We start from the raw sequence: 71,434 nt of genomic DNA, 5'->3' as shown, positions 1-71,434 counted from the left end.
GGAGGGGGGAGCAGAGCTGGGGGCAGACAGACGGCGATGAGGAAGGGGACAAGGATAGGGGACGGATTATGCGTGGCAGAGAAAGCCTAAATTACTTACCATCCAACTGTGTAGGATCTTTGCCACCTCACGCTCTTCCTGTCCTCAAAGTTAGAGCCGGAGCTCCAGCTGCGGATGGATGAGGGGAACAGCGGGGAGAACAGAAGCCAGGGCAGCTCAGACGCCCTGGAAGGATGCTGGGCTTTCCCGCTGGGGTTGCCGTGGGAGCCAGAGAACCAGCAGGGTCAGTGGAGTGGATGCGATGGGCAGGGCAGGGGTCCTCGAGGACTGGATGGCACGTCTGTGGGACAGACGGGCTGTTGGCTTTGTGGTCCTTCTAAGGGGCAACAAGGACACAGCACCCACCAGTTCCGTGTCCTTGGCTCAAGGTCACCTTCCGGAGTTTTAGTTCCTTGGTGTGGGGGTGTTCATAGGGGCTGCTCAACGGTCCTGCACACTGTCCTGTCGTCAGCCCAGAGTAAGCTGGTCCACGTTGGTCCTCCAGTGGGGATCATTATTCCCATTCACCAGGTGAGAAAAGTCGGGTGAAGAGGGCTTAAGCCCTACACGAGGGGTGCTGGACTCAGACACAGGCACCCACTGAGCCCGCCAGCCCCCAGTTCGCGGCCCCCTCTACCCAGACGTCCCCCCACCCTTCATCCTTCCCAGTCCTGCTCACCCTGATGACTTGCTCTGCGAATTTCCCCTCCCAGCCGACCCGGTAAACACCGTTCATACACAGCAACTGTTTCGGGATCTTCTTGGTCATGGGGGCAGACCACACAACCAGACAGAGTGGTACGCAGCAAAGCAAGGTTTATTGCACGACGGCAAATTGATACGCAGCAAAGCAAGGTTTATTGCACGACGTCAAATTGATCTTACAAACCTCCCAGGGCGGGACGGCACCCGAAGGGGTTACCACCTGAGTGCCTAAAGTCTAGGGGTTTTACCCACCTGTCGGTGGCTGTTTTAATCTGATTAACTCGCTCTGCACCTGTCATCCAATCAGATTTTTGTCATCTATCTACCTTGCGGGAAAGGATGGAGGGTTCCCTCCAAGCTGATGTAAAATCCTTTTAAGGGCCGTTGCCTCTTAGGGTGGGGCCCCTTGTCCGGGCGGCCCGAATTCCAACTGTCCTTCTGCACAAGCGATCAGGGAGGTGAGGAGGGTCTGGAAATAGGGCGACAGTCCACAGGGAACGCTAAGGAAGCTCCCCGAGGAGCCACTATTTCTACTGAAAAGGACCAAGGAGGAGGGGACGGTTTGTGAGAAGAGAATGTGGGCCAGCAGGAACAACCCGGACAGAGCTTGGTCACTTGTGAAGCTAAGTGAAAACATGGGCGGCCTGTGTTTTAACAAGAGCTTCAGAGAGTTCCCGGCACCTGGGTGTGTCTGCGCAGACAGACAGACACACACTCACACATGTGACACATACTTGGAGCCTCCCCCTTGCAGGTGAGATGCCCCAGAATCTGGCTTCAGAAGCTCTCCAGGTGATTCTCATCATGAGGAAGTTTTGGGAAGATGGCATTAGAAGGTGGTAGAAAGGGACAGAGCAGGACTTGATGCAAACAAAACAAAACAAAAGAAAACAAAAGGCTGTCATTCTGAGGATGCCAGGAAACCATTCTTTCCTTCCTTTCTAGACTATTTCTTGAAAGCTGACATGTGTGTTTTTTAAAAAGATTTTATTCATTTATTTGACACAGAGAGAGACACTGAGAGAGGGAACACAAGCAGGGAGAGTGGGAGAGGGAGAAGCAGGCTTCCCGCTGAGCAGGTAGATCCCAGGACCCTGAGATCAGGACCTGAACTGAAAGCAGACGCTTAACGACTGAGCCACCCAGGCATCCCGAAAGCTTACTTTGTGACAGACTTATTTCCCGTGTGAATTCGATGGCCTCATCAGATATAACTGTCGTGTTAGGGATAACGGACGAGGAAAAGTTCTTATAAGCAGAAGCTGTCTGTCTAGTAATTGTGGAAGGAATGACTGACTTTGTTTCCATGCATTTGTAAGCTCTGACACAATATTACTTGTGTGTGGATTTGAACAACCAGCTTTGGCTGTTCCTCCCGCCCACGGGTCCTATCCCTGTGGGTTAATAAAACCACCTTTTTGGGGCGCCTGGGTGGCTCAGTGGGTTAAAGTTTCTGCGTTCAGCTCAGGTCATGATCCCAGGGTCCTGGGATCGAGCCCCACATCAGGTTCTCTGCTCAGCAGGGAGCCTGCTTCCTCCTCCCTCTCTGCCTGTCTCTCTGCCTACCTGTGATCTCTCTCTCAAATTAATAAATAAAAAATAAAATCTTTAAAAAAATGCACCTTTTTGCACCAAAACAAAAACCAAACCCTCCAAACCCCAGAATCATCACCTGAGCTGAAGGCAGAGGCTTTAACCCACTGAGCCAACCAGGCGCCCCCCAAGGATGTTTTTTAAAAAAACTCTAAATACCGTACTCACTCTAACATGAGTCTCACTGGTCAGATGGTAAGGGAAAGAACACACACACACACACACACACACACACACACACGAGTTGCTGTGTTGTGGTTCAGTCTTTTTCAAGTTGAACCACAGGCAAAGCAAGCAATGAGTGGAGGTGGTCAGTGGCTCTCTCTGGGGTGAGGGAGAGGACATCTGAGCATGTTTTATGCAAACGCCTACAAGACGGTAAGCAATTCCCCACAGTGGAGACGGGTCTCCTCCACTCATTGTTAGAAGGCAGGATATAAGTCCAGCTTTGGGGTAGCTTTGGGGTCTCCAAGTGTTCCTAGCCTCAGGGCTGTGAGAGGCGTCCGGCACTGAGCCCCCAGCCCCAGGAGTCCCAGCCCAGCACCCACCTGGTGGGCTCCAGCCCTACCCACCCTCTGGCTCACCGTGGGGGACTTCCTCCAGGGATGTCTCTGAGTCTTCTCGGATGGGCAGCTCTCTAGACCAGTCAGGCTTGGGTGTGTCTCTTGACTTTGGACCCTTGTTTAAATACGGTCCTGGGTAGACTGGCGCACACTCCTGGGGACCACAGCTTCCATTCCTGCAGTCTGGGCTTTGAAAGCTCCTCAGGTGCTCCTTATCACATCAGCAGGTTTGTGCCCTATGGGACTGGCAGGTAGTGGGAGGTGCCTAGATATAAGGAAGGACTCTGACGCCCAAGGCACCTCGAAGCCACTTGTTGCGTCAACCAATCTTCCTCTCCTCCCTTTTGCTTTCCTTCAAAAACATTTTGAAAACCTACTTGGTGGAATGCTCTGTTCCCGAAACTGGGCTAGGGAGGGACGAGGGAGAGAGCTCTGCTCACGGTCAGCTTACACCCTGGAGTGAGGTCCCAGGCAATCAGTGCACACCTGCCCTCCGAGAACGTTCAACCATGGGTTCCAGATGAAACTGAAAAAAGACATTAACCAGAAAAAGAATAATTGAACTCATTTTTCATTATTGGAATCAACAAGGGTGTAGAGTTCTTCATTCTGACCAAGAAAGAATTAAGTTTTGGGGTGCCTGGATGGCTCAGTCAGTTGAGCGTCTACCCCCGTCTCAGGGCACGATCTCCAGGTCCCAGGATCCAGCCCTGCGTCAGGCTCCCTGCTCAGTGGGGAGCCTGCTTCTCTCTCTCCCTCTGCCTCTCTTCCCAGCTTGTGCTCTGTGTCTCAAAGAAATAAAATTAAAAAAAAAAAAAAAAAGGAAGAATTAAGTTTTTAACCTGTAGTTCTGTATGGAATCTATTTCTCCATCAGCTACCATTATTTTGTGATAATTGATGAGAAACGTCCCACAAGCAGAAGCAGCTCTCTGCTGATTGTGGGAGGAGGGGCAGAATTATTTAACACCCCAATCATCTAAGTAATTGGGGGCACCCTACGTGATTGGTGAGGGGGACATATTTGGCTTTACTGGTTGGTCCTACGGTGAAAGTGAGGGTAGGGAACCTCTTCATCACAGCCCTAGTCCTGGCTGCTTGGGGCCCTTTTGGGTTGATGGCTATAGAGGTTATGGGTCAGAGTTCTCAGACCTGTTCTGGCTCCTGCCCACTTGCCTGTCCAGTCTCAGGCTATACCTGACCTTCTGAGCCTGGCTGGTACTCTCGACCCTTTGGGCAGGACTGGTGCAGGGCCTGACCTTGAATTGTGAGATGTTCACAATCCTTTTGGATACATGCTAGTGGGTGCCACTCCTTCCCCCAGCATGACAACCCAAATGTCTCCTGGAAGTGCCAGATGTCACCCCACCCCTGGTTGGGAACCACTGTGTTAGACCAGGAGTCCTTGAGATAACCCCATACTGTCCACAATAGGCAAGGGTTTCCCTCATTACACATAAGTGAAGGAAGCCACACAGAATTTATTGAATTTAAGAACTCCTGCAGAATGAGTCAATCATGTGGAATTTCGGAGTGGGCAAAAGTCAAAGCCATGGTTCCTTCTGGGGTAGGGGTGGAGTGCCGTAGAGGGCTCAGGAGAGCTTACTATGGAGGAACATGCCACAGGCTGAGACACCAGGACGATGCATGCTGGAATGGTTGTCTCTGGTGGGGAAGACAACAGAGAGAGAGAGAGAAACTGTAATCCTCCTAAAGCCGCACCTGCCCCAGGAGGAGAAAACACACTGTACTCTCTTTCTGACAAATGAAATCTCACAAAAAGAAAAGAAAAAAAAAAAGGAAAAGAATAGAGGGAGAAGCTGGGGGAAAAAAAGGAAATTGGGAGGATTGGGAGAATGGAGATATTTGGGTGATCAGGACATAAAATGACGGCTGGGGAGGTGACCAAGAAAAAAAAAAAACAACAACCAGAAAGTAGAAGAATAAGCCAACTACCCACTTTACTGACATTGACTAAGTCTTTTTAGCTGAACAATGGTGAAGAAAAAGCAAAATCAAAACAAAGAAGCAGGATAAACACCTGTCCCTAATAGTCTCATTGTATATGTTTATTGAGATAGAATTTAAACATTGTCTCCAGCTTTACTGAGATACAAGTAAAAGGTGTACAGTGCATTGATTTGATACATTTATAGATTGTGAAATGATTACCGCCATGGCTGGCACCTTCATCCTGCCCCATGATTGCTTTTTGTGGTGTATGCGATACAGTATTGCCGTTCTGTGTCTTTGGATGAATTTAGTGCAGGTTCCTGTCATCCTAATGACAACACAAAACATTCCCGTCGCTGTAAGTTTGTTGAGTGCCTCTCTCCACTCAGTTCTACCCTACGGGCACTTGTGTGTCTTTCTTTTCTTTCACAGAGCGTGTTTCTGGAATGCATCCATGTTGCGTGGATCTCGAATCTCTCGTTCGGGAATTGTGAATCATTACAGTATGTGACCTTTTGCGTCTGGCTTTGCTCATTAAGTTCTTTGTGGAGATGAAGGACCAAGAGAATAAGCCGTGGAGTTTGTGGGAAGAATTTGAGATTCCATAATGGGACAAAGGGAGTAGATGTTCGGGTCTCGGCAGCAGCCAAAGTGGACTATTTTGTGGCCAACAGAACGGTCTGGGAGAACCTTCAGATTGGAGCATATGCTGAGCTGGAAGGAAGGTGTTGGGTGGTCTGTATAAACCAGGGAGGCTTGGTGGGCACCACGGGGGGATCCTGGAGGGGCATCCATGGGTCCCTTGGAAGAGCTGGTCTCGACTTCTGCTCCCGCTAATTGCTGTTTGGCTTTCTTGAGTTTTGCTCTGTGGTTCTTGAACCAAACCTACAGAGAAAACAGAGCAGTAGGAGGTGGATAAATCCAAATGAGCTTCCACACGTTTTCATTTTACCTGATACCATGGATACTGTTCGGTGAGAACAGTTAGTTCCACTTCTCTGCCTCTTAGATCCTATTGCTGGAAACTCTCCCAGCCTATGCGCAGGAGGGAGTGGAAATGGGAGGCGATGGGGACAGAAAGTGAGGCAGGGATCAGAACCCCCAGAGCAGGAGAGGCTAATGTCAGCACACTTAGCTCATGGCCAAACTGGAACTGCGACTGTGATTTTGCATTGCCCATGAACTAAGTACAGGGTTTTTTTGTTTTTTGTTTTTTCTAAAGTTTTTATTTATTAAGGTAATGTCTACATCTACCCCAATGGGGCTCGAACTCAACGACCCTGAGATCAAGAGTCACCTGCTCTTCCAACGGAGACAGCCAGATGCCCCAAAGAACAGGTTTTACATTTTTAAATGGTTGAAGAAAAAAAAATATACAGAATATTTGTGACATGTGAAAGTTCTATGAACTTCAAATGTGTGTCCATAAAATTTTATAGGGATGTAACAGGCACACCTGTTTCTTTAGATATGATTGATGGCTGCTTTCACATTATACTTGAAAAGCTGAATAATTTTGGCAGAGACCATAGATATGGCCCACTAAAATGTTTACTGCCTGGCTCTTTACAGGACAAGTTTGCTGATCCTTGCTTTATGGGTTGGGGAGAGGGTTTTAGGGTAGGAGTCTGGGTCTTTGGAGTCTTGGGGACTGGAGTAGTACGAAGCTTCAGGAATTGTCCCAGGGTGTCTGAGTGTAGCGTCTTTTGGGGAGGTAGCTCCCAACCTGCAGTACGGTGGGATGGATCTCCAGTTTTGAGGCCATTTCTTTCTGAAGGCTGGGAGCGGGATATGGGTTCATGCTGAACAAGGATTCCAAATCGGCCAGTTGTTTCTCGGTGAACATGGTCCGTTTCCTTTGTGAATGCTTCTGGTGCTTTCCTGGGAAGGAGAGAAAGGCACGGATGAGGTGCTAAGACAGTTCCGTCCTCAAAAGCCCGAACCCCCATCCCTCTCCACAGAGGTCAACAAGCGTGCCTGTCAAGAAATGGAAGATTCCCAGATACGTAGACACTGGATGACTTTCCTGCCAGGTTTCCTAGGCCTCATTGTGTTGTTGTTCCAACTATTCAGCACAGAAAAGGGTTATGTATGTATTTATTTAGTATGTATTTATTTAATCAGTTTAAAAGATTTTAAATAATTTCTACACCCAACCCACGTTTTGAACTCCCAACCCCGAGATCAAGAGTCACACGCTCTGCTGACTGAACCAGCCAAGTGCCCCAGGAAAGGGTTATTTAAATAAGGATCCCTTGTGTGTCCACTCTTAGATTCTGTGTGTGTGTGTGTGTGTGTGTGTGTGTGTGGTGGGGGGAGAGGGTATAAGGGAAATCTCTGTACCTTATGCTCAGTTGTGCTGCGAGACTAAAACTGCTCCAAAAATAGTCCACTAATAATAAAAAAAAAATCATTGCTCTCATGGATGTCATTTAGTGAAGACATACCTATACATAAACCAAAAGTGTTAAAGTACATAGTACATTATGGAGTGCTAAGTACTCTACAGAGAAAAAAATTAGGGATGGGGATAAGGAATTTGGGTGGGGGGGGTTAGTTTTAATGACCTGTGAGTGAAGGTCTTTCTGGAGGAGGTGAGGGAGTGAGCCATGTGCTTATCTGCAGGGGGAAATGCAGACTTCTCGCAGATCAATAAAGAGATGAATATTAGGGGCGCCTGGGTGGCTCAGTGGGTTGAGCTCAGTCGAAGTGGCCTTTGACTCAGGTCATGATCTCGGGGTCCTGGGATCGAGCCTCATGTCGGGCTCTCTGCTCAGCAAGGAGCCTGTTTCTCCTCTCTCTCTGCCTGCTTCTCTGCCTGCTTGTGATCTCTCTCTCTGTCAAATAAATAAGATCTTTTAAAAATGAGGAGAGGCAGGTATGGAGAGGGTGGTTGGGTGATGGACACTGGGGAGGGTATGTGCTATGGTGAGTGCTGTGAAGTGTGTGAGCCTGACGATTCACAGACCTGTATGCCTGGGGCAAATAATATATTATATGTTAATAAAAATAATTTAAAAAATCTTTTAAAAAAGAGAAAACTGAATTGTCTAAAAAAAAAGAGAGATGAATATCACTGTATAGGGGAGGCGTACTTCCATCCAACGTGGTGCCTGACTTGGTCTGGGTAGCCCGTAGAGTCTAGAAAATGCCATGGGATGTCTCTTCTGAGCTTATAAGTCCCTGTGCCTTCTGTCTTGGACACTTTCCCTCTTTTGGATCACTTGCTCCAGGGAAAAGCATTTTGACCATTCCTATGGCAAGGCCCTCTTGGCAAGGACCTCAGGTCTAAAGTGAGGGAGGAACTGAGGCCTCTAGCCAAGAACTTTGTGAGTGAGCCATCTTGGGAAGTGGATAGATTGTCTGGGCTCCGTTCAGCCTTGGCTGACGGCATTCCTGTTGATGGCTTGTTGCCAGGGCATGAGACCCTGAACTGAACTCCACCATGCATTTTTAGCAGTTTTATGGACATATAGTTGATATACAATAAACTCTGTATTTAAAGTGTGCAATCTCAATAAATTTTGTTATGTGCATATTGACACATTCATGAAATCCTCTCCACCATCAAGACAATGCATTTCACCCATCTATCCCCAGTTTCCGCTGATCCCTTTCAAAGTCATCCACCAGAAATTCTCAGGTCAATGCGGCCTCGCTCTGTACCGGTTAAGAACAATAAGGAAAGATAAAGAAATAAAGAACAGGAATAAGGAAAAGATGAATATAGGCCAATTTCACTTACAAAAGTAGTTTCAAAAGTCCTTAAAATATGTTAATCGAACCCAACATTGTTTTAAAAATAAACATATCAAGAGCAAGTAAGTTTTATCTCAGAAGGGAAAGGCTATTTAATATCAGAAAGAAATAAATATCAAAATAACTCACCATGTTAGTAAATTAAAGCGTAAAAATAATGATCACAATCAATGCAAAATCTTTGTCTCTGAAGATTCACACCTATGTATGATTTTAAAAAGCAAAATTGGACAAAACGTAGGAAACTGTTTTCACATGTGCAAGGCTGTCATCCCTGAGGTAAGGGAAATTTTATGAAAATCTTACGAGCCAGCTTGATTATTTATAGGACACTACACCCAGTGATGGAGGAAGTTATATTCTTTCCGGTGCATATGGAACACTCATCGGGACAGAGTGTACACCATGCTGCAGACCAAGTCTCAGAACATTTTAAATGATTTAAATCATACAAAAGATGTTCTCTGAAAATAGTGGAGTTAAGATAGAAATATGTAACAAAATAACTAACATCTCTCCCATAGTGTCTGGAGATTAAACACATTTCTGAATCAAACAGGGGACAAAGAAGAAAGCAAATGGTGTTGGATCAAACTGGATATCCATTTGGGAAAAAAACGAACCTCATCTTGAGCCATATGCAAAAATGAATTACAGGTAGATTTCAGACATAAATATAAAGTCTAACTCTAAAACTTCTGGAAGAAAAAGTCAGAGAAAGTCTTTGAGACCTTGGGTCAGGCAGAGCTGTCAAGGACACAAAGTATAAGGCACCTGGGTGGCTCAGTCAGTTAAGCAGCTGCCTTTGGCTCAGGTCATGATCCCAGGATTCTGGGATCGAGTCCTGCGTAGGGCTCTCTGCTCAGTGGGGAGTCTGCTTCTCCCTCTGCCCCTCCCCCTGCTCATGCTCTCTCTCTCTCAAATAAATAAATAAAATCTTAAAAAAAAAAAAAAAAAGAACAGGGGCACCTGGATGGCTCAGTGGGTTAAAGCCTCTGCCTTAGGCTCAGGTCATGATCCCAGGGTCCTGGGATGGAGCCCTGCATCTGGCTCTCTGCTCAGCAGGGAGCCTGCTTCCTCCTCTGTCTCTGCCTGCCTCTCTGCTTACTTGCGATCTCTGTCTGTCAAATAAATAAATAAAATCTTAAAAAAAAAAAAAAAGAACACAGGGGCTCCTGGATGGCTCAGTGGGTTAAAGCCTCTGCCTTAGGCTCAGGTCATGATCTCAGGGTCCTGGGATCGAGCCCCACATCAGGTTCTCTGCTCAGCAGGGAGCCTGCTTCCTCCTCTCTCTCTGCCTGCCTCTCTGCCCACTTGTGATTTCTGTCTGTCAAGTAAATAAATAAAATCTTAAAAAAAAAAACCACAAAGCATATAAGTAAAAATAGATGAACTGGGCTTATCAAAAATAAAACGTTTGTTCTTCAAAAGACTGCCTTTAGAAAACAAAGAGGCGAGCACATAACAGAAGAAAATATTAATAACTCATGAATCAGACAAATTCACATCCAGAGCATACAAACAATCCTATGACCTCACAATTCTACTTTCGATATACACCTACTTATATATAAGATATGTATAAGATAAGTAGAAATGCCCACACAAAGGCTTTATGTGAATGTTCCTACCGGTTTTATTCATAGTAGCCAAAAATTTGGGGGGAAAAATCCCATATTCATCTGCAAGTAATGGCTAGCCAAATTGTGTTGTATTCATATAATGGAATAGCACTAACCTATTAAAAAGGAATTAGCCACTGATACATATATCACAAATGTATGCCCAGAACACGCTGAGCCAGAGAAAGCAGACTCAAAAGGTCATACACTCTATATGTTGATTTGCATGCAGTCCTAGGCAAGCAAGTCATCCGTAGGGGCAAGAAAGCAGATCAGATAGTGCCTGGGGCAGTGGCAGAAGTGTTGTGTTTTGTCTTGGAGTGGGTGTGGGGATGATGACCACACTGGGATGAGACCCTTTTTAGGGTGACGAAGATGTTCTGTGTTTCCACCGGGATGGTAGGTAAACACATTTGTCAAAACTGACTGAAGTGTACATTTAAAAATGGGTAGACTCTGTTACAAATTACACATCGACAGAGTTGATTTTTTTTTTTTAAACCTGGAAAGGAAAATCTTAACAAATCAAGGAGTAAAGCATCTTGCCACACTTTGAAAGTTATATACCAAAACCCTCAAGCAAGCATTACACCTAATGGAAAAACCATGTGAGTTTCTTTGAGTGTCAGGAGCATGAAAGGAATATTTACAAGCACCCTGACAGTGTAATGTAGTTCTACTGTCAGGGAAGGAAAAAAGTATTAAGATGAGAAGGGAAGAGACAGAATGGATTCTTTGTAGATCACATTATTTACTCAAAAATCCATCAGGATCAACAGATGGGCTTTTAGAACTATTGAGAGTTAAGCAATGTTGCTAGTTAGAACACCTACAACATTTCTCTGTACAAGCCATGTTCAACTAGGAATAAAAGTGAAGAAGAAACAAAGACATTCACAAAGTCAGTCCCAAACTCCAAGATATCTACAGATGAAATTAAGTAAGAGGACATCAAACCCTTGGGACTTGAGTGAGAAAGTCACAGCTTAAAACCGTTCAAGGACATTTTTTGGGATATTTTTATGGCCTCTGACTAGGGAACGATTTTGGAATTAGACACAATATGAGCAAACCATGAAAGCGAAAAGGATACATTTAACTCTCTTATAATTAAGAAATTCTATTCAGTATTTCCCTAAGGGAGTGAAACAAACTTCTTTGCAAGGAGGAGAACCAGCAAAGCTATCTCAGCTGTGATCTTGTGAGTGAAACCACACTTGTGAATCTGTGAGAAGAAGGCAGGAGGTTCCCCCCCAAATTAAAAGTAGAACTGCCGTATGACCCAGCTGTTGCACTTCTGCGAATACATCCGAGGAAACAAACGCTGTCAAAGAGAAGTCTTCACCCCTCGTGTTCACTGCAACCTGATTCACAATGGCCAAGACCTGGAAACAACCCAAGTGTGTGTCGACAGACACACGGATGCAGAAAATCTATGAATATAAATATTTACATACATATATCAATGGAATGGAGTATTCCTCCAGGAGAAAGAAGGAAATTCCGCCATTTGCAACAACACAGTTGGATCTTGAGGGCATTATGATAAATGAAATCACCAGAGAAAGACAAATACCGTATGGTACCACTTACACGTGGGAGCTAGAAAAGCTGAACTTGTAGAAACAGGATGGTGGTTCCCAGGCACAGAGGCGGGTGGGTGGATTGGGGAGACGCTGTTATAGGATACAGACTGGCAACTAGTAGATACGTAAGTCCTGGAGATCGAATGCCCAGTATAGTGATTATAGTCAACAATACTCTAGTATAAAATTCAAAATTGCTAAGCGACTACGTCTGAAATGTTCTCACCACAAAAAAGAAAAGGGCAATTATGTGCGGTGATAGAGGTGTTAGCTCAGAGCTGGTGGTAATCATATCAAATACGTAAACATATCAAATCAATGCATTGCACACCTTAAATTTACACAATGTTATGTGCCCATTATTTTATTCCTCAAAAACAAAGAAATGTAAAGCCTCACTGCATGCCAGGCACTTTTCTAAGTGCTTTTCAATATTAACTGCCTCAATTCTCAATGTTCCCCATGTGGTTGGTACAGATGTGTAAACTGAGGCACCAGGAGATTAAGTGATGGGTTTGAGGCTGAGCTATGGTCCATCTCTCAAGAATTGGTGGCCAACACATACTTAATAGTGCAGTTTACTGAACGGGGCACCAGTGTTAGAGTCCTAGCCTTCCTGCTTACCTGCCGCACAGCGTTGGAGCCATACAACGTTCTCTGTAAAACTGAGACTTCTGGCTGTAACCACTTTATTATTATTATTTTTTAATTTTTTTTTAAGATTTTATTTATTTATTTGACAGACAGAGATCACAAGCAGGCAGAGAGGCAGGCAGAGAGAGAGGAAGGGAAACAGGCTCCCCGCTGAGCAGAGAGCCCGATGCGGGGCTCGATCCCAGGACCCTGGGATCATGACCTGAGCCGAAGGCAGAGGCTTTAACCCACTGAGCCACCCAGGTGCCCCCTCTTTATTATTTTTTAAAAATATTTTATTTGTGGATGCCTTGGTGGCTCAGTCAGTGATCCCAGGGCCCTGGGATCAAGTCCCATATCAGGTTCCTTGCTCAGCGGAGAGCCTGCCTTTCCCTTTGCGTGAGGCTCCCCCTGCTTGTGCTCTCTCTCTCTCTGACAAATAAAATCTTTTTAAAAAATATTTTATTTATTCATTTTTAAAAAAAGATTTTATTTAATTATTTGACAGAGAGAGAGAGATCACAAGTAAGCAGAGAGGCAGAAGAGGGGGAAGCAGGCTCCCTGCTGAGCAGAGAGCCCAATGCGGGGCTCGATCCCAGGACCCCGGGATCATGACCTGAGGGGAAGGCAGAGGCTTAACCCACTGAGCCACCCAGGCGCCCCTTATTTATTCATTTGACAGAGAGAGAGATCTCGAGTGAGGGAACACAAGCAAGGAAAGTAGGAGAGGGAGACGTAGGCTCCCTGCCGAGCAGACAGCCTGACTCGGGGCTCGATCCCAGGACCATGACCCAAGCCAAAGGCAGATGCATAACGACTGAGCCGCCCGGGTGCCCCAATAAATAAAATCTTTTTAAAAAATAAAATATTTTATTTGTAAGTAATTTCTACACCCAGTGTGGGGCTGGAACTCGCAACCTTGAGAATAGGAGTCACATGCTCCACCCTGGACCGAGCCAGATGGGCACCCCTGGTTGTAACCACTTTAGAAGACTTTAATGCTTGGTTGTGCCTGAAAGTGGTTTAGCACAAGCCAGGGCATCAAGTCAATGCTTGGTGAAATGATGAGATTTCCAGATTTCCAGAAATCCTAACCAGATTATCTTGGTTAAGCCTCCGTTCTAGGAGTTAATCATTCCAGTAGGGATCAGAAGCCCCATTTCCAAAGGATAGTTGGAAATGTGACATAGCTAAAAAGGGGAAGATCTGGAATTCAAAGAGAGTTGGGTTTGCCTCTACTGGGTTTCCCCGTGGAGGACAGACAGCCTTGTCTCCACTACCCTCATCAGCAGCGTTCCACGCCTTCACATGATACTCTTCAGTTCCATCCCTTGGCTTACCTTTAGGAAGGTCCCCTGTGCCGGACATCCCGAGATCTAGCTGTGTCCCCACGCTCTAGTCTTGTGTCAAGAGCTAGCAAAATTGGCATCAGGACTTAAATACATCCCTCAGCAGCCACACCCCAGTCCCACCCCTCCACCTCCCCCCCAATCCATTAATCCGATCCCTGGGTTCTTAGCCCCCTGGTTGTCTGCTCTTTGTCTGATGTGAAGTCCACACCCAGCAGGGTCCGCGTCACCGAGGAGCTTGCTCAACGGAGAATCTTCAGGTACTGGTCACAGGGTGTGAACGTCCAGTTAAAAGACGAACAAACTCTGGTAATCTGATGTACAGCGTGGTGACTGGAGCTAACTAATAATGCTGTATTATAGACTTGATGGTTGCTGAGCGAGTAGGTCTTAAATGATCCCACCACACACGCACAAAAAGGTAAGTATTTGAGGCTAAGCGGTCTTGTTGCAACTTGTTGCAACTTGAGGACGTGTTGGACTGCATCTCAAGGAAACTGGAAACAACTGCAGATTCTCGGGAGCGGCCGAGTCCCAGTCTGCCTTTCCCAGCAGCCCAGGCGATTTGAGTAGAGACTGAGGAGCATCGCTGTGCCTCAGACCAACGGCTCTGAGCACAAGGGAAACTCAGGGTCACCTGGAGCGCTCGCTGAAACACGGGCTGCTGGAGCCCGAGGGTCATGCTACCACCTGGGGAGCTCCCAGGTGCTGGGAGCCCCAGCTCGCTCTGGTAGCATGTGGAGTGGCTAGAATATGCTTGACGCTGTTCTAAGCAACTACAGGTACTAATTTATTTAATCCACTTAATCTTATTTTACGGAAGAGGAAACCGGTAAAAAGGGAAATTTAATGGACTTGGCCGATGTCCCAGAACCAGTAAGTGGCAGGGGTGACGTTTTTACCAAGGCTGTCTTGCTCTGGTTATCCTGCTGTAATGTGTCTCAGAGATGGCCATGGGTACCACACAAGATCTGGTGGCCTGTCGAATCGGAGGAGCGAAGGGCCTAAACTTTAAAAATGAAATGGTTTCAGAAATTCCACCCGAGTCTGGAGAAAGCGCACCTCAAAGTTGCGCCTGCCGCTTCAGGGAAAAACAGGAACACTGTTGAAACTGAGCTAGTGGTGTTTTTCACCCAGGGCTGTCTGTTGTCATCTTCTGCGGAATTTCTAAAGATGCCTGGGGCTCTACCCCAGGGTCAGTCAACCCAAATCTTTGCAGGTGGGGCCTGACCATAAAGATTTGCATGTCATCCTCAAGGAATCCCAAGCCCAGGTGGTACTGGAAATTGCTTAATCTTTAGAAGGATTAAGCTGGTGTCTCCAGGAACTCACCTTGGAGCCTGGGGAATCAAGGTGTGCCACGGACTCCTTGGGATGTCCTGTGACAGCAGCACCCTCTATCTAGCTAACACTCATTTTTGTTTTTTAACTTTTAAAATTTATTAAATTAATTTATTTGAAGATTTTATTTGTTTGTCAGAGAGAGAGAGAGAGCACACAAGCAGCGGGAGCGGCAGGCAGGCTCCCCACTGAGCAAGGAGCTTTATGTGGGACTCGCTCCCAAGACCCTGGGATCATGACCCAAGCCGAAGGCAGATGGTTAGCTGACTGAGCCACCCAGGTGTCCCCCTAGCTAACACTCATTGCCTACCTGGAGGACCAGGCCCAGAACTGGAGGCTGGCCACTACTCCCCCAGTCAATGGGATTAAGCTCTTATCAGTGCCTGGCTTGTCTCTAATCTTATAATGACTGTCAGAGCTTTTATAATCTGAGGCAATCCCCGCTCATCTTTCCCCATAAACCATTTCCCCAAGCCTGCTGGAATCAGTTGTTCGACTTCAGCTACCCCCCACTGGCATTTTCAATCTTCTTCTCTCACTCATCTTTCACACTCTTGCTCTAAAATTCCCAAAGATTTGGTTTTCCCTCCAAAGTGAGTGGAGGGTTGTTATTGGTCCACATCCCATTGGGGGGTGCGATATGTACTCACTGCTCTTCCGTGCTGAAATCTATTGCTCACCCTTCATCCTTAAACAGAGCGCATGAATTTAAAACACGCCGTTAGACTGCAGCGTCTGCTGCCCAGACCGATGGCTCTTGACAAGGGTAAATCTTGTCCTTAGGTAGACCTTTGGCGACGTCTGGAGACATGTTTTGGTTGTGACATCCAGGGAGGGGAGGATTCGACTGCCATCTAGTGGGTCAGAAGCCAAAGATGATGCTAAACATCCCACAATTCACACAACAGCCCCCACAGGGAAGAATCATCAGTCCCTGAGTGTTGGTAGTAAAGAGGTTGAGAAACTTGGCCTAGTTTGTCCCATCCCTGGACTTCCTTAGTGAGGTTCTCTAGCCTCATCGTGATGACCTCTTTCTATAGACAGAAGACTAGAATGGTCTACCAGATAGTCACGACATCTCTCCGCTTCATCCAGATCTGTCACCTACTCAAAATAAAAACAAGCACAACAGATCCCCCTCCATCTCAAGACCAAAACAGGTACATGCTGAGGGAAGCATCCTATCTTAACAGTATCCGTCAGTCTTCATCCCTTTGCACTGCCTTATTTTTCTCTAGCACATTATCATTTCCTGGTATTGCATTTTATATCTCTTTGTTGCCTGTCTTGTTTACTGGAATGTAATATGTATGGGATCAGGGTCTCTTTGTTCCCCACTGAATTCACCCATTTCTTCAACAGGTGTTAATGGGCTGACGATACCAGTCACTGCCGTAGACTCCAGAGGTCCAGGACACACAGACAAACCCATGTGAGTTTATGGTTTAAGGAGGTGGTGTCGTCTTTTAAAGCAGAATGCAGCTAAAGGATGGGAATGTTCTGAGCTGATTCAGGCGGTCAGTTAACTTGTCCATGTCCTTTTCGGTAATTAATGAACTCCGGTTGCAAGTGTCTGGGGAGACAGGAAGGAAGGGAGTCGCTGCCCTTGTGGAGGCTTTTTACTTCCTGGAGGGGACTCTGCGGGTACGTTAATAAACGTGCAGAAATTCGCATTTTTAGAAAACAATGAGTGCCGGAGAGAACAGAGCGGGATGAAGCAGTGGAGTATGCCTGGGACATACTCTGGGTATTCTGGGCTCATCAAGGATGCCCCTCTCTGGAGAGCATCAAAGATTGAGAAGGATATACCCTGATGCATACATACACTGGGTCCTAATCGTCCCCAAATAATGGGGGCCAAAAGACCCCTTGAGATGGTTCTATTTGGAAAGTCTCCCCCAGTTCATTTCTAGGGTGACGCGAAGGCTGCTGGTTTTGGGCGGACCCCGCGATGTGTCCAGGCTGTGAGCGGTACCCTTTGGCTTCCCGCTTTGTGTAGAGGGAGACCTGGCCTGAAATCAGGTTAGAGATGGACTTCTGGGATGTGGAAAATTGCCCGGCTTATAGGTCAGGGAAACAAAGAAGGTTGAAAGATGGGAGTCAGAGTGGTCTGTGGACAAGGCAGGTCGGGGACCTGTGAAAAAGCACACGGAGCGTGTAGAACTCTATGTCTCGTGTTCATGCCCTTCAGGGGCACCCCCCTGCAGAGAAGGCCCTCAGCAACCGGGTAGAGATAATCAATACTCTGTCTGGTGGATGTGAGGTCATTTTCTTCCTCAGACAAGCACCTGCATCTTGAGTCCTGATGTGGGGTCTGACAAACCACCACCTCATGCTGAGAAGTTCCTTTTGGGCTGCAGAGGGCCTATCAGTACGTGTGTGACTGTGAATCCACCGTGATCATGGATGGCACTCCACAGCACCAGCTGCCACGGCGGGGTGGCCTGTGAAAGGCTTGGCTCTGGGATGACATCCCTTGGGGGTAGGGTGCTCTGTGCATGAGCTGGCAAGGCTCACAGTCAGGTGCTGTGTTCCTAACAGTTGGACGCACAACTCTAGCTCTCAGGGGTTACAGTAGGATTGGCTCTCCTCACTTTCTTCACTCTCATTTCTAAGGACTCACTTGAAGAATCTGTGCTTCCTGTCCCCCAACCTCAGGATCTGCTGGATGAGGGGCCTTCATTTTCAGAAGGGTGACACTTCCACTAGGAACCAGGAAGAGTTCCCTGCTTGGTTACTTTGGGCTCTCTGTGCTGATGAACCAGTGGCAGAGAAATCGGCTACTTGACTGGCATGGATAGTGAACCATGATGACTACCGGGGACTAGGGTTACTGCAACATAAATGGGGTTGGGAACACCTATGTCTGGGGCCCAGAAGATGCTCTGTGCCCTACAGTCATGGGGACAAGGAAACTGCGTGTCTGAGACCCAGTAAAAGCAGTAAAAGCTGAGATTACCCCAAGGGATGGTGAAATAAGACTCAGGTGGGTCAGAGAGTTTCACTACCCAGCATCAAAATGTATTAATAATTCCAAGGACACAGATCATTGCAACACACAGGTAAAGCACAGAGAAAGTCAGAGGCAACCAACGCAACTGCTTCAACCCCTCCTCATCCCATTGGAACGGCCCTCGATTTAAGATATGAGGTCCTCACTTAAGTGATGTATATTGGGTCTCACTTACACAAAGGAGTTCCTTTGATCAATCTCCTGCCCCCCATTCTCTGATAATTAAATAGAAGACCCATTTTCCAATGGTCGTCGCCCCATAAACCCATACATCCTGGGTGCATTTACTATAAGCTGTCCAGAAGGTCCAGGTGTGTCCCCTGAAAAGCATTTCATAGATAAGGAGTCTAGTTAGGTTTCTCTGATACCAGGAGAAAGTCTGATAAGCATCTTTATAAGCCAGGATAGGAAGAGTGGATCATAGACCAGATGCTAACTCTTTCCTTTCTAGCACCCTACAATTCATACCTTTCAGAAAGGAAGGCCCATAGCCCAACTATGGAAAGAGACCTGATGTCCATTGACAGATGAATAGATAAAGAAGATGTGGTATCTATATACAATGGAATACTACTCAGCCATAAAAAAATGAAATCTTGGGGCACCTGGGTGGCTCAGCGGGTTAAAGCCTCTGCCTTCGGCTCAGGTCATGATCCCAGCATCCTGGGATCCAGGCCATCAGGCCCTCCACTCAGCAGGGAGCCCTGCTTCCTCCTCTCTCTCTGCCTGCCTCTCTGCCTACTTGTGATCTCTGTCTGTCAAATAAATAAATAAAATCTTTAAAAAAAATGAAATCTTATGATTGGCAAGGACATGGATGGAACTAGAGGGTACTATGCTAAGTGAAATAAGTCAATCAGAGAAAGACAATTATCGTATGACTTCACTCATATATGGAATTTAAGAAACAAAACAGAGGATCATAGGGGAAGAGAGGGAAAAATAAAACAAGACAAAATCAGAGTGGGAGACAAACTATAAGAGACTCTTAACTCTAGGAAACAAAGTGAGGGTTGATGGAAGGAGGTGAGTGAGGGGTTGGGGTAACTGGGTGATGGATGTTAAGGAGGGCACGTGATGGAATGAAAGCACTGGGTGTTATATGCAGCTGATGAATCACTAACCTCTACCTCTGACACTAATAATACACTATATGTTAATTAATTGAATTTAAATAAAATAAAATAACTAACTAAATAAACTTAGATTTAAAAAAAAAGGAAAGCCCCAATCACTCCACCCAACAAATGACTTAGACAAAAACACAGTGCTGACCCACCACAAGAATCTAGAAGGCATGGTGGAAAAGAGAGAGATGAGTAACACTAGTGGTCTTGGGTCCAAGGTGCAGTGGAGATTATGGCTTGTTCACTAACCACACTGAAGTAAGAATTCCGTGTAGACAGTGCCTGGAACCTTAAGGACTCAACCACTGGGTGGGCTTAAGGTGGAAATGATGATAGTTGAGAAGTGAGAGGGTTGTGTAGTAGCAGATGTTACATCGTATCCCCTTGTTGCACCTGGAATGTCAGCCTGGGCTTTGATGCATAGTCTCATGCAAACACGGGCTCTCCTTGTTCTGCCATAATCTTAACCTCAAACATGGACCATTCATCCTACTGTATTCATCTCTGGAGTCTTTTCTGGTGCTAACCCAGAACTATCCAGGAAGTCAGTGCTTCCTAGGAAAACTCCTAGCCAATGGAGGAAGGGTTAAACTTGGTACATAAATGCCCTAAACTCCTGTCTTTCCCTCAGGGGATTTTATGAGGCATCATAAATGCTCTTTAGTAAGGTTCAAAGGGATGAACCACCCCACCATCGCTCACACCATGGATTTCAATCCCTTATCCTTACGTTGGCCTCTTCCTTCCCCCATCTTCCCCTATTCTCCTTGCTACCTCCTTCTTGTTTTGGGGGATCATCTTCAAAATAAAGTCCAAATCTTGAACTCAAGTCCCTGTATCAGGCTCTGATTTGGGAAATCCAGATTAAGGCAGTATTATCATTCTGATAAACAGGATGAGGAAGAGATGCAAGAAACAGGCAGAAGTGAAAGATCTCCATTTCCCTAAAAAAAAAAAAAATTCAGTTATGGATAAAATTACCAGAGTACAAAAGACTCAGGGACAGAAAAACGTAAAGAAATGGGTTAGTGCCATTGCTTTTGCAATTCTCTTCTTTCTCCCCAGTTATTCATACTGTCTCCGAATTCTTACACTACATTTAAGATAATTTCTCTAGGGGAAATATTTGGTGCATCAAGAGTCAATTGAGGTATATATGGTGAAGACAAGAACTGTTCATATAGAAATAACAAAAGTGCCCCCAGCAATCCCAAGTCTGTTCCCGCATCCTTCTGCAAGTCCATTCATGAAAACCTACGTATGGCGATTCCTGTTCTGATCGAAGATAATGTAGCTCATGGGTGAGATTGCAAATCAATGGTAGCACTTAGGAGTTCAAAACGCCAGGGCTAAAACAAAAAAGAAATAACATAAATTTTTTTTCTAAAAGGCCAGGGCTAGGGTGTTACGTATTGCGGAACTGGAACCAAACCTGAGGTCTGGTAGTTCCCAGGCTGGCCTGCAGGGATCCTGTGGCCACGAAACAGACAGCAGTGTCTGCAGAAATGGAAGCAGGAAAGGCATGTGTGGAGGGTGGTGGTGTCTGGGGCTGGAGGTATAGATTTGCCTTGGTCTTGGTCATACTGACCTTGACTCACCATCCAAGTATTTACTGCTGTTCTTCCTGCAACAGCTTTTATGCCTCTCTTGTCTCTGGGTGGAGTCCATCGCCTAGTAGACCAGGACTGGAGAATGTGGAGAGCATGGACTGCACCTGGAGAGTTTTCCTCATTTTTTAGAAGGCAGCTGCCGCCAGGCAGCAACATTTGGTGCACATCTCTTCATCCCAGATGAAATGAAGAGGACCCCTCCGCACTTGCCCCTAGCTAGGTATTCCCAGAAGAAGTAAAGGAGATGGGAAGTAGAAGTGAAGAGATTGGAAGAAAGAGGAAAGATCAAGAGCTCTGTAGGAGGATGGAAAGAAAGAAAAATGGATCCATCCCAGAGGCTCTTCGGTGGGCTCCAGTAAAGGCCCTGGAGTGTGATCAGCAAGATCCAGCTTAGAGAACTCTGAATGTGATCTGGAGTTGGGGGTCCTCAGGGATTATCCTAAAGGGTTTGGGGGCCTTGGAGACCCTGAGGAAATCTGTGGGTTGGGGTCAAGCTTGCATTGATAGAGCCCCTAGTGTGGACAGGTTCTGTACACAAGGAAGCGTCTTGGTAGCTGGAAACACCTTGGTTGAATAGAGTTCATGGGAGTATGGAACACATTGACTACTGAGCCTGTATATCATGGCTTTCAGAGTCTTGCCTGGGTCTCCTAATAACAGATATATTTTTCAACATGACCCAATATACAACTTGGACAATCATGCTTTGATGTTTCTAATCTATTCTGTCTATGTTTCCCCAAATCTGAACATAACCAACACACTGATTCCATGATCCACTAATTTGTTATGGTGAGCCGTTTGAAAAAAAACACTGTGGGAAGGGGGAAGGACGGTCTTCCCAGTAAGCAGTGCTGGGACAACTGAATATCCATGTGAGGAAAAAAGGTATTGGACCTCTACTTCACGCTATGCACAAAATTAATTCTAGTTGATTGTAGGACTTAAATGTGAAAGGCAGGACATGAAAGCTTACAGAAGAGCTTCCCAACTTCAGGACTAGGAGATCATTTCTTAAACAGAAGGCAAAAATATTAACCATAAAGGAAAAAGGCTGAAACATTTTCTTATATTAAAATTAAGGATCTGTGTTAATCAAGACTATTTAAGACATTCCCCATAGCGTCATGGTAGACACCTACAGATGAATTTTCATACATCCTTTAAAAATCAGATCTGCAAAAAAAAAAAAAAAAAAAAAATCAGATCTGCAGGGGGTGTCTGGGTGGCTCAGTGGGTTAAAGCCTCTGCTTCCAGCTCAGGTCATGATCCCAGGATTCTGGGATCGAGCCCCGAGTCGGGCTCCCTACTTGGCAGCGAGCCTGCTTCCCTTCCTCTCTCTCTGCCTGCCTCTCTGCCTACTTGTGATCTCTGTCTGTCAAATAAATAAATAAATAAATAAATAAATAAATAAATAATCTTTTTAAAAAAATCAGATCTGCAGAATGAAATCCCCCCTTGCCACACATTAGGGCACAACCAACTGACCTTGACCCTGTATTTCCCCATACACAAAAATCCAGTATGAATGATTTACAAACCTAAAGTCAGAAGGCAGAATAGTATGTTTTTAGAAGACAACATACAAGCACATTTTGATGATTTAGGAATAAGTGAAGACTTACTGAAAAGGACAATTATTGTTTGATTCTACTTCTATGAAGCACCTAGAGGTCAACCTCACAGAGACAGAAACTTGAATAAGCTGAATGGTGACTGCCATGAGCTGGGGGAGGGGGACTACAAGAGTTCTTCAAGAGGAAGCTTTCTGGAGACAGACGCTGGTGACAGTCGTACAAAATATGACTCTACGTACACGACTGAACCATACACTCAAAAATGGCTCAGAAGGCAAATTTTAAGTTATGTGTATTTGACCACAATTGAGAAAAAGGTCTTTAAAAAAAACTCTGTGGAACCACGGAGTGTCCCTGTCAGACAGCATTAGCTGCCGAGGCGCCCTGCCCTACCCATCCCCACCCCACCTACATGGCAATCCGAGTTATCTTTCTTGCCTGTGGGCTCCCAGCTCCAGGTGTTAGATCCCGACCCGCTCCAGATCCCGACCTGCTCGGCGGAACTCTGCTCTGCTGATGGACCCCGTGCTCCAGGGTCTGCTCCCGCCACCCGGTAAGCTGGTAGCCCCTCTTTCCTAAGGGATCCGGGTGCACAGTGCAGATACTCCTAAAGAGACCTGCAGCCCAAGTGTGGGGTTGCTTGGCCAGGCTCCGGGTGGAGGGTGGTAGGACCTGTTTTCCACATGGAAGGAGGAGCTCGGTGCTGTGTGTGCTTCCCTGGGTGGGAGAGACTGGACAGGTGTCTAGAGGCTCTAAGACTCGCTTTCTTTGACTTGTGTTCAAACAGTATTAGAGATTAAACCTTATAAGGGGTTTGTGATTTTAGCCTCACGTTTGGTCATTCGTTTGGTACACACAACAGCACAATGAGGCTGCCTGCGTTATTAGCATCGGCAGCATTTCATTTATTTATTTATAGATTCTATTTATTTGTTTGAGAGCGAGAGCTCAAGCAGGTGGAGGGGCAGAGGGAGAGGGAGAAGCCTACTCCTCGCTGAGCAGGGAGCCCAATGCGGGACTTGATTCCAGGACCCTGAGATCATGACCTGAGCCAAAGGCAGATGCTTAACCAACTAAGCCACCCAGGTGCCCTATCGGCAGCATTTAAAAAAAAAATGGCGGTAAAATACACATAAAATTTATTGCCTTAACCCATTTCTTAAATGTACATTGTGCAACCCATCTCCAGGGCTCTTCATCTTGGGGGAAAAAACTCTGCACCCATTAAACAACGCTTACCCCCGCTCCCTTGAGCCCGTGGCAACCACTGTTCTACTTTCTTTTGGATAGATACGCCCTGACGTGGAATTGCTGGGTCATACGGTTGTTCCATTTCAATTGTTTGAAGAGCTGCATCTTACCCACAGCAGCTGGACCCTCTTACGTGCTTAGTAACGGTGCATGATTCATCGGCAGTTTTAGGTCTGCAGCTTTAGGGAAGGAAGAAGTACTGCTCTTCACCAACATGCTCCTCTTGTCCTTTGGATTGTCATCGGCAGAAGCCCTTGAACAATACTGGTGTTGGCTGGCTCAGTCTTGCCCTGCAGAGCAGTGAGGCGACCGTCCATTGCCCCAGAGGAGCCGACGGCAGGTCTGTCTCTTCTGCCTTGGAGGGAAGGTCAGTCCTCCCTCCCTCCAGGCAACTGGGAGGTCACTTGGGCTTCCTGCTCTGCCTGAGCCAGGCTAGTCTCTTCCTCCCTGCAAATTCCGTCTCATTCTGCCCCAGCTCAAAATTCCAGTTGCATTTTGCTCTGCAGGCGAAGGAGGCAAAGTTATCAGGATCCTTGGTGCAGAATTGCGTGGGGTGTGAGCTCTCTGACTGCCCAGTTCCTCAAAGCAAGCATTGCTTCACACAAAGCAAGGGAGGGAGGGAGTAATGACCATCATGATGATTTTCCCCTGTTTCACGGGGGGGGGGGGGGGGGGCAAGAGTGGCAGGCAGCTCGTGGGAGATCGAGATGGCCGATATGAGAACCTGGATGGTCTGGCTTCGGAGGTCAGGGCCCTTGTCCCCTCAGCTAATGGGGATGAACTTGAACGTCCTGCAAGGTTTTGCTTGCTTCTTTTCAAGTAACCCTCCCGGAAACTTTGCAACATACTCAAAGTCTGTGTTACCACCCCTGCTCCTCGGATCCAATTCGGTCCGAGGACTCCCAGGGCCCCGGGGGGTGGACATTCTTGATGGTGGTCTCTCGTTTTCTCCGCAGATCTTGGCCTCCTCCTCTCCTCCACTCCACGAGGATGCTGCGTCAACATATTTGTCAGTTTGGCCGGAAGCTGGTGCGCAGGCGGCCCCTGGGGCCGAGGGAGGGGGTTGAGAGTGGCTTGGCCCAGTGCCTGAGCACCCTCGATCTGGTGGCCTTGGGCGTGGGCAGCACCGTGGGAGCGGGCGTGTACATCCTGGCCAGCGAAGTGGCCAAGGACAAAGCCGGGCCGGCCATCACCATCTGCTTCCTCGTGGCTGCCCTGTCTTCCGTGCTGTCCGGGCTCTGCTACGCGGAGTTTGGGACCCGCGTGCCGGCTCCGGTTCTGCCTATCTCTACAGCTATGTCACAGCTGGACAGTTGTGTGCTTTCATCACTGGCTGGAACCTCACACTCTCCTATGTCATTGGTGAGGTGGCAGGGGACGGTGGCGGGAGCTGGGCTGTAGTACAGGAAACCCCCAAACTTCATTCTACTCAACTCTGTCCTGCTTTCCTAGAACGACAGGACTGGGGAACCAGGAAGGAATGGGGACTGTAGGACACGGGGAGGCGGAGCTCCGGTGGGAGACAGGGAGACAAGTTTGGGAAGGTTCATCCCCCACGACCCCCAGCTTCCCCCTGTTTTCTTGCATGATATAACCTCGATCTCTTTCTGACTGTATTAAATAGTTGACCTATTTCATGAATCTTCTGTGTCCGCTCTCCCCACCTCATGAAAGGAAACTCTTAGGCATTTTGTCTGGTTTCTGTCCCCCATCCCCCCCGAAAAGTGCTCCTGTGGTGCATAGCAGGAACTCAGTTTGTGTTTGTCAGTGAACTTTCCTCCTCCTCCCCCCACAGGTGCCACCAGTGTGGCCAGGGCCTGGAGCTCCGCCTTTGACGACTTGATTGGGAACCAGGTCTCTCAGCTCCTGAAGGGAGGTTTCTCTCTGCAGGTGCCCCATGTGCTGGCCACACACCTGGACTTCTTGGCGCTGGGTCTGGTGCTGCTGCTCACTGGTGAGGCCGGCATCCTCTAGGATGGGAAGAGCAGTGCGTAGAGGGGGAGCTGGTGTGGACTGGTGGGCAGCGCTGGGAGGGAGGGTCTGTGATGAGAGACAGGAAGACAAGTCTTAGACCACTGCTTCTGTCCCTGGGCGTTAGTTGACATTCTGGGCTGGATCAGTGTCTTTGGTGTCGAGGGCTGTCCTGGGCATTACGTGTGTGTGTGTGGTGTGTGTGTGTGTGTGTGTGTGTGTGTGTGTGTGTGTGTGTGAATCATTGTTGGATGTTGGCCTCTACTTCCGAGTTGCCATTGGCACTACCCCCCCCCCCAAACTGTGATGGTCAGAATGTCTCCAGGTATCACCAAATGTCCCTTAGAGAACAAAATCACCCCCAGTCGAGAATCATTCACTTAGACTGACAAGTTTCTTCCTTGGAACTGAGACCAAAGGTTTTTTTTTTAATAGAGGTGAAATTCACATAACATCCAATTAACCACTTCAACTTACTATTCCCAGCTCTACGGAGATTTCATTGACATACAACATTGTGCAAGTTCAAGGTGAACGACATGATGATTTGGTCCATGTGTATATCACAAGCCGATGACCATAAGAAGAAACTAACCATCTCAGAGGGCCCAGTGTCATGCACCTTCCGTGTCCTTCCAGACCCCAAAAGCACCGTACCCCAGAAGGAACCCTCATACCATCCCCTGTCCCCCCAGCCCCTGGTGACCACCGGTTTGCTTTCTGTATACATGGGTTTAGTTATTTTGGGTATTTGATATTCCATCTTTCCCACAGGACTCCTGGCCCTGGGAGCTAGTGAGTCGGCCCTGGTTACCAAGGTGTTCACGGGTGTGAACCTTTTAGTTCTTAGTTTTGTCATCTTCTCTGGCTTCATGAAGGGAGATCTGCACCATTGGCAGCTCACTAAAGAGGACTACAAACTGGCCACGTCAGCATCCGATGACACTTCTAGGTTAGGAGGGCCCTCTTGGCCATGGTAGAGTGTGTGGGGTGTACAACTGGGGAACGGTGGGGAATAAAGAGGGAATATGGTGGGCTGGATCCCCACGGGGAGCGAGGGGAATGGAACCCAGGACTTATGGTATGGACTGAGCCATCAGTAGAGATGGCTGAACACAGGCCCCTGTGTCCTTCCTTGTTCCTTCTCACCACAGCTTGGGCCCTCTGGGCTCTGGAGGCTTTATGCCTTCTGGCTTTGAGGGGATTCTCCATGGAGCAGCGACATGTTTCTATGCATTTGTTGGTTTTGATTGCATCGCCACTACGGGTAACATGGTCATTCTGCCCCATCAGGGGTTTGGGCACATTTGGGCTGCCCTTGGGCAGAGGATTGGTAGGAGGGTAGCCTGCTTCTGAAGGTGGAAGAGGGAGAGGATTTGTGCCTTCACCCCAGAGTTTTCCTGAGTACGACCACCTGTCCCACAGGGGAAGAAGCCCGTAATCCTCAGCGTTCCATCCCCTTAAGCATCATAATCTCGCTCTTCACCTGTTTTTTGTCGTATTTTGGTGTCTCGGCAGCACTCACCCTCATGATGCCCTACTACAAGATTCATCCCGGCAGCCCCTTGCCGCAGGCGTTTCTCCATGTGGGATGGGCCCCCGCTAGATACGCCGCGGCTGCTGGAGCCCTCTGTGCTCTTTCAACCAGGTCAGTGTCTGCCTCTCCCTGTCTGGGAGACTCTCAGGTATCCCAGCCCTTGGGATTGAGAGATGAGAGAGACACCTGACCCCACGCTGGCTGGGGTCTGTTCTGCTCCTTCACGAGCTCATGTACATTCCGGTTTTCTCCTCCAGCCTCCTGGGTACCATGTTCCCCATGCCTCGAGTGATCTACGCAATGGCAGACGATGGGCTCCTTTTCCGGGGACTCGCTCGGATTCATCCCCGCACACACACTCCCATCATGGCCACCATAGCATCTGGAACTTTTGCAGGTGAGAAAACACGCACACCTTCGATCAGTTTCCTTACCTGGGATATTTCCGGTGGTTCCTCATCCCCCTCCCCCACCTTGTTTGTGCCTCATTCTAGCATTCATGGCATTCCTCTTCGAGCTCAGTGATCTTGTGGACCTCATGTCAGTTGGGACCCTGCTTGCTTACTGCCTGGTGGTCTTTTCCGTTCTTGTCCTCAGGTGAGACTCCACTGCATCTTGGCTGGGGGTTCCTGGACTCATGGGGACTGGATGAGGAGCTAGTCCTCTTCTGCTTCATGCTGCCTCCTAAGCGTACTACAGCACTCAGGGTGGGAAAAGGTGGATCAGGATGCCTGATACTGGATGAGCAGGGGCTGGTGTTCATAGTGCCTTAATACCTCTCATTCAGGTACCAGCCGGATGAGAATTTAAGTAAGAACAAGAAAACAGGGGTGGAAATAGTCGAGATAAAGCCTGCATCTCAAGCAGGCTCTTTGCAACCTGTACCGGAAGCAGGAACCGTGCAGGCTCCACCAAGTCTGCATAACCCAGACAAGACCACCCCAACTCGGAAATCTGGCCGCACTGTCTACGCATGCAGCTTACTGCTTGGTGAGCAGTGGGGTTTCTGTCTGTGGAGGGACAGGGTGGGAGTGTGTCTGGCAGCTGAGGAGGAAGCTCAGAGAGTTGGTGGCCCTTCTAGATGGGGCAGTTTTGGGGTGGGGTGTCTTGACATATTTGGCTTCTGGAGTTGGACCTGTTGTCCTCCAACTTGACCCTTGCAGCCCTCCTGCTGATGATCCTGGGCCTAATACTGGCCCAATGGCCCAGCCACCTGCTGTCTGGAGACCCGGTGTATACCACAGGGGCTGTGCTGCCGCTGCTGCTGCTCATTATTGGGCTCACTTTCATCATCTGGAGACAGCCCCAGAACCCCACTCCTCTTCTCTTCAGGTAGGTGACCCTATGTCCCCAGACTCTCCACCCTGAGTGAATGAACTCTGCATGCTTTGAAGTCTACCACTCTCGGCTGCGTCAGGGAAGAAAATGGTCAGTTGCTAAAACAAGAAACTATTGTTTTGCACTCAGTACTTGGCTACCTCCATTCACCAACACCCACTCCTTTGGGAGTACCCAGTGGGATAAGAGTAGGCACTGAAGGTGCACCGTAGGACTGGAGTCTTCCTTCCCACCCAGGTGGGGCAGGGATCTCCCTTGCAGACATTTGTGCTGTGTTGCCCACAGGCTCCTGCTTTGCCTGTGCTCCCACTGCTGAGCATCTTTGTGAATGTTTACTTAATGATGCAGATGACCGCTGGGACCTGGGCCTGATTTGGCATCTGGATGGTGATGGGTAAGTGGCTTTCTGGGGAAAAGAGGCTTCTCGAGGGCTACCACTCAACCCTCTTCCTACTGCCTTTCCCAAAAACTGTCTCAGAGGCCATAGTAGAAGGCCTGTTGGGCACTTCTAAGTGGGCGGAGTGCCTACTTTCCCATCATTTGTCCCATTTCTCTACTAGGATTTGCCATATACTTTGGTTATGGGATCCGGCACAGCTTGGAGGACAGTGATCAACAGCCACCTGCCTCAAGCTCCCCAACTCTTGGCAAAAACATCCCTAGTGCTGAATTAGCTTAACCACAGGAAATAGATGCTGTGTGGAATTCCTCTGTACACTGGAGGTATCTTCTGTTTCAAGGGAGACTTTGAGCCTCTATGGAGTGAGCCTCTATGTGTTTAGAGCACTGTATTTATTGCCAGTGGACAAAAATACCCTTAATCTTGTTTAATTTTTAAGTAAACTTTTGAAAGCATAAAAAAACCAAAATTGCATACTTCATAAATGTGCAGTGGGATGAATTTTCACAAGGTACCAGCAATGTAACCAGCAACTAGAGGAAGGGCAAAATATTCCTTGCACATAAGAAGTGCCTTTTTGTGCCTATTTCCAGCGAAAACACAAATTGCCACATGGGAAGAAAAATGCAGGTTTCACCTCTGTATTGTGTCAAGAACTGTACTTAATTTTTTATTTTTAAAATTTATTAAAAAAATAATCTCTATCCCCAGCACGGGGCTCAGACTCATGGCTCTGCGATCAAGATTTGTGTGCTCTACCAACTGAGCCAGCCAGGTGCCCCTGAAGAATTGTACATTAAGTTTTAGGGCCCCAGGGTGCCTGGGTGGCTCAGTCATAAAGTGTCTGCCTTTGGCTCAGGTCATGATCCCAGGGTCCTGGGATTGAGCCCTGTGTTGGGCTCCCTGGTCCATGGGAAGCCTGTTCTCCCTCTCTCACTCCCTCTGCTTGTGTTACCTCTCTCGCTGTGTCTCTGTCAAAAAAAATAAACAAATAGCTTTAAAAAAAATTAGGGCCCTAACAGACTGGAAGTAAAAGGAAGGGAAGAGACACATCTTGCAAGTGGTAACAGGAAACTGGCATAGCTATGTTAGTATCAGACAAAGTAGACTAAGAAAGAGCATAATATCACACGAAGTGGATCATTTCAAAATGCCCAAGAGAACTGGTTGTTTTTATTTTCCTGCCAGCTTTACTGAGATATGACTGACTTATAACCTTGTGTAAGTGATCATCTTCGTTATGTTTCTGTGGTACTCTTAGAGGTACACAGTGGGGTTGATGAGGAGAAGTTGTGAGTTGAAGAAACAGCATTTCCAGAAGTGGGGACAGTGTGGGAAGTAATGGTGGTTGATCAGTGGGTGCCGCTGGGTGGAATGAGAAGAGAAGACAGCAGAACACAATGCGTGAAACTGAGATTCTAGGATTCCCACAGGATTGTCTGTGGGGTGAACGACTCAGGGAGAGGGACCATTGCAGGGATGGAGGTCAAAGAAATGAAGTAGCAAAGTCATTCAGTGAGTTTAAAAATGTAGGTAGAGGAGGATTAGCAGCATTAGAAATAGCACCATTCTGCAAGTTCTAGTGAAATGATAGGGCTAGGGCGGCGTTGGTTAATGGAGACAAACTAAGATGAAAGTCTGATGGAAAAAGGTTGATTACCATTGTCACCACTAACATGGGACAACCAGATACATGTGCATCCTAGAGGGCTGCTATAGGCAACAGTGCTATCCATAAAGTATAGGAATCAGAACATAATCAAACCATGCAATGCCCCCTCCCCCAACTCTCCAGGGGAAGTCAATGATCAATGTAATTTTCACCAAGGAGACCCTGAGAATAAGAGGAGGTTCTCTGGAAAGGTGATATGTGTAATGGTATAAAAATAATATATTCTTATAAGTGGAAAGGCTGAGTCAGGCCATATATACTTAAAAGTTTTGGCAAATTTCGCCAAACTGCAGCAGCAGAGAATAGTGCTGTCCAAACAGATATAAAGAGAGGCACATAGGTAATTTAAGTGTTCTAGTATCACATTAAAAAAAAAAAAAAAGGCGGGGTACCTGGGTGGCTCAGTGGGTTAAAGCCTCTGCCTTAGGCTCAGGTCATGATCCCAGGGTCCTGGGATCGAGCCCTGCATCGGGCTCTCTGCTCATCAGGGAGCCTGTTTCCCTCTCTCTGTCTGCCTCTCTGCCTACTTGTGATCTCTGTCAAGTAAGTAAATAAAATATTTTTTAAAAAAGGCAAAAAACAGGTGAAATTAATTTTAGTAATAGATTTTATTTAGCTCAGTATATCCAAAATGTTATTTCAACATGTAAAACACGTAAAAATTATTAATGAACTATTTTATTTTTTTATTTCTGGACAGTCTGTAAAGCCTAGTATATAATGTACACTTAGTTTACCACCTAGCCACATTTCAAGAGCCCAATGGTGGTATGAAGCTACTGGCTATCATGCTGGATAATGCTGTTCTAGAATTTTCTCCTATGCTCAAATGTTGGTTTAGTGCAGCAGTCAGGTAATCTATAGTCCATGGCCCAAATACTGCTTGTGGACCTATTTTTGTATGGTCTAGAGACTAAGAGTACTTTTTATTTTTTTATTTTTTATTTTTTTTTAAAGATTTTATTTATTTACTTGACAGACAGATCACAAGTAGGCAGAGAGGCAGGCAGAGAGAGAAGGGAGGAAGCATGAAGCAGGTTCCCTGCTGAGCAGAGAGCCTGATGCGGGGCTCGATCCCAGGATGGTGGGATCATGACCTGAGCTGAAGGCAGCGGCTTTAACCCACTGAGCCACTCAGGCGCCCCGAGAGTACTTTTTATTTTTAAAAGCTTGTTAAAAAAAAAAAAAAAAAAAGAGGAAGAGCACATGTGGCCTGCAAAGCCTGAAGTATTTACTATTTGGTTCTTGATAGACAAAGCGTGGCAACCATGAGTTTGGTGGAACAGAATGTGTTCAGGGTTTGTGCATGTGCTGTGTTGATGAGCTCAGATTGACCTTGGGTTTGGAGGACCTTCACTTTAGCCACCTATGCCTATAAGAGATTAGAAGCATCGCTAGTGATCTCTGGCTTTTCTTTGGATAATTACTTTATTACTTTCTTCTCTTAGCCTGGTCAAAGCCTTGTCAATTTTGCTGATTTTTTTTTCTTCAAAGAATCAATTTTTGTTCCGTCAATTCTTTGTACCTCTTTTATTTATTTTTTAAAGTAGGCTCCATACCCATGGGCATGGAGCCCAACAGGGGCTGAACTCACAACCCTGAGATCAAGACCTGAGCTCAGATCAAGAGTCGGACGCTTAACCAACTGAGCCACCCAGGTGCCCCTTTGTGCCATTTTTCTATTCTCCATTTCATTTTTCCTCCACTCCAGTCCCCACTATTTCCTTCCTAATGCTAGCTTTGTGTTTACTTTGCTCTTCTTTTCCTGGTTTCCTATCTTTTCAAACACGGGTGTTTACTGCTCTAAGTGTCCTTCTGAGCACTGCTTTCACAGCATCCCACTTATCTTGTTTTGATTTTCACTCCCGTTTTCTAGTTTCCTTGTGAGCTCTTCTTTGACCTGGTTGTTGTAGAGTGTGGTTTAATCTCCACATAGCATTTTCTTCTCTTTCTGTTGATTTCTCATTTGATTTCCCTTGTGGTTGGACAAGATGCTAGGATGCCCGACTTTTCAGTTTGTTGACTTGCTTTGTGGCCTATCATATGATCTATCCTGGAGAAGGTTCTGTGTGTATTCTGTTGCTGGTGGTGCTGTGTCTGTTAGGTCTACTTGAGTCTGTAGGGTGGTCTTTTATTTATTTTTTGTTATTTTTGTATTTTTATTTTTAAAAAGATTTTATTTATGACAAAGAGAGATAGTGAGAGAGGGAACACAAGCCCAGAGGAGCTGGAGAGGGAGAAGCAGTCTCCTTATTTTTAAATAGACTTATTTATTTATGTGAGAGTGTGTGAGCAAGGGGAGGGGCAGAGGGAGTTTTAAAGAATTCATTTTAGTGAGAGATAGGGAAGTTGGGGGGAGGGCATGTGTGTGAGTGGATGAACAAGGGAGGGCAAAGGGAGAGAGAGAATCCTTAAGCAGACCCCTTGCTCAGTGTGGAGCCAAAATCAATTGTTGGGTGCTTAACTGACTGAGCCACCCAGGTGCCGGTCTTCTATTTTTTCAAATCAATCTCTCATCCAGATGTTCTAACTATGGTTGAAAGTGGGGGTACTGAAATCTTTAACTATGACTGTAGAACTGTTTCTTTGGTGATCAACGTTCATTTCATGTATTTTGAGTTTCCTTTGATGTGTATATAGTTGGTATATGAAGTCAGTATATTAATATATATCCTTTGTTTCCTGTAGAAGTTTTAGACTTGAGGCCTGCTTTGTCTGATTAATGTAGCCACTCCAGCTATCCAGTGGATGAGCCATTCATACTTATAAAGATATTTTCTTAGTGATTACCATGGCAATTATAACTGACATCTTATGTTTGTAACAATCTAGTTTGAACTGATGCCAATCTAGAATCAGTAACAGAGACACTATGCTCCCACTTAGCTCTTACCCAATGCCTGTTTATCATGGTTAGTTATAGCTTCATACATGTAGTGCCCATTAACACAGACTCATCATTTCTTATGCATTTATCCTTTAAATCATGTAGGAAATAAGAGGGATTACAAACAAAAGGCGTATCACTCACTGTGTTTTATATTTACCTGTGTAGTTACTGTTTCTTTATATGCCTTCAAATTATGGTTGAAGGTCCTTTCATTTCAGCCTGAAGGACTACCCTTCGGTATTTCTTATAGGGCAGATCTGTTAGCAAGCAAACTCCTTTTCCTTATGTCTTAATTTTTTTTTAAAAAGGTTTTATTTACTTGACACAGAGAGATCACAAGTAGGCAGAGAGGCAGGCAGAGGGAGAGGGCGAAGCAGGATCCCTGCTGAGCAGAGAGCCCGATGGAGGACTCGATCCCAGGACCCTGAGACCATGACCCGAGCCAAAGGCAGAGGTTTAACCCACTGAGCCACCCAGGCACCCCTCTCTCTTGTTTTTGAAGGACAGTTTTGAGAGAGAAAGAATTCTTGGTTGGCAGCCTTTTCTTTCAGCACCTTGTATCATTCCTCCCTGCCATGAGACCTCATGAAGTCTTGCAGTAACTTTTAGACATATCCTTAAGGATAAAGTATGTCTTATACTCATATAGAAGAGAATCAGCAATTAATGCATTATTGAGGCTCAACAAAATTCATTTGTGAAACAAACATTTCTTGACTGCCTACAATGTACATGGTGCTCACTGTTCAAAGGGGTAAGGAGTCAGAGGTGAGCAAGCCAAGACAGGTCACAGGATTCAAGAACTCACAACCTAATGGAGAACGTAGACAATAAACTACTGAACCAGTAGAAACTTAAGTTTTGGATATGCACCAGAAGCAAAGGAATAGTGATGTAACAGAGAGAGCTGCATCGAGATGCCTTAAACCTCAGTCTTTCAACAACTGAGCCTGAAGCAAGGATTATGTACTGACACTTTGATACTCAGCAAGAAAAAAAACTTGCCAGAACTCTGATGCCAGAGCGGCAACCGCTGGGAGACTGCACTCTTCAAAACTAGATTAAGAAAAGAGTCCAAAGAAAGCAGAGTTTGAAGGTTTTTAATGTTGAAATTGTGGAACAAATGGGGGGCTTTGTTGTAAAGGGAATGGAGGTCAAATGTAGAGGATGAAATACTGAGATGGGACTGGCTCCCAGGCCAAAAATGGAAACCTTTGTTGAGTAGCACAATATTGGGAACTTTGGTGATTTTCAGGTAAGCGGTGCTAGCACTAGAAAAAAGAATCTGAACTGAGTGCAGGACGTGGCAAACAAAGTAATACAGTGTGTGCTGGAGGCCCATAAAAAGGGCCACTTTCAGACGGACGTGTCTGAAGTATAAAACATGGTGTTAAAAAATTACACAGGGCATTCATACAGCATATGCTTCTAACCCTTGATGGATTGGTGGAGTACATGAATGTTCTGTGTAAATTGGAAGTTGCAATTTTATGATGAACTCTGGAACACCCGTAAACAGAAAAGGAGGCCAGGCCAAGGGTGCACCATGTGACTAGCGACTTAAACTCTTGGCTTTTATGGACCTCCTTCCATCTCCAATCCAGGATTGTACTGCTCTGTAAGGGTGATTTTAACACTGAAGAGGGACAGAAGGGCTGAGATGCTGCCTCCACTTCCTGCCCCTACACAGACCAGCAGAGGGGTTGTCAGCCTCTTCTGAATCCACGCCCTCATCCAGTTGCAGGAACCTTCTGATGCCTGGCCTGGTGTGGACAGCTGCTGATTCTGGTGTCCGGTATCTGGCTGACCTATGTGAGGGCTCCTGGCGTTAGGTTTCCCAGCCCCACTCTGTGTCTGTGAGCTGTAGGTGAGCTCCAGGGTGGTTATAAGGCTTGGGTGGCACTTGAGGTGTTTCCAGTCCATCCTGCCATGGGCAGAGTTTCCAGGATAGACTCATGAACTAGTCAGTCAGCGAGACTCCACTCTGCAAAACCTGTGGAAGGGTTTGGGAGACTTTCTCTTGGTATTATGAGTCCTAAGAATGATGAACCTGGCCTGGTCAGGACCACTATGTGCAGCGTCAGCATAAAAGCTACCCTAGGAAAGCAGAGCACAGACTCAAGACAGGTATCTTGAGGTGTTGTGTAGAGGCTATATCCAGTGACTCCTCTGCACAAGCCAATTTTTTCCCTCCCCACCCTACTCCCTGTCCAGACGGCATCCTGCATCTCCCCTGGGGCTTCCAGTTTGTCGGTGTTATCTCCACCGTGACCCTCCTGTTCCTCCTCTTTGTGGCCCCCCACGCTACCCTTCCAGTTCTGTCCCCTCAGGTCCTTCCCCCACCATTCTCCTCTCCTTACCCCTCCACATCCTCCCCTTGTTCAGGACAGCACCCACCTACACCTGTAGTCTATGGATACTGGCACCCCAACCATGGGGCAAACCACACACAAGCCCTACTTGGACCCCAGACTCTGGATCTCTTGTTGACCTCTGTGAGACACTCCTCTGTGCTCTAACCACATAGCCAGCATGGTGCCAAGGCTCTCCTTAGGTCTCCCAGGCCACGCTCATGAGCATTCAAGTCTTCCAGCTCTCGAAGGCTACCCTGGACTCTCCTTGAGTCTCCCAGGACCTGTCTGTGCACTCGCCATTCCTCCCCCACACACCAGGCCCTTCCACCCCTCCCCCTGCTTCTCAACTCACTCCTGTGGGCTCTAGTTCTTTCCACAAAAGGACCCACACCCTTCTCTCCAGGGCTGACCACTTCAGATGGCTCAGGCCCATCCTGAGTCTAACAGCTCCCTCAACTCTTCCAGGACTGGATCCTGGGCCCTGGCCCCTCCCACAGGACACATTCACTTGCCCTCCTCAAGCATCACCTCTTTGCTCCTGCAGCAAGACCTCCAGGATCTGGTGGAGGTCCCGAGTACTGGTCCCATTCCTTCCCGAACAGATCGCACGTGACCACCCAACAAAGTGCCAGGCTCATACGTGATTTTAATGTTAGCTATTCTAGTGAGTGTCTAGTGAAACTGAATGGTGGTTTTACTTTGCATTTCCTTGATGAGAAATGAAGTTAAGCCCATTTTCACTTGCTCACTGACCATCTGGCCAACTTCTCTTGAAAGTGGTTATTTAAGTCCCCTCACCCCTTTAAAATGGACTTTTTACTGACTTGGGGGATTCTGTTTTCTATGTGTGTCCTCCGTCAGGTGCATGGAGAATAATTACTACTTTGCCCAGTATGCCTCTGTCTCTTTTTAGTCTCTGAGGTGTCACTCGATGAACAGAACTTTGTACTTTCGATGAAGTCCAATGTATAAACTTTTTACGTTTAGCATCTTCTGTGTACTAAGAAACACCATCCACCCAAGGCTGTGACAGTAATCTCCCGTATTTCCTTCTACAAGCTGGACCGTCTTTTGTAAATTCTTGTGCCCACGGGGGGTGTTCCTGTAGGAGTTCACTAAGAGCAACACTAACGGTGATGATGGTAAGAACAACAGCTAATATTTATTGAGCTTACAGTGTTTCAGATACACCTTCAGAGAGTTTACATGTACCAAACTCAGTCACCACAACAGCAGTATTAGGCAGGTGTGATTGTCCCCATCTCACACACAACGCACAGGGGTAACAAGGTCATTTTTCCAGTGTATCACAGGAGTAAAGGGGTGGTGGGATGGTGATGGTAACAGGGTGGGCGTGTACCATGGTGGGACGCTCTCCCACATGGGTTACACTGGCAGTTATTCCCTAGAACAAATCCGAGATGGAGCTTGAATGGTGGAGGGAGGCTTCTATCCACCCATGAAGCCAATTCAGCAAGACGAAAAAAACCCCCAAAAAACAAGTCTACACTTAGTGTGTTGTGATCATGAAGAAGTGATTTCTCCATTCTCCAAATTTGCCTTGAGCATGACTATTCTGAGATGCTATAAGCAGAAGAGTGACCAGTGAAGGCTTTCCCATGCTAAACTGTATCATGGATTTTCCTTGTGCTGTGGAAGGAAGGAATGCTGTATAGAAGCTTCTGTCCCTTTTTGTTCAAAAGATTTGTCGGCAGCGTGAACACTCTGATGTCCTCTAAGATGCTTCACGTGGTTACGTGCCTTCCCACATGCCTTATACTCAAAAGGACTTCTCACCAGTGTGAATTTTCTGATGCTGTGTAAGTTGATGGCCATGACTAAAGGCCTTCCCACACTCTTTACATTCGTAGGGTTTTTCCCCTGTATGAATCCTCTCATGTTTAACGAGGCTTGACCCATAGATGAAGGCCTTCCCACACTCCTTACACTTGTAAGGTGTCTCACCCGTGTGGATTCTCTCGTGCTGGGTGAGGTGGTAGCCACAATTAAAGGCCTTCCCACATTCTGTGCATTTATATGGCTTCTCACCAGTATGAATTCTCTCATGTTTAACAAGGCTCGAACCCCAGCGAAAGGCCTTCCCACACTCCTTACATTCGTGAGGTTTCTCACCAGTGTGGATTTTCTGATGCTGGGTGAGATAATTGACTCGAGTGAAGGCCTTCCCACATTCCTGGCATTCGTAGGGCTTCTCACCAGTATGAATTCTCTTATGCTGAACGAGGCTTGAGCCACAGATAAAGGCCTTCCCACAGTCCTTACATTCATAGGGTTTTTCGCCACTATGAATTCTCTTGTGCTGAATTAGTTTATACACGCGGCTAAAGGTCTTGCCGCAGTCTTTGCATTCATAGTCTTTCTCCCCAGTGTGAAATCTCTGGTGCTGAGTGAGCTCGTCACCACGTCTAAAGGCTTTCCCGCAGTCCTTACATTCATAGGGTTTCTCTCCCGTATGGATTCTCTTATGAATGACGAGGCTTGAACCCCATCTAAAGGCCTTCCCACAGTCCTTACACTCATAGGGTTTCTCACCAGTGTGGATTTTCTGATGCTGAGTGAGCTGATTACCCCAACGAAAGGCCTTTTTACATTCCTTACATTCATAGGGTTTCTCACCCGTGTGAATTTTCTGATGCTGAGTGAGCTGGTAGCCACGACTAAAGGCCTTCCCACATTCCTTACATTCATAGGAATTCTCCCTAGTATGAAGTCTCTGATGCGGTCTGACAGAGGTATTTTCTCTACAAGTAGGCGCCTTCTCACAGTTGATTATCATCTGATTGAAACAGCCCTCTCGAGGGCCCCGCGGGCCTGCACACTCACCTTCACACATCCAGCCAAGGCCAAGGGATTTACTTTTTCCATTTGAGTTCCATTTGGATAAATTTATTTCATAAAGGCCCTTTTCTGTAGGCAAACTCTTGGTCCCATATGGTGACTCTAAATCTGGAAAAAATTAACAGTTTGTTTCATTTTAAGGAAAATTAAAACGCAAACGGACCTAACCACAAACCAAAAACTTCTCTGACAGAAACAAAACTTTTCTAGAACAAACACGAGTCACCTAGGGCTCTCTAAATGTACGGCTCCACTGTACTTAATGAGGAAACATCGCAGATGCCCCTGCTGAAGTCAGTCAAGGGAGAGGAACCGCCTCTTAGCCCTCCTATTTCCTATCAGCTGCCATAATTAAGGAAAAAGCAATCGGAGGGGCAGATCTCAAAAACAGAACACAACGTGCGGATGATGTGATGACATACCTGGACAAACCCAGGAAAATCAAATATAGAAATAATGTGAAAAACAAGAAAATAACCTGGGTATAAAACTAACATTCTGGAGTTAATGTACCTGTCAGTCACATAACGAAAACGATTCTGGACAAAAAGACCCACCATCAAAGGCAATAAAAGGGACACTGTAGGAGTAACTGTGACAAACATGGTCAATGCCTATGAGGGAATGTTTTGGGGGATGTGACCGTCAATGGGGATGCTAACTCCACCAGGCTGCAAAACCCAGAACGCGCTTAAGTGCATGCGAGCCAACCAGCCCTTTATTATAAGAACTAACAGTTTTTCCTTTAAAAACAACGTTTTCATCCATTACGAACAGTGTCACTACATAACCAAGTAGCAGATACAGCACAGTTCCCTGTAAGAACTGGGAGCGCAAACAAACAAAGCAGTAACAGAAGGTCGCACGGTGCATGCCCGCTGAGCTGTGGGTCCACGCACTGGGTGTCACTGAGGGCTAACCCCACAGGAAGAACCATACTGGAGGACGTTGTGTGATGTCAGAATGTAACAGCATCCAGGAAGGAGCATTAGGGAACATTAGAGAGAAGGAAAAAAGCACTCAAAGCTAGGATACCAACCACCTCGCGGGAGCTACAAAGGGCACGGGGTCATGTGGTCTGCACCCCTGCTACTCAAGGCATGGTCCACGGACCAGCAGCATCAGCAACATGGGAAGCAGGAGTAAGCAAGAAGCAAACCAGTAAGAGGGGAATGGGACGAAGATCAGGTTCATGGTGGTGATGTCTTCCCCAGAGGCCATCCGTGGCCTTCATAGGGAGCTTTCCAAATGCCCCGGGAGTACACCCGTTCCTGCCTCACCGAGCTGTTTACGGCAGCGATGGCCTCTCCCGGCCAGCCCAGCTGTCATTCTCCTTGGCACTGTGCTCCCTCTCAGCCATCGAGGCTCTTCCCCTGGTTCCCCAACACAGCAAGTCACATCTGGCTTAGAAATGAAAGGTCCTGCTTTCACAAAAAGAAATGTCATATGGTGTAGAATTTAAGCAAAAAATGATATGCTCAAAAGTTCTTTGGAGGGATGCCTGGGTAGCTCAGAGGGTTAAGCATCTGCCTTCGGCTCAGGCTGTGATCTCCAGATCCTGGGATCAAGTCCTGCCTCTGGGGCTCTCGGCTCAGCAGGGAGCCTTCCTCTCCCTCTGCCTGCCACTCCCCCCGCCCCCACTCATGCTCTCTCTCTCTCAAATGAATAAATGAAATCTTAAAAACAAAACAAAACAAACAAAAAAAAAACTTTGATGGAGACTTAGGAATTTACGTCAAGCTGAAAGTCAAAGTGATGAGAATGCAGAAAAGAGAAGGGATTAAAGACCAGGCAACCAGAGAGGAAAGGTCTTATTTCAAATTCCGAGGGTCTTACCTGTGGAGGCAGTACAAGAGGGGAGGTGACAGTGTGGATTCTTGGTTCTGCCTCCCCCGTCTGATCAAGTCACTCCGTGCCTGAGTAAACTCACCCACAAGTCCGACACAGCAATCGTGCCTACCTCACAAACTCGGGGGACTGAGGCCAAGTGTAGCAGATCGGCCATTACTATGACGGCTGTTACCTCTCTAATAGAAAAACAAGACACAGCCTGAGATGTTTACAAGACGTTTCCTCCAACGTGTCACTCGGAATTCAGGAATCGTAACTTTCCGCCTCACTTCAGGTACAAAGCACAGCCCCTGGAAAACGCCACTTTGCTCCACTTCCAACACAGGCTGGCCTACTAGAGGAAGTCAAGTTCCCTGAGGTGGCTCCCTAGAGCGCCACAGGCCACCAGCAGCAGTCTGGGCGTGAACACACCATCCCGGTGTGCGGCTCAACTCTCTGAAGACGGTTGTGAAACAAACAGCCCAGAACTGGAATTCGCCCTCTGGTCACTGAGGAAGAGAGGGGCTTAGAGGAAGGGCCCGGCCAAGGTGGGAAGAGGGTGAGGAAATGGAGGTGCAGGACGCCCATTTGGGATGAGACAAGGCTCAAGATACTTCTTGAGAAGAGGAAGAAATTCAACTCGTTCTTGGGAGTCAGTCCTGACACTCCCAGTGGAGGGAGCGGACGTTCCAGCGGACAGGCTACTCACCCAGGGAGACCAGGTTACTGTAGTTCTCCAACATCACGTCCCAGTACAGGTCCCTCTGCGAGGAGTCCAGGCACGCCCACTCCTCCTGGGAGAAGTTGATGGCTACGTCTGAGAATGTCACCAAACCCTGAAAACACAAACGCACACGTCCCTGAGGAGAAGGACAGCACGGAAAGGGCTCCGCTCTGGGTGGGGCTGGACACAGCAGCAGACCACAGGCCTGCGAGGTACACAGGGCACGGTGGGGACTGGGACGGAGCAGAGCCCCTAACGCTCCCGAAGAGCGCTCTGCCGCAGAGAAACCCCACACCCTGCGCAACACCTCATCACCCCAAGCCGTCAGGAGGCACGAAACCGGCCCGGGCTGCTCCTGTTCACGAGCGCGGGGCCCGCTACGGGCCTGCCTCGTCACACCTCGGCAAGCGTGGACGCCGCCAGGGAAGGAAATGGCCTAGGCTTTCGTTTCTCAAGTGTGAAGTGAGAGCTTTTACTTTTGAAACGAGGGTTTATGTGTCTGAATATTCTCAGCCTCAAGGTCATCATGTTGCCAAGGTCTTAAGCATTCTTCCCACGTGACAACAAAAGCATTTTCTTATTCCATCGCGGGGATGGACTGGACTCACTTCTTACAGTTGTACACTTAGGTACAACCAAACATCTAAGGTTTTCCCCAGTTCTGGGGGTATACGACCACCTGCGACTTCTGCACCTTCTTACCCAGGACAACCCACCACCCTGGGCTTCTCTCTGCTCCTGATTTAGGGGACCGCTGTCAGACGCCGTGGACGCTCGCCAGGCTGTGCTCCACAGGCGCCCTTCACATCCCCTGGTAACCTCGCGGCCTCTCAGCGCTCGGGCCCCCAACACAGTCCAAGCCAATCCCAAAAGCCTCACGGAGCTCCGGCTCTCACCACCACTGACCCGGAGAGCCGCCAACGTGAACTTTCCCTCCCCTCCGCTGGGGAAAAATGCCGGAAGAGAACAGCAGGGAGTTTCAGTTTTTGCATGGGGTCAAACGGGACCAGCCTCTGCAACTCATAAACCACACTCATGACTCGCATTTCTCTCAAGGGACTCTCCTCCCCTACTGCTCCCGCGTTACTCTTGACGGCAAGGTGAGCCCAGAGGAGACACGGAATGCCCAGCTCGGGGGTGAAGTGAGTATTAACCACACAGGTGGGCGGGGGCTATACGGCACTGCCGTTCGTTCGCCAGAATAGGAAGAACCCGGCAGGGGGTCATTACGTGGGCCTCGGCTGGGCGGGAGGCTTCGGGATAATTCACAAGAACAGCCACGGGACCTAAATACATCTTAAGAAGGAAAGAAATATATACTTACGTGTGCCATAGTTTTAGAATCAACTGATCTGTCTTCTTGGGGTTTCTTTTATCAAAGACACAAAATCCAGAGAAGCCAGAGACAGATGAGAAAAAAAACAGGCATTAAAATAAGTGCACCCTGGTCCCCAAAGGACTTAATACGAGCTTACTGGTCCTCCATCTTTGCTTCCAAGCCCCCCGACCCCGGCTGTTTCCTCCCCTCCCCAAGACACAAACATCAACATGATGAATCCTGAAAGGATGAAGAGGGATGTGGACAAAATGGAAAAAAAACCTTCCTGAGCCCTATAAAACCCAGGTGCGCACACAGAAGAGGTTTTGTTTGTTTTTGCCTTGAAGTCATACCTACTTTCATCTGTTGTTTCTCAATGTAACATAAAAACAATTTTTTTTTTTTGAAGTACGCTCTACTGCCCACAAGGGGCTTGAACTCATGACCCTAAGATTGAGAGTTGCATTCTCCACCGAATGAGCCAGCCAGGCACCCTCAACATAGTTTTTTTACCTGAACTATGCTGACACACGACGTTAGTGTCAGGCATACAACACGGCGATTCCACAAATCTGTACATTATACTGTACATGCCGCAGGTGTAGCTGCCTTCGTCACCACATGTCACCATGGACTATGTTCCCTATGCGGTGACTTCCCTCCCCAGGACTCACTCCGTAACTGGAAGCCTGGGCCTCCTGCTCCCTTCACCCATTTTGGTCCCCCTGCCCTCTGGAAACTATGTTTATCTGTTTTCTGGATTTATGGGTTTGTTTCTGTTTTCGTTTGTTCGTATGATTTATTATTTAGATGCCACGTGTAAGTGAAGTCATATGGTTTTTACCTTTCTCTTTTCACTGAGCATCATACTCTCTAGGTGCATCCATCTTGTTGCACATGGAAAGATCTCATTCCTTTTTGTTTTTTGCCCACCACTTCTAAGAGGTAATCTACATTATACCTGATAGGAAGGTCTTGGTTTTGGGTGCAGCTGGCCATCCCCAACCAGTCGTAGGGCGGGAACTGACTACACCAAGAAGACCCACCAGGAGATTCAGGGTGGTGCTTTGGGTCATGCGGTATCAACTGGCCTGGGAACTGAGATTAACACGTAGACGAGTCAGCCACGTTTGGATGATCAATCAGTGAACTGTGCCTAAGTGCTGAAGCCCCAGTGGAAACTCTGGGTCGTGAAGCTCGGTGACCCTCCCTGGTTGGCAATCCTCTATGCACACTGTCCTACATCGATGCCGACAGAGCACCCAGTCCCAACTCCAGCGGGAGAGGACACCGGAAGCTCCAGCGGGGGACACTCCGGGACCTGAGCTTATGGGCTTGTTTCCCTGGCTGGTGTGAATCTACATCCTCTCCCTGTATTTACTGGGAACTCTGAGTAGAACGGCTCTCGAGGGAGTTCTAGGAATCCTTCTAGTCCTGAGAGAGATATAAAACAGAAACAGAGAAACAGCAAGAAAAGGCCTGGGAAGGTCGGGATCCCTTGTGCAGAAAGAGTAACGAGCAGGAACTGCTTGCGAGACTGGCCCACGACTGGACCTCCAGAGGGTCCCCATGGTTCCCTGGCTGACAGGAGTGGCTCACGGCTGTTCAGCTGTTTGTATAAATGATGTGGTTCATCCTGCTGAGCCCGTGCTTTCCTCTGGGAGTCTGGAACTTTGGTACGTGCCAGAGAGAGGGTCCTCTGTGACTGACAAAAATCCTGGCCTTCCCTGCCCACATGAGCTTCCCCGGTGGAGAAGGCTTCGCCGGTGTTGCTGTCACTTGCTGCTGGAGTAATTAAGCGTGTCCTATGTGCCTGCACTGGGAGAGCGCTCTGGGAAGCGCGTGCCTGGTTTCCTTCCGATGTCGTCTGTCCCACGCACCTGTCCCTCTGCTGATGGTGCTGTGTATCCTTTCGCTGTATAAATCCTGGCCTTGGATAGGACTACGTGTTGAATCCTGTGAGTCCGCCCAGAGAACCAGAGAACCTGGTGGTGGTCCTGGTGACACCCGGACACACCCTTTGACCTTGATTTTCTTCTTTTTAAGTACACCTCACTGGGCGTCTAAGAGGAGCAAGGCGTTGGCCTGACATGTGTATGTGTGTGCGTTTTTTTTTTTTTTTAAATTCATGAAATGACAGACTCTCAGAGAAACTTCTTTTTAAACAGTTTCCCTCTGAGATATCTTTGCATTATTCTCCTCACAACTTTTGTTTCCTTTCGCTTCCTAACACGTAAAGCAACTCTTTGATGTCTACCTACACCCACATATGTCAGGGCACTGACTGGACAAATGACTAAGATTCCGAAGGACGTCCTGTGCGTACTGACGGCTATCTGGGTGGGAGACTGAACTTGGCTTCTGAGCTTGTTCCTCCGGCCGTGGCGTCCTGTGGAGCCCTAAACCGCGGGACCCTGTTAGGCCTCACTCTGCATCAACGTCATTAGAGACAACATGGAAGGTGCAAAACTTAGCAGACAGATTCCACTGTACTCCACACAGAGCCCACGCGTTCAGAATGATCCTGTCATGACCTGACAAGAGAATGATGTCCCGTTCCCAGCACCTCTCACGGCACAGTCGCCTAGAAGTCTCCACAGGCCGTGACCACAGGCCGCCCTGGGCTTCCACTCAGTTTCCCTTTCCAGCTGGCTCATAAGCAACGGGCAGGGAACAACGTCCTCTCAGTCGCCGGCTGTTCTAAGCACTGCTATCGTATGGTGGGCACTTAACAAGAGTCTGGCTCTGCTGCAGCATTCTACTTTCTGGACTTATTCCTTGGAAACAGGTAGAGTAGTGCACAAATATATGTCTCAGAATGTTCAAGGGCTAGGTTCCAAAAAACTTTCTGAACTAAGTGTAGATTCCTGTGCAGCTGTAAGCAATAATACCGCGGGATCCTGCACCCTTCCCCCGACGGACCCCAATGGGAATACATCACAAATACGTAGTACGATGTAACGACCAGGACATTGATACCGATGTCATCCACCAATTTTATTCAGATTTTCCAGAGAATCATTTTAAAAAATGAAAAAAAAAAAAAAAAAGCAGAAATATCTCATATAAAAGATAGATTAAATAAATTATGTCTGCTACAATTGCGTCTAATGTGCTTACTAATAATGATACTGATTTATACTATTTGAGAAAGAAATTTACGCTGAAGTACTACGTGAAGAAGGCAGGTTTAATACTGTATGCGTAATGGGGGAGGAGAGCTCTTGGTCAAAGTAAGACTAAGGCTCTGTGGACTGACTTTCAGGATGCGAATCTGAGCTCTGACCATTACTAACCTCACACTGTCTCTTCCCCACGGAAGACTGGGGTAGAAACGGCACCTGCCAGGTGAGACTGCATTGAACTTTTAGAAAGATAATCTACATAAAACACAGTAGTATCAACAGTTACTTAATACAATTTAGCAGTTATGACTGAAAATCAGTAAATTACACAACTCTTAATCTGATTTTATAGAAAAAACTCAAGGCCGCCTTCTCCTTTCTTCTTATGCTAAAACACGTGCTCACAACTGCGGCCTCTATAATCCACACTAACTCAAAACTTTCAGAGCCTCTTAAAAACGAAGTTCTTTTATATTAACATTAGCAAAAAAAGAAGACTCTAAGACATATAAGGAGGAAATGTTCCCTCTCCAACAGCAGAGAGGGACAGACATGCTTCTGCATGGAAAATCCAGCTCAAAGAATGTAAACTGAGGGGCGCCTGGGTGGTTCAGTCTTAAGTGTCTGACCCTTGGTTCTGGCTCAGGTCATGATCTCAGGGTTGTGAGATCGAGCCCCCCAACAGGCTCCATGCTGGGCGTGGAGTCTGCCTGAGACTCTCCCTCTGCTCCTCCCCTGCTCACACTCTCTGTCTAAAATAAATAAAATAAAACAAACTGAGGAGATGCCAAACTGAGAACACTAGCAAGGGGCCAGATCTTTTATTCCATGTGATATGGAAGATTTCTGTGAACACTTTAATTTAAAAAAAATAAGCAATCTCTAAACCCAATGTGGGGTTTGAACCCATGACTCTAAGAGTCGCATGTTCCACTAAGCCAACCAGGTGCCTCTGTTTACATGAACGTTTTAAATTACTGTCCTCTTATGTTTTTCTCATATATCCACCCATGGAAATGTTACATGCAGTTCGTATTTGTAATATCAGTGACTCCTCTCATGTTCTGTGAAAGAAAAATTAAAATCCTAGAAAATCAAATTTTGAAAGCTTGTCTTTACTGATCATGTGTTCGTGACATTAGTTTCAAATGATGTCTTTCTAATACTTTAAGGTGTAATGTGTGAGAGGTTTTTGGAAAGCAAGATGCAGACCACTGGCACACTGCTCTCCTCTCCACACGTACACAGGTATCATGTGACCTGCGGCTGAGCGGGACTCCTCTATAAACCAAGATTTGGAGACTGTTTGGCTCAATTATGTATCAGCAGGATCCAATGCTCTGGAGACATATATGCACACACCTATGCATGGGGGGGGAGGGAAGAGCTGGAAACACACATACCAAAATATTAACAGCAATTATCTCTGGATGGTACAGCTATGGGTAATTTCGAGTTTCTTCTTTACGAGCTCCTTAGGAAACAACCTTCTGCTGCAGGCCTGTATTAATTCCATGATAAGAAACAGGATTTAAGATAATCCCCAATTTAAAACAAATCAACAAAGAAAAAATCCACAGTTATGGGGGAGTGGGTATATTGTGGTCATGAGGGGAACTGTGCATGGATACGCCAGTCTCCCCAACATGTCCGTGTCCTAACCCTGGAGCCTGTGAACACTACATTACATGGCAAAGGGGAGTTAAGTTGCCTTAGACTCGGGGTTGCTGGTCAGCTGACCTCAAGACAGGGACGTAGCCTGAATTACGCCAGGTAGGCCCAACATAATTGCAGGGGTCCTTACAAGTGAATGAGCAGGAGAGAAGAAAGATGTGACCACCGAGGCAGGGTCAGGATCAGCGTGACTAGGCTCTAGTCTAGACAGGGCTTCTGAAACACGCAGCTGTCCCCTGGGGACACCTGGTCTTTGAAAAATGGAAGTAGCTTCATAGTAGAGAAAACTGACAAACCACCTCAGCCAGATAACCAAGCACACACTCTGCAATCATAAATCATGCTGATGGTTTGTCTTCCTGCCACGACATGATGAAAGTAGTGATCTCCCACCCGCAAAACCAAAAGCCCAGGCCAATCACGAGAAAAGCATCAGGTTCGAAGACAGGGGCATCCTACCAAACACCTGTACCTCTTAAAAACTTCAAGGTCATCAAAAACAAAGGAAGTCTGAGAAACTGTCACAGCCAAGAGGAGCTTAAGGACACATGACAACGAAATGTAATGTGATCTCCAGGATGGCATCCTGGAACACATGAAGAATGTTACATAAAAACTAAGGAAATCTGAATAAAGCATGGACTTTGGTTAACGTATCAGAACTGGCTCACCAACTGTAACTACTATCCCATACTAATGTAAGTTGTTAACAACAGGACAGTGGGTACAGGGTATCAGGGAATTCTCCCTACCAACTTTGCCATTTTTTCTGCAAATCTAAAACCACTGTAAAAATTAACAAGATCAATTGAGTAAGAAGAATACGGAACCATACGTAGCCTACAAAGCACGAACTATTCAATATGTGATCTTTCAGAGAGAAATCCTGCCAAGCCCTGCTCTAGTCCCAGAACTCACACTCAACATCAAGCCACGTTGCTTCTCGCAGTTCATACAAAGACGCAACTGAAACAGACTGAAGCTGTCAGACAACAAATTTCTATTTACTGATCACTGAAAAAAAAAAAATCCCTGCCTTTGATGATAAAGACCTTTGTTCAAACCCCATTTTTATTTATTTACTTATTAAAATAATGGCTCACCTCCTTCAAATATTATTTCATTTTATTTTTTAAAAGTTTAAGTAGGCTCCCTGGCAAACGTAGGGCTGGAACTCACGACCCCTGGATCAGGAGCGCCACGCTCCCCTGCTCGCTCAGGCAGCACATTTCCTAATAGCTGCACACTCTATTCACTGGGCCAGCCAGGCGCCCCTCAAACCCCACTTTTAAAAGCATCACCAAGCTGGAAACTTTGTTACTTAGTGGCCACAATAATCAAACCCTCTCTGTTCTCACTGTGCTCTGACAGTCAGGCCTGCGGGAAAGACAGAGAATCCCACCTTAAAACAAGTATCTTCCTGACCAAACCACAGGCTAAAGTCAAGCACAACGCGAACCTCCCCGCCCTGTCCTTCTGTTCTGTGCGTACACCTGCAAGGCCCCATCACGCCTCTCGGCAAAGAATTCGTCCTGGTGGGGGGCATTTCAGGCCAGGGAAAGCAAATATTCCAAAGTCCTCTCAACGCTAGACATCTACCGAACGAAAGGGTAACTCATCTGAACCTTGACTGTAAGACGCGTTACGAGTCGTCTTCCTCCTCAGGGTGCTTGTTCCGGAGGACGGCTGGCCTGGGGGAAAGAGAAGGAGATAACTAGGGCCTTGCTGGAGCACACGTGGGATCAGAAAGCTCCGTCCAGGCCCACACACCCTAACTCAAACCGATCGCAAACAAGGGGGAACTGCGATCTGCTATCTCAGAGCTTTCTGGGGACCAGGCCGCAGTAAGAGGGGTTCTGAGGTATGCAGCAGCCCCCTGCCCGCATCTCCCCGTTCCCTCCTGCTACTCAGGGAGCCAGGAGAGCGCTGCTCGTCCTCACTCACCTCAGCCCCGTGCCTGCGCCCTTCCTGCTGGTCCCTATCCGCGGGGCGCGGGCTCTCCCCTCCCTCCGAGGCCACTGCCCCTGCGCTGGCCTGCGGGGCCGGAGAATGCAGCCGGACCTCAGAGCTGCAGGCTGCACGGTCCCCCCGCCCCGGCCGGTCCCCCAGTCGGTCCCGCGGCCACCCCCGCGGCGGCGCAGGGGTCCCTCCCACCCGCGCGCAGCCGCCGCCGGGCAGCGCCGCCCCGCCCCCACACACTCCCCGAGGTGCGTCACAGCCACGGAGCCGGGGACTGTCCCCTCCTCGGGGTCCCCGAGCCCCAACACCCCCGCGGACCCCCGCACTCCTCTCCGGGGCGGCGGGCCCGGGCTCCGCGTCCGGCCTCCTCTCCCGGGGCGCCCTCCCGACCGCCCTTTCCCGCCGCAGCGCGCATGGCTTCCCTCCCAGGAGGCCAGCCACTCACCTCTCGGGACCCCACGACCCAGGGCGTCGGGAGGGGGCGCAAGGCTGGATGTCAACTCGGGACCGCGGCCACGGGATGCAGAACCCGGACAATCCTCCGCGCAGTAAACCTCTCCCAGCAGGCACCTCGGGGCGCTCCGACTCTGTGGAGGGAGCGGCGCAGGGATCTCTGGGAAATGTAGTCCAGCAGCCCGGGAATACAGGGAGCTGCGCCTGAGGCGGCGCACTTCGCCAGCATGGAACCCTACACCGCCCACACGGAGCTGTGCCTCACAGACTTATGGGAAATATAGTTCAGAGCAAAGAATTGCGTAGGGATGAGAGGCCAGCCCTGCTCCCAACATGCATTTCGCTCCCTTACGTAAGGGTGGCTAGCCATCTCTGTGACGTTACTCATTGCTCAGTTATTGATTTTAGAGTGATTGAGACTTGTCCTTTGGATCGTTATTTGATTAAAAAAAAACCAAACTCGTTTTTCTAATTCTGACATTCCTTCTACATCCATTAATATCCATTATAAGGGAAAGTAAGGCTTTCCCTTATAAAGGTGGACTATGTGGTTCTACTCTAGTATTGATCCCTTGTAAAGGCAGCATCTTTGTCTTTTTAATCCTTTTTAGAGTCATCAGTCATTTTTAAAAGCTACCTCGAATGATGACAAGTTGTCTCTGGCTTTTTCTTGTAGGCACACTTCATTTTTTCTAAGAGATTTTATTTATCTGAGAGAGTGTGTGCACAAGTGGGGTGTGGGGAAGGGCAGAGGGAGAGGGAGAAGCAGGCTCTCCACCGAGCAGGGAGCAGGGAGCAGGGAGCCCCACATGGGGCCTGTTCCCAGGGCTCTGGGATCATGACCTGAGCTAAAGGCAGAGGCTTAACCAACTGAGCCACCCAGGCCCCCTCTTGTAGGCTTACTTTATTCTTTCTCTGTCCCAGATGCAGAACCAGCCACTTCTCTAAAAATCCCTGGCTCCTGTTGTTTGGAAATGACATTAGAGAACACAAACTCTGTACTTTTGGGTTGACAATCCTTTTAGGTATTTCCAGTGAACAGAAGTGGGAAAACAATCCTTGTGTTTCTATTCCAGTATTTTCAAATAAAACTTAATCTTATAGCATTGTTCCCTCAATTTGATAAATCCCAACTGATGTAGGAAAGACATTAGGGTCCGAAGCCAAAGGCCAAAAAAGAATTCTTGAGCTGTCTTTGTGCCGAAAGGTGGTTTTATTAAAGCACGGGGACAGGACCCAGGGGCAGAAAGAGCTACCCTGGGGTCATGAGGAGTGGCCCATTATACACTTTCAAATTGGGAGGGGGTTAGGGATAGTGCAAGAATCTAAGAAATTTTGGAAGCAAGGTTTCCAAGACCTTGAGTGAGCTCACTATTGTTGGGAAAAAGTTATTTATTACTAATAAAACCTGAGTCACGAGACCCTTCGGATGTATATCGGTGGATCATGTGTTTGGGGGATGATTGCCAATCTGTATCTTGAAGGGTAGATACAAAGTAAGTTTCCAATGGGATTTCTATATGTTAAAGTAGACTTACAGGATCCTGGGGGTTAGGTTACGGTTGGTTGCCTTTTGCCCTTAGCAAAGTATTAACATCGAGGCAGTTCCTAGAGGAATGTCACTCTGCTTGTTTCAAGGACTTGTCAATGGGCTGTAGGTGGTAAGGGAATTTAATAATTTTTCTTCTTCCTTTGTTTCCCACATCATCAACTTTATAACATAATTATTTCCTGTTACCTACAATATAAAGGAAATACTTTCAGAATAATAACGTCAAGAGTACTGTGAGTGTTGTAACTAAAGAAAGTTGGAAATGTTCTCTGTAATTCCTTTTGTCTTTAGAATGGGTAAAGCCAATGGGGCACCTGGGTGGCTCAGTTGTTGAAGCACCTGACAAAGACTCAGGTCATGCTCTCAGGGTCCTGGGACTGAGTCCCATGTCAGGGTCTGCGCTTAGTGGGGATCTGCTTGTCTCTCTGCTCCTCCCTCTGCTCATGTTCTTTCTGTCTCTCACAAATCAATCAATCAAATAAATAAGTAAATAAAGGGTTTTACTTATTTATTTGAGAGAGTGAGTGAGTGAGAGAGAGAGTGTGAGTAGGGGGAGAGGCAGGGAGGAAGAAGCAGACTCCCTGCTGAGCAGGAAGCCAGTCATGGGGCTTGATCTTGGGACTCTGGGATCATGACCGCAGCCTAGGGCAGACGCTTAACCAACTGAGCCACCTAGATGCTCCTAAAATCTTAAAAAAAAAAAAAAAGGTAAAGTCAAGATACTGTACTGTTTCTTCATCAGTAATGAACTATTTAAAAATTGTGCTGGAGGGGCGCCTGGGTGGCTCAGTGGGTTAAAGCCTCTGCCTTCGGCTCAGGTCATGATCCTAGAGTCCTGGGATCGAGCCCTGCATCGGGCTCTCTGCTCGGCGGGGAGCCTGCTTCCCTTCCTCTCTCTCTGCCTGCCTCTCTGCCTACTAGTGATCTCTGTCAAATAAATAAAATCTTTAAAAAAAAATTGTGGTGAAATGACAGAGTAGTTATTTGGAGAAAGATCAAACTCACTCACTATCTCAAACTATATATCAGAATAAAGTACAAATGGATCAGAGATGTAAATGTAAAAAAAAAAATAAGCCCCCCAAAGCCAAAAGTAGAACTATCTTAAAACCCAGCAATTACACTACTAGGTATTTATCCAAAGGATACAAAAATAGTGATTCAAAGGGACACATGCATGCCAATCTTTATAGCAGCAATGTTCATAATAGCCAAAATATTAAAAGAGCCCAGATGTCCATTGACAGATGAATGGATAAAGAAGATATTAAATATATAATGGAATATTACTCAGCCATCAAAAAGAATGGAATCTTGACATTTGCAATGATGGAACTAGAGGGTATTATACTAAGCAAAATAAGTCAGAGAAAGACAAATACCATATGGTTTCACTCATGAGGAATTTAAGAAGAAAAACAGATTAACAAAGGGGAAGGGAAGGAAAAAATAAAATACACTAAAAACAGAGAGTCAAACCATAACTCTAGGAAAGAAACAGGATTGCTGGAGAGGAGGCATATGGGGGAATGGGGTAACAGGGTGATGGCCATTAAGCAGGGCACAACTGAGCACTGGGTGTTATATACAACTGAGGAATCACTAAATTCTACCCCTGAAACTAATAATACACTATATGTTAACTAAATTGAATTTAAATTAAAAACATTTTTAATAAAAATGTCATAGGGCACCTGGGTGGCTCAGTGGGTTGAGGCCTCTGCCTTCGGTTCAGGTCATGTTCCTGGGGTCCTGGGATTGAGTCCTGCATCGGGCTCTCTGCTTGGCAGGGAGCCTGCTTCCCTCTCTCTCTCTGCCTGCCTCTCTGCCTACTTGTGATCTCTCTCTCTGTCAAATAAATAAGTAAAAATCTTTAAAAAATGTCATAAACATGATAAAAATGTGTCCATAATATGGAAATAAGGAAATCATTTCTTTTTTTTTTTTAAGATTTTATTTATTTATTTGACAGAGAGATCACAAGTAGGCAGAGAGGCAGGCAGAAGGAGGGGAGGTGGGAAGCAGGCTACTCACTGAGCAGAAAGCCCGACATAGGGCTCGATCCCAGGACTGTGAGATCATGACCTGAGCTGAAGGCAGAGGCTCAACCCACTGAGCCATCTGGGTGCCCCAAGGAGATAATTTCTAATTCAATTCAAAACCCAGAAGTTGTAAGAGACACATCATAAAGTGTTGAAAGCAAAAGACAGAAAGAAATCATAAAGCAGTGAGAGAAAAGACTCATCACATTGAGGGTAACAACAATAGGACAAATGCCTGGCATTTCATAAGCAATAGTAAACAAATGAAGGCAAAGTCAAAGAGGAATACTATATCCAGCAAAACTGTCATTACAAAATTAGGGCAAAATGAAGACACTTCTGGGTGTGTAATATGCAAAGAACTTTTGTAACTTATGAAGAAACCAACCCAATTAAGAAAGAAATAGGAAAAAGACTTAATAGACATGTCACCAGAGATATGTGAATGGCTCATTAGCAAATGAGAATATGCTCACCATCACCAGGCGTTAGGAAAATGCAAATCAAAACCAAAATGCAATATTACGCCCCCTCCAATGGCCACAATACAAGAGTGAAAGCATTGTTATGACAGCTGTGGAGAAACTGGAGGCCTAACGTATTTCTGCTCAGAATGTAAAATTGTAAAGCACCTTCCATTTTATTTTTTATTTATTAATTTTTAAAGATTGTATTTATTCATTTGACAGACAGAGATCACAAGTAGGCAGAGAGGCAGGCAGAGAGAGAGAGAGAGGAGGAAGCAGACTCCCCGCTGAACAGAGAGCCTGATGTGAGGCTCGATCCCAGGACCCCGGGATCATGACCTGAGCCGAAGGCAGAGGCTTTAACCCACTGAGACGTCCAGGCGCCCAAGCACCTTTTATTTTTAAAAACATCTATATTTTTAATGGAAATGTATTAGTTGCTCGATTGTGTTGCAAATCCTGACTGAAAAAGAAAAACAATGTGGGGGCATCTGGGTGGCTCAGGAAGGGAAGCGTCAACTTTTGAATTTGGCTCAGGTCATGGTCTCAAGGTGGTGAGATCAAGCCCTGCCTCTGGCTCCATGGTCAGTGGGGAGTCTGCTTGAGATTCTCTCTCTCCCTTTCCTTCTGCCCCTCCTCTCACTCCCTCTCAAATAAATAAATACAGTCTTAAAAAAGAAAAAAAGAACATCTGAATAACCAGTTTCGATATACAGATTAAAAGGCACTGGAGGTCTCAATCTAATAAGGTCTGATTCCTTTTAAGCCAGGTATAGTTCCAGTGTGATGTAAACTCTTCTAAGGAAGAAAAATTAATTTGTTCACATTATTATATTAGGCTTTAAAAAAACCCCAACAAAATAAAGGGTGCCTATGTGGCTTAGTCAGTTTGCCTCCAACTTTTCGCTTCAGATCAGGTCATCATCTCAGGTTTCTGGGATAGAGCAGGGAGTCTGCTTCTGTTCTCTCTCCCTCTGCCCCTGCCCCCACGTGTTTTCTCTCTCTCTCAAATAAGTAACTAAATAAATCTTTAAAAAATCTGAACAAAATGAAAAAAACAGAAAATTCTAACTTGAATCTCCTTTCAATGCATAAAGCAATAAATATGACTTTAGCTATTTAAATGTAGCCAGTTAGGGCACCTGGGTGGCTCAGTGGGTTGAGCCTCTGCCTTTGGCTCAGGTCATGATCTTAGGGTCCTGGAATCAAGTCCCGAATAGGGCTCTCTGCTCAGAGGTGAGCCTGCTTCGCCCACCCCCCCTCTCTGCCTGCCCCTCTGCCTGCTTGTGATCTCTGTAAAATAAATAAATAAAAAACTTAAAAAAAAATATAGCCAGTTAGCAACTAATATTAGCCAAGTTCACTTTATTCCATTAATACAAAAGATTCCATTTCGGGGGCGCCTGGGTGGCTCAGTGGGTTAAAGTCTCTGCCTTCGGCTCAGGTCATGATCCCAGGATCCTAGGATCGAGCCTCACATCGGGCTCTCTGCTCAGCGGGGAGCCTGCTTCCTCCTCTCTCTCTCTGCCTGCCTCTCTGCCTAGCTATGATCTCCGTCTCTCAAATAAATAAATGAACTCTTAAAAAAAATAAGATTCTATTTCAGAACACCGATTAATGCAATACATCAAAATAACAGATTTTTAAAAAAATATATTTTATTTATTTATTTGACAGACAGAGATCACAAGTAGGCAAAGAGGCAGGCAGAGAGAGAGAGGGGGAAGCAGGCTCCCTGCTGAGAAGAGAGCCCGATGCAGGGCTCGATCCTAGGATCCTGGGATCATGACTTGAGCCGAAGTCAGAGACTTTAACCCACTGAGCCACCCAGACGCCCCTCAAAATAACAGATTAAAATAAAACATATTTGAGTATGGTTGATCCATCAGTAAGATATTTGGTAGTAAAATCATGCCAAATACAACATTTGAAATTATATCTCAGCAAGAAAGTTTCAGCAAACACTATGATCAGCAGTCAACACTGAGAGCATTTTCATGACAGTGAGGCGGGGACTAGGGGCCGAGTCTGGGCTCTCCCCGTTCACCACACACAGGAGGCCTGAGCGGGGACCCAGAGAAACAGGTAAAGGCAGAAACAAGACAAGGGCAGTAGGAGGCTAGAACTGTTATTATTCATGGAGGACGTGATTACATACCTGAAACAGCAGAGATTGTATTTCGAGTGTTTAGACTAACAAGAGAATTGAGAATGTCGGGGAGGGAGAACTTCCCCTGCCCTGTGGTCCATCTCACTGGCCTTAGAATCAAATTGACATGAGACAGGCGTACGTCCATGGAACCCACACAGAGATGCAAGTCCAAGGACAACAAGGCACCACGACGCTTACTTGAGGTAAGGAGAGGGGCAGGGAAGAAGACTCCTTGGCAAGGTGAAAAGAGAAGCTTGGAAAAACAAGATTGTTCCATCAGGCAGACAAGGGGCCTCGGTTAACACTTGTCTTCCTGCCGCAGGCTCACCTTTCCGATGTGTATCAGGCAGTTATGTGGGAAGCAGAGGGCCTTTCCTGCATCTGCTGGGTTTTTATTACTTTTAGCTCAGAACAACCTTTATGTGCCACTCTTTGGAGCAGCCTGCTTTGTGTCCCTACAAGAACGCAGTGCAAACCCTTAACACAGCGACATCAGTCTTTCTTCTTTACTAGCAGTAATTAAAAAATAATGCAAACAAAAATCGAACGGGTTGCATTTCCCATCAGCAAAGACACTGTGACTCTTTCTTATGAGGCATTTCTAGATCTGCACAAAGGAGAACATAACATTAAACATATCAGGTGGTCTGGTTAAATTAGTTTTTGACTTAATATAAGAGATCATCAATATCCTTACAATTAGGAGTTGAACTGTGCTTTTTCTCAGAGAAGATATTGTTAAGTCCTAACCCACCCCCCCGCCTCGGCCCCCGGCTTCCTCAGTGTGATCTTACTGGAAGTGGGGTCATCGCTGATATAATGAGTTAAGATGAGGTTATCCTGGGGTAGAGCAGGCCTCTAATTCAGTACGACAGGTGTCCCTGTAGAAAGACATGCATCTTGTGAGGATGAAGGATTGGAGTGATGCACCACAAGCCAGGGAAAGTCAAACACTGCTCACCAAGACCAGAAGCTAGAAGAGCCAAGGAAATATTTTTCCCCGACAGGCTTCAGAGGGAACAGGGCCCTGCAGACACCTTCCACACCCAGGACTAGGAATCAATACATTTGTTTTTGTTTTGTTTCGCCTTTTTTTTTTTTTTCGTAACATTTCTGTTTTCGGCCACCCTATTTGTGGTATTTTTTTTTTTTTTAAGATTTTATTTATTTGAGAGAGACAGGGAGAGAGAATGCACACAGGCGCTCTCCCTACTGAGAAGGAGCCGCTTGCGGGACTCGATCCCACGACCCTGAGATCATGACCTGAGCTGAAGGCAGATGCTTAACAACTGAGCCACCCAGGAATCCCAATTTCTGGTACTTTCTTAAAGCAGCCCTAGGACTCTCATATGTTTATCAAATGCACAATGAAATAGTGTAAAATTATTTACCAAATACTGAAGAGTCTTTTCAATATATAATTATTACAAAGCCGTTGAGACCTCATCTGTGATACAATTTAAAGGAAAAACACTGGAAATTAAAAAAAAAAATAATAAATTTGGAATCAAATTTATTTATTTATTTATTTTTAAAGGTTTTATTTATTTATTTGACAGACAGAGATCACAAGTAGGCAGAGAGGCAGGCAGAGAGAGAGGAAGAAGCAGGCTCCCCGCTGAGCAGAGAGCCCGATGTGGGGCTCGATCCCAGGACCCTGAGATCATGACCCGAGCTGAAGGCAGAGGCTTTAAGCCACTGAGACACCCAGGTGCCCCTGGAATAAAATTTAAATGAAACTTGAGGATACAGGGATAGGAAAAACAAAACAAAAGAAAACAAACCCAAAACCAAAAAAAAAAAAAAACCAAAACAAAACCCAAAACCCAAAACCCTTGTATGGGGAAAACCCTTTCCAGTGGGGCACTGGGGCTGTATACATGCCACTAAAAGAGAACTTCGGGTGCCTCCATTTTGACCTCAAGCTTTCTGGTTGGGTTCTTCTTCCCAGCTCAAGTCTCAGATCACATGGAAGATCCTGAGAGCAAATCATCCTGAGGGAAACTGAAACCACCCCCTCAAGCAGTTAAGGATGGCCCTGAGCCAGCCAGTCCCCACCAATGACTGACTCACAGACGCCATCGCTTTGACTTCCACTGCCTACCTGCACTACTACTCATCCACCCACCTTTGCCCTACATTTTCCTTAGAAACCTGGGAGTATTTTCAGTACTTTGGAGACAGTCTTTGAGAGGCTACTCTGCTGTCTTCCCACTGTCCACCTCCCAGAAGCAAATCCCTTTTTCCTTTCACCACCACCGGTTTCTCTGCCTTTGAATTTTGTCAGTGGGAATGGCAGAACCTGGTCTGTTTGGGACCCCAAAAGAGGCAGATCCCAGCCCTCTGCTGTGATGTGGGAAACAGAGGAGGAAGAGAATGATTAAATGCCCTTACTGTCTACAGCCCAATGACAAGTCCTTCAAACAGGCAGAGCGACATTCCTCTAGGAACTCAGCTGCCTTGATGTTAACGCTTCGCTAAGGGCAAAAGGCAATCCCAGCCCACCCCCCCTGGATCCTGCAAGTCTACTTTAACATGCAAAAACTCCTTTAGAATTTTCCCGATGCAGGGCTCATGACTTGAGCCTCAGGCAGACACTTAATGACTGAGCCACCCAGGTGCCCCTAGAACTACACTGATGATGGCTCTGATAAAAGGGAGGAAGATCCTGCACAGTAGGGAAACAGCTTCCCTGAAGGATCACCCAACCACACCGGATCTGACCTTGACCGGGATTATCTACCTGGGAAACGGCTTGGAAGCAACCACAGCGCATGCCTTGCTGATCCAGTCTATTCCACTGTCCAGAAGGCTTCTTCATCTCAAACATCTATTCTACCACGTGACATCTCAAAGCTGCCCACAGGACTGCATCATCCAACACCCTCCTCCATCCCTTGTCACGGATCTAGCCAGGGGAAGTACAGTCATCACTGACATCCAGCAGCAATAGTCCTCAGGAAGACACAGGAGGTCGATCAAATCCTCAGGATAAACCAGGACTTCCTACTATTGAGAAACCCACATTTTCCATTTCTTTTCCCCATTACATGTATTCATCAGATGACACCAGCAAGAGCTCCTTGTGCCTTTGCAGTAACTAAAGGGAGCCACCTCTGGGTCCCTCCCAACATGGGAAATAGTTCCTCACATTTCCTTTTAATAGGTCCTGTCTTTCTCGTGAACGATGGTGCCTTCCTCAAATTTTCTTAGACTCACATCCCACATTGTAGTGCTAAATGTCTGCATTAATACCCACTTGCTTTCTGTCTGTCTAATATCAATTAAGCATTTTCTGAGGACACTATCTCAATAATATAGGCAAAAAAGAATGGTTGTAGTGCCTACATAGGTGGAAAGAAACATGACCACGAATACAACTGAATGTAGAATGTAGAATGTAAAGGACAACTATCCCTAGTTGCTTGTGACTCCCTAGATATAGAGAAATAACTTGAACTTGTGGAAAGAAACTTGTACTTGTACTTGTGGAAAGAAACATGACCACAAATACAACTGAATGTAGAATGTAGAATGTAGAATGTAGAATGTAGAGGACAACTATCCCTAGTTGCCTGTGACTCCCTAGATGTAGAGAAATAACTTGTACTTGTTTTATGACCTACTTATCTTCATATATATACACATATATACATATATACACACACATATATACATATATATACATATATACATATGTATATGTATATATACAATATTGAACAGATTTAGTGGACTTTTTCATATATATACATATGTGTGTGTATATATGTATATGTATACATATGTGTATATATATGTATATGTATACATATGTGTATATATACACACACACATATGTATATATATGAAAAAGTCCATCCACTAAATCTGTTCAACAGACTACCATATACATTTTCTTTCTTTTTTTTTTTAACCATATACATTTTCTATATACATTTTCCATATACATTTTCTAAGTGTTCAGGTCTGATTTCTCCTTATAATCACTATTTTCATGCAGGGTAATGTCTGAGTAGGGTGAATAATGTATTCCATTGGCTTGATTTCTGTAACATTCATTGGCATCTGATGTTCAATTCAATAGTTTTCTAAACATTGCTAACTTTCAATGGACTTTCCTTAATGCACTCTCTAGTGTGTGCTCCAATGTATACTAAAATGAAGGCCTCTCCACATTCACGATGTTCCAAGGGTTTGAATCTAGTATGCATTTTGACATATTGAGTAAGCACTGAATTCCAGGTGGTCACATTCTACCCATTTCACACTTTCACTCCTGTATGAAAACAATGATGTTAATTTAAGAAAATTGGGAGTCCCACTGAGAGGTCAAACACATTCTTAGCATTTGTACGCTTACTCTCCTATTTAAAATCTCTCATATGGAGTCAGGAGGGAGCAGTCCGTAGGCACTCTCTCACATTCATTACAGCTGTAATTTTCTCTGCAGGGTGAATTCTGTGATGTGCAGTAAGGGTTGTGTGCCTGCCAGAGGTTTGGCCACATTATTCATCCGGTGTCTTTCCAGTATGAATTCTCTGTTTAGAAGGCGTGCATGCTGGACAAAGGCCTTGTCACACTGGTTATATTTGTGAGGTTATTGTCTAATATGAATTCTCTCATAGGCATGAATCAATGAGCACTCCTTAACCAATTTTGCTCACATTTTCTTTTATTTTCATCCTTAAAGATTTTATTTACTTGTTTGACAGAGAGATGGGGAGAGAGTACAAGTAGAGAGGAGGGTCAGGCAGGGAGAGAGGGAGAAGCACACTGCCCGCTGAGCAGGGAGCCTGATGCAGAGCTCAATCCCAGGACTCTGGGATCACGACCTGAGCCTAAGGGAGCCGCATAACTGCCTGAGCCACCCAGGTGCCCCTGTTCTTACATTCTATATGCTGGTAAGCCTTCTATCTAATATGAATATTATTTTTACTGAGGACCGAGTGCCTGTAAAGGCCTAAAAACATTCTTGATGTTGGTAAGGTTTCTCTCCAGGATGAACTCTCTGATACTCAGTAACACTTGACCTCCAGTTAAAGGCCTTGCCACATTCATGACATTCGCCAGGTTTCTCTCCAGTATGAATTCTGTGATGTCGAGTAAGGGTTGAGCTATGTATAAAGGCCTTGCTACATTCTTGACATGGTAAGGTTTCTCTCCAGTATGAATTCTGTGATGTCGAGTAAGGGTTGAACTATGTATAAAGGCCTTGCTACATTCTTGACATTGGTAAGGTTTCTCTCCAGTATGAATTCTGTAATGTTGAGTAAGGCCTGAGCTGTGGTTAAAGGCCTTGCCACAGTCTTGATATTGGTAAGATGTCTTTCCATTACGAATTCTCTGATGCTGACTAAGCCTTGAGCACCAGTTAGAGGCCTTGCCACATTTTTGGAATTTATAGGGTTATGCTCTAGTATGAGTTCTGCCATGTCGACTGAGGTGTGAGTTCACCTCAAAGGCCTTGCCACATTCCTGACATTGGTAAGGTTTCTCTCCAGTATGAAATCTATGGTGTCAAGTAAGGTGTGAAAGGCAGTTAAAGGCCTTGCCACACTTTTGACATTGGTAAGGTTCCTCTCCAGTATGAGTTCTGTAATGTTCAGTAAGAGTTGAGCTGTCCCTAAAGGGCTTGCCACATTCTTCACATTGGTAAGATTATTCTACGCAATGAATTCTGTAATGGTGAGTAAGACCTGACTTCCAGCTAAAGGCCTTGCCACATTCCTGACATTGGTAAGGTTTCTCTCCAGTATGAATTCTGTGATGTTGAATAAGGTATGAACTCCGGTTAAAGCACTTGCCACATTCATGACATTGGTAAGGTTTCTCTCCAGTATGAATTCTGTGATGTCGTATAAGGGCTGAGCTGTGGATAAAGGCCTTGCCACATTTTTGACATTGGTAAGGTTTCTCTCCATTATGAATGTTGTGATGTTGATAAAGATATGACCTCCACTTAAAGGCCTTGCCACATTCTTGACATTGGTAAGGTTTCTCTACACTATGTATTTTGTGATGCCGAGAAAGACTTGACCTCCAGGTAAAGGCCTTGCCACATTCTTGACATTGGTAAGGTTTCCTTCCGGTATGGATTCTATGATGTTGAGAAAGGTGTGAAAGGCAGTTATAGGCCTTGCCACATTCTTGACATTGGTAAGGTTTCTCTCCAGTATGAATTCTGTGATGTTTAATAAGGGATGACCTCTGGTTAAAGCTCTTGCCACATTCTTGACATTGGTAAGGTTTCTCTCCAGTATGAATTCTGTGATGTCGAGTAAGGCTTGAGCTGTGGTTAAAGCTCTTGCCGCATTGTTGACACTGGTAAGGTTTATCTCCGCTATGAATTCTGTGATGTTGAATAAGTTTTGAGCATGATGTAAAGGCTTTGGCACATTCACTACAGTTGCAATTTTTCCCTCCAATATGAACCCAGTGATGTCTATTAAGACTTGAGTGATTGTTAAAAGCCTTGCCACATTCTTGACATTTGCAGGGTTTCTCTGCAGAATAGATCTGCGAATGTCCATTTTTTGATGAACAGTCCTTAAAGCTTTGACCACCTTCTTCACATTTGTGTATTTTTTCTCCAGTATACATTCTCTGATGTTGAGATAGTATTGAATGGCAGTTAAAGGATTTACCACATTCCTTAAAAATGTAAGTTTCCTTTCCAAAAGGGATTATCTCATTGATGTTTAGGTTTGATGACTGACTAAACATGGTCCCTGGTTTATTAGATGTGAACGGGCTTTTTCCCTCGTGAATTCTCTGATGATCACCAACACTGGAGGACAGGTTACGAGCTTTCCCACATTCATTATATTTATGAGGACTTTCTCCCAAATGGTGACTATTATGTATAGTGAGGTTAGAGCTTGGATGAAAGTCTTCCCCACATTTATCACATTCATGATGGTTCTCTGCAAACCTAGCCCTGGCACATCTGTGAACACTGGAGCCCTGGTTCAATGTTTTCTCAGATTCAGTGCATTGAGCAATTCTGTCTCCAGTGAGAAGCCTCTGGTCATTCTGGAAGGTCGATTCCTCGGTGAAGTCCCTCTCATATGGATCCCACTGAGTACTTTGTTCTTCATTTCTAAATCTCTGATTTAAGGTCAGACCAATCCTACCTTCCAAATGGCTCAAATCATTATTTTCAGCATGGACTAGGTTACTTTCCAGATGTTCCAAATGGTCTGTCCACAAATCGCTATGGCTGAATATCTGATTGGAGCTTGTGCTGACAGAGACCCACTGCTCTGCAGAAACAGTTGACTTAAAGAGGGAGGTCTTCCACAGTGGTTTATATCCTTCACCATTTGGGGCAGTGAGATTCTCATTAAGGGCAATTGCCTTGGTTTGGGTGTATCGTCCAGGATTTCTTTGATGCCCTTCACTCTCCCCATCACTGTCCCAGTCTGTGCGTAAGTGTAAAATCTCAACAGCACTATCTTTGTATCTGTGCGTTGACCCGTTCTGGAAAGAACCTCCAATGCTCCGCTGTAGCAAGAAACTTGGGGTCTCATGTGAAGATAGAGCTGAAAGATACCAAAGAAAGGTAAAAGCATTGCACTTACTACATTCAGAAGAATATACTGAAGACTTCTAATACAGAAGCATCAAGTCACTCAGACAATGTCAGAAAGATGGCTGAGAAGGAGTCATCAGGACCTCATTTCCCCATGGATACGTAACATGGTACACAACACATTGACCATATATCCTAATAGATAATTCTGTGATATGGTCACAGTGTAGCAGAAATCCCTTTCCTGTTTCTCTAGCAATCATAAAAAGGATCGTATGAGCTCAAAGTTAGCAGAAGAACGGAGGAGATGGAAACAGAAAACTGAACTGAACCAAACAGAGTACAGTAAAAATAGGAACATATCAAGCACAGGAAGAGTTGTTTGTCAGAAAAGATCAACAACACTGACAGCCCATGAACTAAATGAAGAGTAACAGAAAAAAGACTGACTATAATGACAAGCAAAGAAGTGAAAGCAGACAAAGTATGACTGACTGTAGGAATAAAATTTAAGAGGCAACAATATTTGAGAGGGGGAATCACAAGATTTCGGGCGGGAGCTACAGAGAGAGGAAATCATATGCAGGCATCACACTGAATAGACACTGTGACTTGAACCTACATCCCAGGACCCTGAGATCAAGATCTGAGCAGAAATCAAGAGTCAGTACTTACCCAAGTGAGGCACCAAGCACCCAATTATTATTTTTTTTAAAATTTTATTTATTTATTTGACACAGAGGGAAAGATCACAAGTAGGCAGAGAGGGAGGCAGAGAGAGAGGGGGAAGCAGGCTCCCCGCTAAGCAGAGAGCCTGATGTGGGGCTTGATCTGAGGACCCTGAGATCATGACCTGGAGCTGAAGGCAGAGGCTTTAACCCACTGAGCCACCCAGGCACCCCCACCCAATTACTTCTTAACTCTTATCTCTGTGGTAAAGTTCTCACTATTGTTTTCTCACTCCTTGAGTATCCTTATGATTGCAACCTTAAATTCTCCTTCACACTCCTTACTACTCTTTCCATTTTATCTCTGACTTTGGTCTTATCTGCTGGTTTTCCTTGGGATAAATTCTTTCATCTTGGCATTTTTCTAACTCTCTACTTTCCTCTGTCCATTAGAAAAGTCAGTGATGTGTCCTGTTGTATCCTTCAGACCAGTTGCCTGCTACGGGCAGTGTTTGGTCCCTGGCCGGAATGTGGCCAGTTTGAACTAGGTGAGCTCTGCTCCAATTGTGAAAGGAGACCTGACCTCAACTACAACAGGACCGTGGCCCTGTAGAATCTCTGCTCAGGAGACGTGATGTGGGCAGGGGCTGACCTTGCTGAACCTGAGGAAAGCCTCACTGAGAAGGGCAGTCCCCTCAGATCACAGGGGGTGGGGCCTGGTGCAAGCAAGGCACACAGCCAGTGTCTTACTGAGTGGGACTCAGTCTTTATGCTACAGGACAGGAGAGGGCTCCCATGTTTTGGAAGCCACATCTCACTGAATGTTTCCTCTCAGGAATGTGCTCCTAGACTACTGAATACTCTCCCCACTGTGTACCCCAGGTGTTCTCCAGATGACTGTTTCCATGCTCGGTGCCCCCAGGTTGTTTTTCCAGCTTTCTCTCCAGGAGCACCCCAGTGCCCTCCTGGTTCTATCCCATCCAAACCTGCTGACTATTAAACCTCCAGGCTTTAAGATGTGCTGGTTCCAAGAACTCATGAAATTCAGCCCTTCTCCCTCTCCAATGGCTTTGGGAAATCTCCTTAGGCATCCCCTGAGTGCTCCTCTGTCATGACACTACTGCACAACCGCAGGTCCGTCCCCTCCACAATGCTATACTCCTTTCCTCCCTAAACCATGTCTCCACCCTATCTGCCATCTTCCATGTGGCCTCTTCTCTCCTCTTACTTGGGGAGTTTCTCCTGTCACTCTTCAGCCCAATGTCTGGGGCATTTAGGATGACCTGACATTTACCTAGTGGTGCTCATGACAGGACACATGAGTCCAGAACCCTCCTACATCACTGCCATTTCTTCTCCTGGGAATCCTTATTATTTTAATGCTGTTAAAACTCATATGGATTTTATAAAGCTGGTACACAAACCAACACATAAAAATTAGTTTTGTTTCTACACAACAAAGAACAATTCCCCAAACAGAGACATCACACATTTACAGCAAACCCCCTCCCCCCTCATAAAATAATTCCAATTCAACATAATGGTAGAGGTCAAACCTGAAACGATGAAAAGTGCAATATACTGTGCAGGAATCAAAGAATGAATAAGTAGGAAACCTAACTATATTCTTTCACTGGAATAATTGAAACACAATAAATCTTGAAGGGATCTACAGAAAATGTAATCTCTACCAAAACCCCAATGCCATTTTTGCACAAAGATCAAAATCCATCCTCTTGTTATGTGGTGTCAAGGGATAACCCATACCCAAAATAATCTGGGAAATAAAGAGCATATATCCTGATTAAAGGCATACAACAAGGCACAGTTATCAAACTAATGTCCTACAGATATGACGTCAGGAGTAGAATAATGAAAGAGTCTGGCTGAGCTAGATGTGAACATCTCCAATGTTAATGTGTATACCAATGAACTGAAGATCCTGTTAAAATTCATACTCTGATTTGGATGTTTGGGTGGCATCTGAGTTTCTACTTTTCAGACATGTGCCACCTGATCGACAATGCATGCTCCACTCAAAATTCCAGGACTGAATCACGATAGTTTCAAAGGTTCCTAAAAAGGAGGCAGAGCATACAGGTGAGCATGGAATCCTTCCCTTCCCTTCACTCTTCATTCAAGCCAACCCTGCCCCTACAAATGACTGGTCACTGTTCTCTGGACCTCCTATTATTTTTCCTTCTTTAATTCACCACGCCACTGTATTCATGGAAATAGCTCCCTCCTTCACAACAAATGCAGGTGAAATCTGCTGCTGGTGCAACGCTGGATTTTGTAGCTTGGACCCCACTGAACCCATGGCCTTTATCAATTTCAAATTTCCCCTGCATTTTTACTAATACCCATGGCTTCGGGCTACAGGATCACTTCTTTGAACCTAGGCTGCCTTCTGAAAACTGACTTTGCCTAAAATGAGCAGTTCTACAACCTGGTTGTGCTTTCTGGTCTTCCCCGAAGAATCCACCTCCAAAGAAAAGCCTTCCTGATGCTCCTCAGTGGTGAGAGGAGAGACACCAAATTCAAGGAAATGGAGTTAAGAAGCTCTCAGAGAAATGACTGTTCTTCCATGTACGCCCTGGGCTGCTCTTCCTGGGCTGCCTGTGAGGACCACAGGCTCTTCTTGGTCTTCCAGTTCCCTTCTTTGCTCTGCTGGGCACATGCTTCTCTTTCCCTGTCCCTTTGCTTCTGCATTAAGGAATGTTTATCTCCACTGTGATACAGATCAGTTTGCTTTCCTAGGACTTTATCCTACTGTGAGTACTTAGGATTAGCTTCCTTGGAAGAGTAGGTTTAGTTTCCTTTACCTGCAACTTCTTATGACACTACTTTAATCTATGTATGTATATGCTTCTTGGAATCCATCTTGATTTCCTTTCTATTAATATATATTTTACAATGTTCCATTATATTAGGTGTACAACATGTGGATTCAACAACTCCTAGGTTTTATTATACTCACCAATAGTAGCTAATATCTGGCACCATAAAATGCTATGGGAAAACCATTGGAGGAGTTCCCTGTATTCTTTTCACCCCACAGAAGCCCGTACTTCCCATTCCCACTTCCTCACGTTGCCCATCCTCCTTCTCCATTCCACACTGGTAACATTCAGGCTATTCATTGTATTTGTGTCTCTTTCAGCTTTTTTCATTGTGTCTTGTCATTTGTGATAATGTGGTTTGACCCAGAAGGTGTTATGTGATGTGAACTAAGTGACATACAAATACTATACGTATTCACTTATGTGTACAACCAAAACAACAACTTAAATGAACAAACAAGCAACAGACCTATAAATGTCTATTTTGTTTTGAATAAAGTCCACGGATAATCTTAATAGATATAAAAATTCCAAGAGGACACACATTCTATACTGTAATCCGTTGGTCTGTAACAGTGTTCCAATACTGGCAGAAGACAGGAGGTTCCCAGGTCAAAGTCCAAGTGTCTTATGGCTCATGACACAGCAAACATCATAAATATCTTCATCACACTAATTCCACTGGCCAGCCGCCCACCCCTAACTCATACAGGGACACACTGCACATGCGGTGGGTTTGCGTTGGAGACTCTGAGCCATAGGAAACCCCAGTATTGTCAAGGAACACCTAGCGTATATGCCTGATCCTTGGCCATGAAAGCAGACAATCTTTTTCCTGTACAATAAACTCATCTGTCCTCGACCCACAATCAAGATGCTATCACTATACTACCAAGCATTGTTATACACGAATGTGAGTGGAATGACCATTATACCTAATACATCAATCAAGGAAATGCTCACACAGACCACGAGGTCACCACATGACTTCAAGGAAGAGTGACAATACTGTATAAGGCACAGGTGTGATTTGGCTCAGATATCCACCACAGTACAGATACATTTTCCTTCATGATCTGTTGCTGCTCACCTGGCACTGCTATACAGTCACATGCAGGGTAGATCCCAAAGTCAATGTACCTGGAAAGTTTGACTTTAAGATCTTCCAACCATCGGCCATAGGGCCAACTGCAAAGGTCTGGAAGATACCCAAGATGCACACCATACCACCAAAGACACATCCCTGGCCACTCTGTGAACCTAACAAAGTAGCATTCATCCAAAGTCATGGTAGAAATCTTTCACCCAAAAGCCGTCAGTGTGGGTGGGACTCCATTACACACAATGTCCAATGATTGCCTATTCCCCTGTTTAGATGAACCTACCTGGCTAAGGGGAATTGTCAGCAGCTGTGACTGACTTGCGTGTCCAGCCAGTGTTTTGAACTAGAACATTCTCTGTTCTCTGTCTGGGTAGCTATGCATGTTCTAAGTCCCTTCCCATGGTTGATGCTAGCCTCCATTCCTGCGCCACTAGAAGCCTGAACAGAGACCCTAGACAATCTCAGAGCCTCTCTTACAGGATTCTGGGGAGAAAACCAAGCCAGCAGCACGGATCAAGCACTGAGCATAACCTCCTGCTCAGCGTGAGCAGGGAGACTCATCAGTGAACCTGGGCAGCCACAGAGCCCAGCCTACAGTCTTGCCCAGCAACAGAGAATGGCCTTCGGTCCTGCCACATGTTCAGCATCACCTCTGGCTCCTGCTGATCAGGGAGTTGCCAGCATAGGTTGGGAAGGCACTCAAGAGTCCACACGTGTCCATGGACAGATGTCTAGCCCTCTGTGCTCAAAGAGAATAAGTTTATATTCAAAATGATCGTGCATGGTTTACACCAGAAGCTTTGGAGGTCCATGGGATACCTCTAGAAGGAATGCCAAACAGTTGACTACATTCAGATGATAGAGAATAAAACCACTCATACTTGCCTTCCTGCCATTTCAGAAAAGGAGAAGGCACAGTTATGAGAGCGAGCAATTCCACAGGATTCCAATGAAAATTGGCATCAGACACATACTTCCATGTTTCAAATGCACACAGGGTATTTTTTCTTTTTACAAGGTGCACTATTGCCATTCAGAGAGGATTCAGTATGAAACACAACTTATGGGCTCCTTTTTAATCATTAAAGAGAAAATCCAAAATATTCACTAGCATCTGACACCATCTTCTGCATACTGCATACAATGTATGTCCCACGGTTACTGAATCTGCTCTTAATGTATTCAATGCTCTGGATTCTATGGGTTAGGGCTAATACTATTCTCCTTGTACTGAAAGAAATGATTAATTTTTTCATTTATTGATTTTGAAAGAAATGATGTAGATAAAGGAAGGTATAGTGAGCCTCTCACTATTGGTAGAGTCAGGGTTTGAATCTGGCTGACCTACGTAGGAACATGAGGCACACAGGACAAAGCAGAAGGAGGCCCTTCTAGAAGGTGACCCGGGTTTGGATTCTCTTTCCTCCTTGACGTGCAATGGTTCACCCAGCCGTCCTCACACAGAACAGCTTCCATGAATGGACACTTCAAAGTCAACATTCCAGCCCACACCACACATATGTAGCCTGAGTGGTTTCCTGGTTGACTCCTCCATACTAGAAACAAAGGGCAGGCATCCAAGGTGCAATACAGGAAAGGCCCAACACACAGGAGTCCAGGTTCACACCTGGAGAACCAAGACGACACACCTGAGTATCTCACTACATTACCCATGGGCTACTACCTTTCCTGAAGAACCCAACTATGAACGTGTCCCTAGATATAGGTTCTCAAGGTCTAGTCCCTAGAGAGCCACCTGAGACTGGGTAAGAAAGGAAAGGTGGGGGGCTGCACTCCAGAGCTACTGACATGGTAATGTAAGGCTGGGCACAATGATCCAAATTTACAAGTGTTCCCGGTGATTCTGACCCAGAGAAAATTTGACAACCTCTGCAGGAATGATGTCCCAGGTCAACCCTGAGTTATCCCCACAGAAGTCACTCTCAGAAACCCTCCGTGCTTGTGGTCATGTTCGTGTTGGGACACACACACATACGCACAAGATACACAACACACATTTTCTTCATTCATTAATAAATCTGACTCTAACAGAATCTATCTTGGCTTCCTCCTCTTCCATTTCTCTCTTCTCTCCCCCCACCTTCAGCGTGCTGAGATCACCTCGGATACTCTTTCATTCATGTTCCTGAATGAAAGCAATCCAAATTTAGGTGAATGGGAACAGGGGTTCTGGGGTGGCTCAGTTGGTTAAGTGGCCACTCTTCGTTACAGCTCAGTTCATGATGTCAGGGTCGGGTTTGATCACGTCATGAGCTCTCCACTCAGCAGTGAGTCTGCTTCAGGATTCTCTCTCTCTGTGCCTTCACTCTACTCACTAGTGTGCTCTAAAATAAATGATGCTTAAAAAAAAAATTAAAAAGTGGGGCTCCTGGGTGCTTAGTGGGTTAAACTTCCAACTCTTCATTTCAGATCAGGTCATGATCTCAGTCTCAGGGTCCTGAGATCGAGCCCTGTGTCAGGCTTCAAGCTCACCAGGGAGTCACTTTGAGATTCTCTCTCCCTCTCCCTCTGCCCTTCCCCTGCCTCTCAACTGAGCTTTCTGTAAAATAAATGAATATATCTTTTCTTTATTTTAAACTGATCTGGAACTTATCTAAACACTTTTTTAAGTTAAGAAATGCATGAAAGACATTAATACATGTTATGGATTATAAGTGCTGAATATAGCATTCTCACTATAAATCTGTATTTGACTATTTTTACTGGACAATCAGAAACAATTGCAGGCTTAAGCAGCTCTTCATCAGCACACCAATGCATGCAGCAGAAAATCCGCATACACTCAGATTAAGGACACTCTCAATTTTAGGGCTTCTTTGAAACAGCTAGTCAGTTTCAGGGCAAAGTGTCATCAGCTTTGTGCCAGATGCTGTGAAAGAATTCAAACAAGAGACATTCACAAACATCTTCCACGTCCACCTCTGCTACAGTTATATGTTTCAACATAGACTGGCCCTTGTGACAGTTCTCGTCAATGGCGTAGAGAGAGTGCTGCCTTGGGGAGGATGGTTTCCCTGAATGGGAGCAGAAATGGTTCAAATCAAATTCCCTATGTCCTGTCAGGTTTACACTGTCTCCTTTGCTGCAAGAAACATGGATTGCTCTCTGGTGCTGGGCAGTTATCCTGGGGCCAAGAAAATTCAAGTATAAGCACTATGGCCGGGGGTGGACAATCCCAGAAAGAAGACATGTAAAAATCAGATTATACTCGAGGTTATCTGGGCTATTT

General features: G+C 46.1%; 3 protein-coding genes across 9 annotated transcripts; 1 reads left to right on the top strand and 2 right to left on the bottom strand.

Moving 5' to 3' along the window:
* Positions 1-5,386: 5,386 nt before the first annotated feature.
* Positions 5,387-13,820, bottom strand: DPRX (divergent-paired related homeobox; the record flags this gene model as incomplete). The annotated part of the gene is made up of 3 exons (XM_080828610.1): positions 5,387-5,737; positions 6,579-6,733; positions 13,793-13,820. The coding sequence occupies 3 exons, from the start codon at positions 13,818-13,820 to the stop codon at positions 5,387-5,389; spliced, it is 534 nt and encodes a 177-aa protein (XP_080684736.1).
* Positions 13,821-24,710: 10,890 nt separating this feature from the next.
* On the top strand, positions 24,711-46,880 carry LOC308358788 (cationic amino acid transporter 3-like; the record flags this gene model as incomplete). Its single annotated transcript, XM_080829209.1, is given in 13 exon segments — positions 24,711-24,987; positions 24,990-25,082; positions 25,516-25,674; positions 26,466-26,643; positions 26,846-26,958; positions 27,117-27,339; positions 27,486-27,625; positions 27,723-27,825; positions 28,016-28,218; positions 28,392-28,555; positions 28,852-28,935; positions 28,939-28,960; positions 45,931-46,880. Coding segments are annotated over 13 exon segments (1,794 nt in total). The 3' UTR covers positions 45,966-46,880.
* On the bottom strand, positions 37,018-50,031 carry ZNF331 (zinc finger protein 331). Of its 7 annotated transcripts, none has more exons than XM_080829210.1 (7): positions 49,817-49,936; positions 49,038-49,103; positions 47,142-47,239; positions 42,620-43,711; positions 41,281-41,407; positions 40,022-40,162; positions 37,018-38,849 (listed from the first exon to the last, which is right to left on the bottom strand). In XM_080829210.1, the coding sequence occupies exons 4-7, from the start codon at positions 42,626-42,628 to the stop codon at positions 37,663-37,665; spliced, it is 1,464 nt and encodes a 487-aa protein (XP_080685336.1). In that variant the 5' UTR covers positions 42,629-43,711; positions 47,142-47,239; positions 49,038-49,103; positions 49,817-49,936; the 3' UTR covers positions 37,018-37,662. The 7 variants fall into 7 exon arrangements, with proteins under 7 accessions (XP_080685336.1, XP_080685337.1, XP_080685338.1 ...); XM_080829211.1 differs by having other exon boundaries at positions 42,620-42,664; XM_080829216.1 differs by lacking the exon at positions 40,022-40,162 and having other exon boundaries at positions 37,024-38,849; positions 42,620-42,664; positions 43,575-43,711.
* Between the last annotated feature and the right edge of the window lie 21,403 nt (positions 50,032-71,434).

The sequence above is a fragment of the Martes martes genome (assembly GCF_963455335.1).
Source record: "Martes martes genome assembly, chromosome: 17".
In the NCBI taxonomy this organism is placed as follows: Eukaryota; Metazoa; Chordata; class Mammalia; order Carnivora; family Mustelidae; genus Martes; species Martes martes.
Note: the sequence above shows the minus strand (reverse complement) of the source record. Positions and strands in the feature narration are given on the sequence as shown.

Bases quoted from the DNA above. Each gene is read 5' to 3' on its own strand.
- ZNF331 (XM_080829210.1), bottom strand. The intron at 40,163-41,280 runs GTGAGTAGCCTG...TTGTGAAAGCAG, and splicing joins CAGTAACCTGGTCTCCCTGG to GACCTTTCATTTCTAAGCCA. The intron at 38,850-40,021 runs GTGAGGCAGGAA...AATTTTTTCCAG, and splicing joins TCGCTGCCGTAAACAGCTCG to ATTTAGAGTCACCATATGGG.